General features: G+C 41.9%; 2 protein-coding genes across 4 annotated transcripts; both read right to left on the reverse strand.

Annotated features, from left to right (window-relative positions):
* Positions 1-15,508: 15,508 nt before the first annotated feature.
* Positions 15,509-34,528, reverse strand: irf2b (interferon regulatory factor 2b). 3 transcript variants are annotated; one of them, XM_060927896.1, is made up of 9 exons: positions 34,298-34,528; positions 31,202-31,294; positions 29,187-29,286; positions 28,857-29,033; positions 28,642-28,676; positions 25,553-25,664; positions 24,294-24,440; positions 22,400-22,443; positions 15,509-19,845 (listed from the first exon to the last, which is right to left on the reverse strand). In XM_060927896.1, exons 2-9 carry the CDS (start codon positions 31,286-31,288, stop codon positions 19,525-19,527), a joined length of 1,023 nt encoding a protein of 340 aa, XP_060783879.1. In that variant the 5' UTR covers positions 31,289-31,294; positions 34,298-34,528; the 3' UTR covers positions 15,509-19,524. The 3 variants fall into 3 exon arrangements, with proteins under 3 accessions (XP_060783879.1, XP_060783878.1, XP_060783877.1); XM_060927895.1 differs by lacking the exon at positions 34,298-34,528 and adding an exon at positions 33,963-34,252 and having other exon boundaries at positions 28,648-28,676; XM_060927894.1 differs by lacking the exon at positions 34,298-34,528 and adding an exon at positions 33,963-34,249.
* Positions 34,529-36,310: 1,782 nt separating this feature from the next.
* casp3b (caspase 3, apoptosis-related cysteine peptidase b) lies at positions 36,311-54,305 on the reverse strand. The gene is made up of 7 exons (XM_060927897.1): positions 54,215-54,305; positions 51,183-51,259; positions 45,625-45,755; positions 45,406-45,534; positions 43,991-44,166; positions 39,194-39,311; positions 36,311-37,181 (listed from the first exon to the last, which is right to left on the reverse strand). The coding sequence occupies exons 2-7, from the start codon at positions 51,254-51,256 to the stop codon at positions 36,952-36,954; spliced, it is 858 nt and encodes a 285-aa protein (XP_060783880.1). The 5' UTR covers positions 51,257-51,259; positions 54,215-54,305; the 3' UTR covers positions 36,311-36,951.
* Between the last annotated feature and the right edge of the window lie 17,784 nt (positions 54,306-72,089).

Here is a 72,089-nt window from a genome sequence, read left to right on the forward strand (position 1 = left end):
ATTTAATTTTAAATCACACTTGGATGACCCATGTGTAGTAATATAAAAAGTATTTTTGTTCATAAAGTAGGAAAGAAAAAATTTAATTAATGATTTGTGGTAATGAAAAACAAGATATTTAAAGAATACTTGGAATATTCAATCATAAAATAAATTGATTTCAAAAGATAGAGCAAAGAAAAACTCAGTCAGCATGAAATAACCTGGAAAATGAATGCGGGTCATTTTTGACCCATATTGTGCATTAGGAGGGGTGTGCATATGTTTTGCATCAAAGGGTTAAAACAACATCAACGGTCTCAGGTACACTGAGTGCAGTTTGATAAGGAGATGAGCTGTAGGTTTTACTGAACATCTTACAGAACCAGCCACAGTTCTTCTGGACACTTTGACTGTCACACTCGCTTCTTAATTTTGCAGCAAAACCTTGCAGCCTTCATTATGTTTTCTTTTTTTAATCTGAAACGTCGTTTCTTATGTAATATGCCGCTCAGATACAAACTTTTTTTCTGTAATATCTCATTTTGTGCTGGAAAACAAATATTTGGATCTCTAAAATGTTCTTACTGACTCGATAATGTAGACATCATTTCATTTCATTCATTTCATTATCTGTAGCCGCTTTATCCTGTTCTACAGGGTCGCAGGCAAGCTGGAGCCTATCCCAGCTGACTACGGGCGAAAGGCGGGGTACACCCTGGACAAGTCGCCAGGTCATCACAGGGCTGACACATAGACACAGACAACCATTCACACTCACATTCACACCTACGGTCAATTTAGAGTCACCAGTTAACCTAACCTGCATGTCTTTGGACTGTGGGGGAAACCGGAGCACCCGGAGGAAACCCACGCGGACACGGGGAGAACATGCAAACTCCGCACAGAAAGGCCCTCGCCGGCCACGGGGCTCGAACCCAGGACCTTCTTGCTGTGAGGCGACAGTGCTAACCACTACACCACCGTGCCATCCCAATGTAGACGTCATAAAATACAAATCTATAACAAAGTTTGGATGAAAAAATACGGTGCCTGAGACTTTTGCACAGTACTGCATATCCATCCATCCATGATCTGTAGCCGCTTATCCTGTTCTACAGGGTCGTAGGCAGGCTGGAGCCTATCCCACCTGACTATGGGCGAGAGGTGGGGTACACCCTGGACAAGTCGCCAGGTCATCACAGGGCTGACACATAGACACAGACAACCATTCACACTCACATTCACACCTACGGTCAATTTAGAGTCACCAATTAGCCTAACCTGCATGTCTTCGGACTGTGCGGGAAAACGGAGCACCCGAAGGAAACCCACGAGGAGAACATGCAAATTCCATGCAGAAAGGCCTTCACCGGCCGTAACCCAGGACCTTCTTGCTGTGAGGCGACGATGCTAACCACTACACCGCCGTGCCGCTCAGTACTGTATATATTTTAAAATAAAAACTCGTCTTCTGTCACAAATCATAATTATATTCAAAGAGCAAATAGATGTTAAGGTTACGGTTTTTTTTAATTTGTCATTCCAACCATATACAGTTGGTACAGTACACAGTTAAAATGAAACAACATTTCTCCAGGACCATGGTACTACATTAAACGTCACGGAACTACAATCGACAATACAACATAAAGTGCAAGAGTGCAATGAGTGCAGCACTGCAGACAATAAACACCACACTATAGACAGACAATAAATGGACAATAAATGACACAAACAACATAAGGTGCAGAGTTGAGTGTGCATATTTAGGTAGTGTATGAAAAGGGAATAAATAAATGTAAACCTTGTTGTGTGAGAGACACTGTAAACATTGTAAAGCAGTAGTGCATTATTGTCCACTGTGCAAAGATTGTAGTGTGAGTGGTGTGTTCAACAGTCCGTCAGAATCAGACCAGTCCATCAGAATTGAGGAGTCTGATACCATGTGGGAAGAAACTGTTATAGAGTCTGGCTGTGAAGGCCCGAATGCTTCAGTTCCTTTTTCCAGATGGCAGGAGGGTGAAGAGATTGTGTGAGGGGTGTGTGGGGTCGGCCACGATGCTGGTGGCTTTCCGGATGCATGAAAACAGTAAATCTTAAACACAATGGTAGTCCAGAACTGAGGAAAAAAAAAAAACTTTACCCAGAAAAACATTCACAAACACCTTCTTCACCGTCTGCAATATTAAAGTTTTACTCTTTGACCTGTCCTCCCATCTAGGTGGTTTATCCAAATCCACACCTTGGTGCAAAATTCAAAACAGAACACAATCATTTTCAAACATATTCTAATAAGTTTTCTGGCCATTGTGTGAACAGCTTGGTCAATTATTGTCAAGATCTTCATTACCTTACCTCACTTTCTTCGCATTCATGACTGGAATTAGCTAACAAACACGATAAATCCAATCTGACACTCTATTATTAATATATTCTAATTTCAGACATTTATATAAAGACACTCATCAAAATGTGTTTCAGTTGTATTTAACAGTGTATTACGTAAAAGGATTATAAAAATATATATTTTTTAAACTGTGAGAAAGCTTGTTAACACAAATGTATAACACACATAAAACATCAGGAAGACCCTCCATCTATTTCATTATTATTATTATTATTATTATTATTATTATTATTATTATATGTTTATGTACTAATAGCCTAGAACATATACAATACCAGTCAAAGGTTTGTACACCTGTACTCATTCCTAGATTTTTCTCTATTTAGATTGTTTTCTACATTGTAGAACAACACTGAAGACATCAAAACTATGAAATACAGTGGTGCTTGAACGTTTGTGAACCCTTTAGAATTTTCTATATTTCTGCATAAATACGACCTAAAACATCATCAGATTTTCACACAAAGTCCTAAAAGTAGATAAAGAGAACCCAGTTAAACAAATGAGACAAAAATATTATACTTGGTCATTTATTTATTGAGGACAGCACGGTGGTGTAGTGGTTAGCGCTGTCGCCTCACAGCAAGAAGGTCCGGATTCGAGCCCCGTGGCCGGCGAGGGCCTTTCTGTGTGGAGTTTGCATGTTCTCCCCGTGTCCGCAGGGGTTTCCTCCGGGTGCTCCAGTTTCCCCCACAGTCCAAAGACATGCAGGTTAGGTTAACTGGTGACTCTAAATTGACCGTAGGTGTGAATGTGAGTGTGAATGGTTGTCTGTGTCTATGTGTCAGCCCTGTGATGACCTGGTGACTTGTCCAGGGTGTACCCCGCCTTTCGCCCGTAGTCAGCTGGGATAGGCTCCAACTTGCCTGTGACCCTGTAGAACAGGATAAAGCGGCTAGAGATAATGAGATGATCCAGTATTACATATCTGTGAGTGGCAAAAGTATGTGAACCTCTAGGATTAGCAGTTAATTTGAAGGTGAAATTAGAGTCCGGTGTTTTCAATCAATGGGATGACAATCAGGTGTGAGCGGGCACCCTGTTTTATTTAAAGAACAGGGATCTATCAAAGTCTGAGCTTCACAACACACGTTTGTGGAAGTGTATCATGGCACGAACAAAGGAGATTTCTGAGGACCTCAGAAAAAGCATTGTTGATGCTCATAAGGCTGGAAAAGGTTACAAAACCATCTCTCAAGAGTTTGGACTCCACCAATCCACAGTCAGACAGATTGTGTACAAATGGAGGAAATTCAAGACCATTGTTACCCTCCCCAGCAGTGGTCGACCAACAAAGATCACTCCAACAGCAAGGCATATAATAGTCGGCGAGGTCTCAAAGGACCCCAGGGTAACTTCTAAGCAACTGAAGGCCTCTCTCACATTGGCTAATGTTAATGTTCATGAGTCCACCATCAGGAAAACACTGAACAACAATGGTGTGCATGGTAGGGTTGCAAGGAGAAAGCCAGTGCTCTCCAAAAAGAACATTGCTGCTCGTCTGCAGTTTGCTAAAGATCATGTGGACAAGCCAGAAGGCTGTTGGAAAAGTGTTTTGTGGAAAGATGAGACCAAAATAGAACTTTTTGGTTTAAATGAGAAGCATTATGTTTGGAGAAAGGAAAACACTGCATTCCAGCATAAGAACCTTATCCCATCTGTGAAACATGGCGGTGGTAGTATCATGGTTTGGGCCTGTTTTGCTGCATCTGGGCCAGGACGGCTTGTCATCATTGATGGAACAATGAATTCTGAATTATACCAGCGAATTCTAAAGGAAAATGTCAGGACATCTGTCCATGAACTGAATCTCAAGAGAAGGTGGGTCATACAGCAGGACAACGACCCTCAGCACAGAAGTCGTTCTACCAAAGAATGGTTAAAGAAGAATAAAGTTAATGTTTTGGAATGGCCAAGTCAAAGTCCTGACCTTAATCCAATCGAAATGTTGTGGAAGGACCTGAAGCAAGCAGTTCATGTGAGGAAACCCACCAACATCCCAGAGTTGAAGCTGTTCTGTATGGAGGAATGGGCTAAAATTCCTCCAAGCCGGTGTGCAGGACTGATCAACAGTTACTGCAAACGTTTAGTTGCAGTTATTGCTGCACAAGGGGGTCACACCAGATACTGAAAGCAAAGGTTCACATACTTTTGCCACTCACAGATATGTAATATTGGATCATTTGCCTCAATAAATAAATGACCAAGTATAATTTTTTGTCTCATTTGTTTAACTGGGTTCTCTTTATCTACTTTTAGGACTTGTGTGAAAATCTGATGATGTTTTAGGTCATATTTATGCAGAAATATAGAAAATTCTAAAGGGTTCACAAACTTTCAAGCACCACTGTAGTTTACCAATAAATGTCAACAAGCAATTGACATTGTAACCACATGAAAATCCAGGTCAAAGGTTGCATGTTATTCCTCAAACCAAAATATAAAATGTCTACTGATATTGTAACATGTGGTAGATATTTACAACAAACTGAAAAAAAAATTCTGAATGCAGTAAAAAAAATCTGAATATTTCAAGCATGTAAGTTTTTATATGCGAGGAATTTAATTCTGCTCTAATTCTATTTATTGCAATAGGATTCCAAATACTCTATAAACATTCCATTCTGTTATGAATCAGAAATATTATATATATCATAAATCACAGCACTTTTATTTTTTAAAAAGTATTTCATCTACTTCAACAATGTTACACAAAGATCGATCCATAACAGTTGTCAAGGTCACTTAATTCCACAGGGTGTCGATAATGGTGGCCACTGGTGAAAGTGATCACTATTATCGACACTTCACATGACTTCTCAAATGCACGTTTAGATACAAAGTGGCGACTGTCAAATGAAAGAGTAAGAAACGAAGTAGGTTTCGACAAGGAGATCATGAAATATCGGTGAATTTGATAAGTAAAAACATGTCCACGATCTTTCCACCATGCTTACCTGCGATGATAACATCCAGGTTTTCCTCAAATTGCTGATCGTGATAAAAAAATTCCATCTCGGTTAACGAGCTGTGTCATCAGACGACAAGATCAAAGGGCGAGGGGGGTCTTCCGGTTGATTAATTAACCAGTAATAACTGTTGGAACTGAAACTCACCTTTGCAAAATTGTTTTTTATTGGTAAATCTGAAAAGGTGTCGATAATTAATTATGGACTGTCGATAATTGTAGCCGCCGCTGTATTAACTAACATTATTAAATGATGTTAAGCACTTTGGAACAATTTGGTGATTTTTGCTTGCAATTTCATTCACGTTCAGTGAAATGTTTTGTTCATTTATGGGTTCTTTTTCAATCCCTCTCAAGTTTCTAAACCCAACTTTCAATGAGTATGAGTATATGCGTGTGTGTGTTCCTGTGTGTACGTGTAATAGTTTTATGCTGATACGATGAGACTTCATGCTAGAACTCTGAACTCTGAATAGTTCACAACAGTGAGTTCCTGATGTGGAGTAAAATGTATTTAAGCTTCCCATTCAGTATCCTGACCAACTGTCACTGATACACTGGTTACATAATTTCACCCACTTGTTCACGATTTTCTATCTATCCTGTGCTATACAGAGCGCTATATAGAGAGAAATGCCAGACTGAATACTGACACAATAATGAATACTCTGGTGGGGTTCAAAAGTCCGAGGCCACGAATGAAAATGCTTCCATTTTACAATTTACAACCAATAATAATTGTTCGAACTGAAACTCACCTTTGCAAAATTGTTTTTTATTCATAAATCTGAAAAGGTGTCGATAATCATGGACTGTCGATAATTGTAGCCACCGGTCTAATTTGCATAATAGTTTTTTACTAATTTTTTTAAACTCTGTATTCGGTATACAACCATCTATGTGCCTGCCAATTTCCATGTAAATATCTTGGAAAAATAGAAAAGTTATTATGAAAAAAACATTTGATCTCATTCGTTAATGAGGTCCCTTTTGGACCATGTGATCCTCAGACATACGGTAATATTACAGCAGCTTTCTAAACAGTTTGTTTGGGTTTTTTTCAACTTTTGATTGGTAATATCTCAAGAATGGATAAACACATTTTCATCTCATCTCATTATCTCTAGCCGCTTTATCCTTCTACAGGGTCGCAGGCAAGCTGGAGCCTATCCCAGCTGACTACGGGCGAAAGGCGGGGTACACCCTGGACAAGTCGCCAGGTCATCACAGGGCTGACACATAGACACATACAACCATTCGCACTCACATTCACACCTACGGTCAATTTAGAGTCACCAGTTAACCTAACCTGCATGTCTTTGGACTGTGGGGGAAACCGGAGCACCCGGAGGAAACCCACACGGACACGGGGAGAACATGCAAACTCCGCACAGAAAGGCCCTCGCCGGCCACGGGGCTTGAACCCAGGACCTTCTTGCTGTGAGGCGACAGTGCTAACCACTACACCACCGTGCCGCCCGCAATTTGAATTGAATTTTCACCTGATATGCCTAGTACAAGACTGCTTTTTTTTGCATTTCATTTTCAAAGTTTTTTAGTTCTAAAGATTTTCAAAGCACCTTCATGTGATCTCAGACAGAGCAGTAACTGAATAAAAAGCACACGATTGTTTTAATATAGCTCTACTGTGCAATTTGCTGTCTTAGATATTGGTTGGTGTCAACTGTTTCCTGTTTTTGGGCGGCACGGTGGTATAGTGGTTAGCACGGTCGCCTCACAGCAAGAAGGTTCTGGGTTTGAGCCCAGCAGCTCGCGGGGGCCTTTCTGTGTGGAGTTTGCATGTTCTCCCCTTGTCTGTGTGGGTTTCCTCCGGGTGCTCTGGTTTCCCCCACAGTTCAAACACATGCGGTTAGGTTAATATGTGACAGTCTTGGGCTGAGGTGCCCTTGGGCGAGGCACCTAACTTCCAACTGCTCCCCGGGCGCTGTTAGCATGGCTGCCCACTGCTCTGGGTATGTGTGTTCGCTGCAGAGAGGAATTTCACAAGCGTGTGATGAATAAAGTTGTGCTTTCTTTCTTTAAAAAGCAGCTGAAAAGACATTTCTTTAGTCCTGGGCCTGCCTTTATAATTTTTTCCCCATTTATTTTGCACCTGAACACTGTCTTTTAAAATACATATTATTTTCAAATGTACGTCTTTTATTTATAGTGTTCCTTATAATTAAAACATTCTGTTATTTGTATAATTATTGCCGTTAGCTAAGGAGAGGTTAATTATTTTCCTAGTGTCACGTACTTAATGATTAAGAGAGAGGAATTCTTCAGAGTTTTACATTATGAGTTTTACTAAAACTGTACTTTTGCCCAGTAATGTAATGTAATGTAAGAAAACATGAAATATGACAAAGAAGATAAGGAATTAATGAGACGTGGCCTAAATCACATAAACAAACTGGCAAGTTCACATGCTTACAGAACCTGAAAACTCACTATGGCGTGTTAAATTTAGAATATCTAAATGGATTATTTCTTGCATAATAGTTTATTTGGATTTGAATTTTCAAAACTTGTCATTTTTAAGCACTATTTCTTGACATCCATGACAATGTACTGTTACTCTCCTGCCTCTAGATGGTGAAATAAACCAAAATCAAGGGTGATGAATAGTGCAACCAATAACAGCCTCCCTAAACTACAGTACATCAACTATAATAATAATAATAATAATAATAATAATAATAATAATCTGTAGTCTTTATACATAGACTTAGATTGTAAAACAGAGTGGGAGCCTTTCTAATGTCACATAGACTAATTAACATTTATAATACAGACAAATAAAACAGAAAAAAACCCAGAAAAAGAGGTAGGGAAGGACAAAAAGGAAGTAAACCACTTTCATAATTAACTTTGTGTATACTTATGGCCTATGTAATTAACTGCTGTCTGGTTGCCATGGTGACCTAGGTGTCGTTAGGGCTGTGTGTGGGGTTGAGCGAACACATTCACAAACCGAGAACAGCAACCGAAACCAAAAGGCGAAGAGTAGGCCACTGCTTTCTTTCTGCCTACACACAAACACACCCCACACACACACACCCAGAAGTCAGATCATATTACACCAGCATCCGTCACTGCCTCTGCTATGCAAACACACACAGAATGAGATTGTACAAGATAATGAACATGCCATTATAGAAGCCAGTCAGGAATCCTGGTTTGTTTGTTTCCTGCTACAAGGGAGATGTATGGTTAAAACAGACATACTATATCTAAAACTGCATCCATCACATGATTACGTCTGTAAAAATTCCTTTAATTATCAAGCCGTCAAGGCTTCACAGGTTTACAGATTTCAGTCACAGCTGCAAAAGCACAAGTGCTGTTAGACAGTTTCTCTTTGAGTGAGATACGAAACTGCACCAGGAAATTACACGGCATCAGTTTCACACTGAACAAAGATACTGAAGCAAGCTTCACTAAGTTGGGCCTTGCAGATGTTAATCCTGTTTCTTCTTTCATAGTGTTACTTTTTTCTATTTATACCTGGGTCGTAATCTTTTTTTCCATTCCTATCCTTGCATTAAAAAAAAAAAAACACTGTAAGAAGACTTTATTACTGTTCAAGTGGCTGTGGATTGTCACCTTACCATGGAGTTCCATGGCCTAATGATTAGAAAAGCAGCTTTGGGACCAAAAAGTTGCTGGTTTGATTCCCTGGACCAGCAGGAATGGCTGAAGTGCTCTTGAACAAGGCACCTAACCCCCAACTGCTCCCCAGGCTGCTCTGGGTTTGTTGTATGTTGCTTTCACTGCAAAAAATAAAAATCTTAGGACGTTTATTTGTCTATTTTCAAGTCAAAACATCTAGCCACCCTTATTATAAGACATAATTGCCCAACAAGCAAAACCTCATTTAGCTAGAAAGGCTAGTTTTTAGACAGTCCATCTTGAAAACCTTGTATAGACAAAATGTCTTGAAAAAGTCTTATTTGGAGCACCTTTGAAAATAAAACAAGTTTTTTTAAAACAAGTAAGCACATTTGTCAAATGTGGTTCATCTTGTTTCTCATCTCATCTCATTATCTGTAGCCGCTTTATCCTGTTCTACAGGGTCGCAGGCAAGCTGGAGCCTATCCCAGCTGACTACGGGCGAAAGGCGGGGTACACCCTGGACAAGTCGCCAGGTCATCACAGGGCTGACACATAGACACAGACAACCATTCACACTCACATTCACACCTACGCTCAATTTAGAGTCACCAGTTAACCTAACCTGCATGTCTTTGGACTGTGGGGGAAACCGGAGCACCCAGAGGAAACCCACGCGGACACGGAGAGAACATGCAAACTCCACACAGAAAGGCCCTCGCCGGCCACGAACCTGGACCTTCTTGCTGTGAGGCAACAGCACTAACCACTACACCACCGTGCCGTCCTCATCTTGTTTCAAGAAAAAAAAAACAAAGTATGCTTGTTTTGAGAATAAATGAACTTTACTGAAATCTTTGAATCTAGTGCCCCCAAAATGCATTGTTTCTTTGGCGTTGTGTAAGCACTGTAAGTCAAAATGCGTAGACGTTTGGTCACCTTGCATATCTTTAGTTTACTGCGACTGTTTTGTCAGTCATTCAGAGTGAGCTCCTTCTAGATGCTGTACATACTCTAGACCAGACAAGTGCCTTCAAAAAGGCTATGAGTGAGTGGAGGGCGTTTTAGTGAGGTCTTTTTGGAATGCTGTGAGTTAAGTTCAGTGTTTTTTTTTGTTTGGTTGGTTGTTTGGTTGTTGTTTTTTTTTGTGCCTGATCTTGTAAACCCCTCGTACACATGAATAGTCAGTGCCCCCAAAATGCACTGTTGCTTTGGCGTTGTGTAAGCACTGTAAGTCAAAATGCGTATACTTTTTTTTTTTTGGTGCCTGAGGTCCTGGGGAAGTGGAATCTTAAGAGATGTTTTAATATTTGAATGTTGAAATGGGAAAAAAATAAAATAAACTTGTTGCAATGCTACACGTGTCGTCAACTTGATTCAAGATAGTCTCTGGTCTCATATCTAGAGTATTTTACTAATTATAGGTCACAAAAGGAGAATCTTTTAAGCTAGTAATGCTTAGTTGTAGAATTTAACAATCCTAATATTAGTATATGGTGGTGTAGTGGTTAGCGCTGTCGCCTCACAGCAAGAAGGTCCGGGTTCGAGCCCCGTGGCCGGCAAGGGCCTTTCTGTGCGGAGTTTGCATGTTGTCCGTGTGGGTTTCCCCCACAGTCCAAAGACATGCAGGTTAGGTTAACTGGTGACTCTAAATTGACCGTAGGTGTGAATGGTTCTATGTGTCAGCCCTGTGATGACCTGGTGACTTGTCCAGGGTGTACCTTGCCTGTGGTCAGCTGGGATAGGCTCCAGCTTGCCTGTGACCCTGTAGAACAGGATAAAGTGGCTACAGATAATGAGATAATATTAGTATATTTATCTTAAATTCAGTTTTTACTGCTAAGACTTTGTCATGAAGTTAAGTCAAATACCCTTAAAATGAAATAAATAAAAATGACTTGAAAGGCGGTGTTGTGGCTCAGGTGGATAAGGCGCCATACCATAAATCTGGGGACCCAGGTTCGATTCTGACCCGAGGTCATTTCCCAATCCCTCCCTGTCTGTTTCCTGTCTCTACACTGTCCTATCCAATAAAGGTGGAAAAGGCCCCCCAAAAAAGACTGGCTAAATGTAAGAAGTACGGTCTTGTTGTAAGAATTATTTTGAGTTAATCAGATCTCGCATAATCTCATCTCATTATCTGTAGCCGCTTTATCCTGTTCTACAGGGTCGCAGGCAAGCTGGAGCCTATCCCAGCTGACTACGGGCGAAAGGCGGGGTACACCCTGGACAAGTCACCAGGTCATCACAGGGCTGACACATAGACACAGACAACCATTCACACTCACATTCACACCTACGGTCAATTTAGAGTCACCAGTTAACCTAACCTGCATGTCTTTGGACTGTGGGGGAAACCGGAGCACCCGGAGGAAACCCACGCGGACACGGGGAGAACATGCAAACTCCACCTTCTTGCTGTGAGGCGACAGTGCTAACCACTACACCACCGTGCCGCCCCATCTCGCATAATAAGTTCCCCAATCTTATTTTGGAATTATTTCATCTAAAAACAGGTTAGATTTTTCATCTTACTTTAAGAAATCTTACCAAGTCAAATTTGACTAGTTCCACTGGCAGATTTTTTTCACCTGACTCAAGCAAATATGCTTTGTTTTAATCTTTTATTTCTTATCTTTGAAAGGCCATTTTTTGCAGTGTTGGATAAGGGCATCTGCTAAATGCTTGTAATGTAATGACCTTGTGTCAAATAATTCAAATAAGGAGTGGTGCCAAGGAAAGGACCAGTAGAAAAGTCAAATGTGTGAAGGCAACTTGGGTAGAATATTTGTTCCAAAACTAGTGTACGAGTAGTACAAGGCTTTCTTATTTGTGGGATTGAATTGGTTTGAATCCATGCTGTTTTGTACAAGCTACAATTTTTTTTAGCTGATAGGTAACTGGCTAAGTTAGGTGAAGACTTAACAAGTGTTAATTCATTAAATCCCATCAAAAGTCATAGGAGGTATTAAAAGATGTAGAATTTATGTTTCAAATGAAGCATTTTGGGACATCTCACACCTAGCCACCACATCCTAACATACAAACAAATATTCAGATTTCCTACTGCCAGGCTACATTGAATTATTTACACTTACCCTATGTTGCCAAAAGTATGTGGACACCTGACCATGTGTTTGTTGAACACCCCATTCCAAACTTAGCTCCCCCATAACTGCCACTCTTTTGAGAAGGCTTTCCACTAGATTTTGGAGCATGGCTGTAGGGATTGGTGCTCATCCAGCCACAAGAGCATTCGTGAAGTCAGGCACTGATATCAGGCTAGAAGGTGATGCACAATCTATGGTTCAATTCATCCCAAAGGCATTCAGTGGGGTTGAGGTCAGGTTCTAGTCTTCTACACTAACATCAACAAACCATGTCTTTATGGAGCTCGCTTTGTGCCCAGGAGTATTGTCATGCCGGAACATGTTTGGGCTTCTTAGTTCCAGTTTCAAGAAATAATACTACTACAGCATACAGACGTTGTAAACAGTGGTGTGCTTTCAACTTTGTGGAAACAGTTTCAGGAAGAATGACATGTAGGTGTTATGGTCATGTGTCCTTAGGCCATATAGTGAAAATGTTTAAACCCTAAAATCACTATTATCTCTATCAGTTAAGTAATTTTGGTGTAACCGGGTGAAAATTCGATGAGAATGTGCACGGGTAATTACATTTCAACATAACGCCAACCAAACTGAGAAATTATTTAGTTTAGTTGTCCATCAATCTGACCAATAAAATCTGTCATTTGAGAAATACTCAGGGTTCCGTTTACATTGTCGGTCAACAATGTTAAAATATCATGATATAAATCACCATTCATATAGGCATATTGCCTCAAAGTTACCCCAAATACCCCAAAATTACTTATCTCTACAATTCATTTAAGGTGGTAATAACTTTTTTTCATTTTGTAGCAATGGGGCGGCACGGTGGTGTAGTGGTTAGCACTGTCGCTTCACAGCAAGAAGGTTCTGGGTTCGAGCCCAGTGGCCGATGGGGGCCTTTCTGTGTGGAGTTTGCATGTTCTCCACATGTCCGCGTGGGTTTCCTCTGGGTGCTCCGGTTTCCCCCACAGTCCAAAGACATGCAGGTTAGGTTAACTGGTGACTCTAAATTGACCGTAGGTGTGAATGTGAGTGTGAATGGTTGTCTGTGTCTATGTGTCGGCCCTGTGATGACCTGGCGACTTGTCCAGGGTGTACCCCGCCTCTCGCCCGTAGTCAGCTGGGATAGGCTCCAGCTTGCTTGTGACCCTGTAGAACAGGATAAAGCGGCTAGAGATAATGAGATGAGATGAGAATATATAGTCAAAAGTATGTAGATACCTGACAGTCGCACCCATATGTGGTTCTTCCACCAAAATGTTGTCACAAAGTTAGAAGTACACAGTTGTAAAGGATGTCTTTGTATGCTGTAAAATTACAATTTCCCTTCACTGGAACAAAGGAGCCCAAACATGTTCCAGCATAATAATGCTCCTGTGCACAAAGTGAGCTCTGTGAAGACGTGGTTTGCCAGGGTTGAAGATGAAGATCTAGAGTGTCCTGCACAGAATCCTGATCTCATCCCCACTGAACACCTTTGGGATGAACTGAAATGCTGGCTGTGCACCAGGCCTCATCGCCCGTCATTAGTGCCTGACCTCACTAATGCTCTTGTGGTCAGAGGAGCACAAATCCCCACATCCACTGTCCAGAATCTAGTGGAAAGCCTTCCCAGAAGAGTGGAGGCTGTTGCAACAGTAAAAAAAAAAGGACAAACACTGGAATAGGACATTTAACAAGCACATGTGGGTGTGATGGTCAGGTGTCCAGATACTTGTGGCCACATAACATACAGTGGGGCAAAAAAGTATTTAGTCAGTCACCAATTGTGCAGGTTCTCCCACTTAAAAAGATGAGAGAGGCCTGTAATTTTCATCATAGGTACACTTCAACTATGAGAGACAGAATGAGAAAAAATAAAATCCAGAAAATCACATTGTCTGATTTTTAAAGAATTTATTTGCAAATTATGGTGGAAAATAAGTATTTGGTCAATAACAAAAGTTCATCTCAATACTTTGTTATATACCCTTTGTTGGCAATGACAGAGGTCAAACGTTTTCTGTAAGTCTTCACAAGGTTTTCACACACTGTTGCTGGTATTTTGGCCCATTCCTCCATGCAGATCTCCTCTAGAGCAGTGATGTTTTGGGGCTGTCGCTGGGCAACACGGACTTTCAACTCCCTCCAAAGATTTTCTATGGGGTTGAGATCTGGAGACTGGCTAGGCCACTCCAGGACCTTGAAATGCTTCTTACGAAGCCACTCCTTCATTGCCCGGGTGGTGTGTTTGGGATCATTGTCATGCTGAAAGACCCAGCCACGTTTCATCTTCAATGCCCTTGCTGATGGAAGGAGGTTTTCACTCAAAATCTCACGATACATGGCCCCATTCATTCTTTCCTTTACACGGATCAGTCGTCCTGGTCCCTTTGCAGAAAAACAGCCCCAAAGCATCATGTTTCCACCCCCTTGCTTCACAGTTGGTATGGTGTTCTTTGGATGCAACTCAGCATTCTTTCTCCTCCAAACACGACAAGTTGAGTTTTTACCAAAAAGTTCTATTTTGGTTTCATCTGACCATATGACATTCTACCAATCCTCTTCTGGATCATCCAAATGCTCTCTAGCAAATTTCAGACGGGCCTGGACATGTACTGGCTTAAGCAGGGGGACACGTCTGGCACTGCAGGATTTGAGTCCCTGGTGGCGTAGTGTGTTACTGATGGTAGCCTTTGTTACTTTGGTCCCAGCTCTCTGCAGGTCATTCACTAGGTCCCCCCGTGCAGTTCTGGGATTTTTGCTCACCGTTCTTGTGATCATTTTGACCCCACAGGGTGAGATCTTGCGTGGAGCCCCAGATCGAGGGAGATTATCAGTGGTCTTGTATGTCTTCCATTTTCTAATAATTGCTCCCACAGTTGATTTCTTCACACCAAGCTGCTTACCTATTGCAGATTCAGTCTTCCCAGCCTGGTGCAGGTCTACAATTTTGTTTCTGGTGTCCTTTGACAGCTCTTTGGTCTTGGCCATAGTGGAGTTTGGAGTGTGACTGTTTGAGGTTGTGGACAGGTGTCTTTTATACTGATAACGAGTTCAAACAGGTGCCATTAATACAGGCAACGAGTGGAGGACAGAGGAGCTTCTTAAAGAAGAAGTTACAGGTCTGTGAGAGCCAGAAATCTTGCTTGTTTGTAGGTGACCAAATACTTATTTTACCAAGGAATTTACCAATTAATTCATTAAAAATCCTACAATGTGATTTCCTGGATTCTTTCCCCCCATTCTGTCTCTCATAGTTGAAGTGTACCTATGATGAAAATTACAGGCCTCTCTCATCTTTTTAAGTGGGAGAACTTGCAGAATTGGTGGCTGACTAAATACTTTTTTGCCCCACTGTATCTCAATCTAACAGTCATTGCGAGTATAATCTCTAATTTGTAGATAAAATTCACTGAGCATCTAATATAATTCAAATCCATAGAATGTTTTTTATATGTTTATTAACAAGAAATTCTTATTTTACATAACATTATCTTGTCATATAATTAGGTATTCAATGATCCACAGGATTGAGAAGCCCATAAATGTGTATAGACACACATTTGGTTAGATGAACACACTTCCATATACAGTCACAGACAAGGGCAGTAATATGAACAAGTTTTTGCCACCTGTTTGATTTTCTGCATTTCCACACTAAGTTTGTGCTTTCGTTTGACACCGTAGCACCATGAAATTTTCGATGTGCTCCATAATAAAACAAATAAAATAAAACTAAAGAAAAAAATTTGTATGAGGATTATATGAGATGATTATATGAAACTGCTTATGTTTATTTAAGAATGCGAGCAATCAGATAATGTGGTGGTTCCCTATCAGAAGGCCTGTAAGGAACATTTTAGGACAGTAGTAAAGCTGGGTGTCTGTCTTGCAAAAAAACATCCTCACAATTATTAAATACCATAAAACCATGTGAACGGATCCTCGTATCTCCCTGTGATGTGATCAAAAAACGCTGGACACAAATGGAAATGAAACGTGTCAAGTTTCCCAAAAAGTACTTCGATGAATCGCACTATATCGAGAAAAAGTGACCTATGGACAGAAAGTCTTGTCCTCGTCAGCACTGATGAATTTTTCTGGAGAAAGTAAGAACTCCGAGTGCGATGTAGAACGCTGTGTCCGGGAATGGAAAAAGCAATGACCCAAACACAGGTAGATATTCATTTGAATATTTCACAAGTAAATGCTTTGGGGGAAGCCATGGCCAAATGGTTAGAGAAACAGCTTTGGGACTAAAAGTTTGCTGGTTTGAGTCTCTGAACCAGCAGGACTGGCTCACATGCCCTTGAGCAAGGCGCCTAACCCCCAGCTGCTCCGGCAAGAGTGGTGGCGTACCTTGTGGCTGATTAGCCAGAGAAAAACTGATGACGTGATTATCAGTTCGGGCAAAAACCTGGCCATAACTAACTAACAAGTAAATCCAAAATAAAAAAGAAGTATGAAAAATAATATTAATGACTGGCCTAGTCCTAAATCAGTGATCTAAATCACTGATGCATATTAGTATGGAGGAAAGTGCATACGATTTCACCGACGCATAGAAAATCCTAACAGGAATCGGTTTGCACTTCTTATGGCTGAAAATAGGATTAACAGATGTTGAGCAAGGACACTATTACTTTTAGCACATAGAACATTGTGTGTTGTAGCACGTGAGGATGTGTTTTGGCTTGAGCCTGCATTGTGAAGAAGGGGTTTGGAGACAATCCAGGGGGTAATGGCTGATGTCGAACACCTGAACCGTGCTTCCTGGGATACGTGTGTGGGTTTTTTTTTTCTGTACTTGAAACCATGTGCGCATAAAGTTCAATTGATCACAAGCACGTAGAACGGGCTGGCTGATGGAGGGGTGATGAGACCCAGCATACCGTGCGCAAGCACTTTACGTGTTCCCTGGCCTCGCTGTTTCCCAAGAACTCTTATGAGGTTAGAGAAAGCTATGACACCTCTGGTCTGACTGACTCCAGCTGTGTCTCCACTGTCTACAGAGTACTGGTCAGTACTCAAGGGGATATACACTACCGTTCAAAAGTTTGGGGTCACTTTGAAATGTCCTTATTTTTGAAAGAAAAGCACTGTTCTTTTCAATGAAGATCACTTTAAACTAATCAGAAATCCACTCTATACATTGCTAATGTGGTAAATGACTATTCTAGCCGCAAATGTCTGGTTTTTGGTGCAATATCTCCATAGGTGTATAGAGGCCCATTTCCAGCAACTCTCACTCCAGTGTTCTAATGGTACAATGTGTTTGCTCATTGCCTCAGAAGGCTAATGGATGATTAGAAAACCCTTGTACAGTCATGTTAGCACAGCTGAAAACAGTTTAGCTCTTTAGAGAAGCTATAAAACTGACCTTCCTTTGAGCAGATTAAGGCTACATCCACACGACAACAGCAATGAGATTTAAAAAAATATATATATCGCGTCCACATGGGCAATGGATCAGTAAAATATCAGGTACATATGGCAACGCAACGCTTGCTGAAAACGATGCAATACACATGCCACACCTCTAGGTGCGCTGTAAGACGGTCCCATCGGAGACACCACAACAATAGAAGAAGTAAGGATGCATGCGCATAAACTATTATGCGTGAGACTTCATATTAGCCACAAAGTCAGAAAAATCTGTTCGTAAAATTACGTTATAATGACCAAATACAATGAAAAGTATTTTTCCAGTCTCACCTGTGAAAGGTAATCCCATGTGATCTCGTTTGGACGGTAAACCTGTTGGTACAGTTAAACGCAGCACATGAATGAGGCATCTTTATTCTCCGCTTTGACCCATCCAATATGGCGGCGAGGATGACGTATGATTCTACGCGGAAGGCGGCGTCTTTAATGGTCCGGAATAAATTGAATGCTACACGTTGATGGATTAATTTGTTCTTCTACGCCCTTTTTGAGGAATGTATGGTAGGACTTAAACCAACATCTGAAGAGGAGAGATCGCTCCTTTTTTTTCCCTATTTTTGCTGGCGGGATTGACTCTGCCCTAAGGGCTATTCTCTCTCTCTCTCTCTGTCTCTCACTTTGCACCATTACACAATAAATATTCACAGTGAAAATATTTTGTAAGCGCGTTTCATGAACCAAGTTATAGGATTTGTTGACAACTCGCATCGAGTTCGTTACACTTCTACCCGACGTGAAGCACATGTGGTTGTGACGTCATCGTAAACAAATCCGTTCTATTCATCCAGACGACTTCGCAACGGCGCCGTTGCCAGATCTTTCCACTCTGGAACCCGTTCTCAAAAGATTTTGTTTTAGGGCACCCAAAACGCCGGTGCCGTGTGGACGCCAGGCCGAAACGATAAACAATTTTATCAGATTCACCTGAATCCGTTGCCGTGTGGACAGGGCCTGAGTAGATTTGAGTAAAAGCCCAAACTTTTGAACGGTAGTGTATAATATTCCTTGGGATATTCAGGCTGTGCAAAGGCCTTAACCCACCAAGCTCTGATTCAAGACAAGGTGTTACATAGCTGCTTGGAGACGAAGGTGAGGTGTATTCGCAGAAATATGCAAACTTATCTTCTGGTGTAACTCAAAATTGTATATTATGTCCAAACCACACCCCTATTTGTTACAAGGCTTCGGGCTCTATTCATCAAACACTATATTCTGATTTTAGCATCTACTCTAAAATATGCAGAAATACAGAAATCCACTTCAGGGGCAAATGCTTTTTTCACAGCACGATATAATTAAGTTTGCTTATATGTACATTTATGTTCACACATACAGTAGAAAGCAAAAAATATGTTTCTTTTTTTTTTCTAAAAAACAAAACAAGTGCCATTTTTGTCATTCACAAAAACATCCATGAATCAAAATTGATTATACTGGGCGAAAATGTAAATATCTACCTTTTAAAAATCCCTTAAGACACAATAATATATGGGACTGTCAGATTTTGAGATACAAAAGGTCTTTGAAAGTGCTTTCTTTGGTGGACATGAGACACAAACTAACAAATCCTTTCAGAGAAGTGTATGTCCACAATCGTGGTGCTATAGAGACAGAAAGAAGGCCACAGATAATCTCATTCAGTGCTTTTCTATAAGGTGCTAAAGCCAATGCCACTGATCAGACATTATGGCTCTCTTCTGTATACACATTCAAAACGAGCTGGGAACAATGGCACAATGGCAGCGTTGACTTCTGTCACTGCATTAGACTGCTACCTGAATTTAAGGCCTGGACCTGCACTGAATCCTGCATTTTGCCCTGTATCATGTCTTATCTCACCCACGGCTAAGATGAGCTATTCAGCGAACCAGACATCACAATCATCATCAACTTCATCAGTTTTGCTAGCTGTGAGATCATCAATAGGAGGCAAGAGAGTTGCTGAGGTTCTTTGCTCCGTGTTCAAGTTCAGTACAGCCTTCAACGAAGTCAGGATCAAGAACTAGTGGTTTTCCTCAGTAAGTCTTTACAGATTTGGATATGTCCGAGGTTTTCATGATGACACTGGCCCGTTTTTCATGAACAGGGGGTTTGCTGGAAGGTGCTAGAGGTTGTGATGGAGGGTGAGGCGGGGCCAAGAGGCTCCATGATCCCCCGCTGTTATAGGGGCCATGAAAGGGAGTAGACGAAGTGCCCTGGATAGTTGTAATCCTGAAATTGGGCTTAGACTGAGTGATGAAAGTGGACATGCTGGGTAAAGACGTCCGCATCGCAGAGCTGTCCAGGACTGGCTTTGCCTCCACACGATTAGAGGCCCATACAAGTGCTCGCATGTGCTGTAGGAGAGAAAATATTGCAGGTTCATAACGTGAAAACCTAAAGTCATCGTAACCTTACTGATCCACGTGGTATTTTGACCCATCGTATATTAAGACATGCATAATGTACACTACCGTTCAAAAGTTTGGGGTCACTTTGAAATGTCCTTATTTTTGAAAGAAAAGCACTGTTCTTTTCAATGAAGATCACTTTAAACTCATCAGAAATCCACTCTATACATCGCTAATGTGGTAAATGACTATTCTAGCTGCAAATGTGTGGTTTTTGGTGCAATATCTCCATAGGTGTATAGAGGCCCATTTCCAGCAACTCTCACTCCAGTGTTCTAATGGTACAATGTGTTTGCTCATTGCCTCAGAAGGCTAATGGATGATTAGAAAACCCTTGTACAATCATGTTAGCACAGCTGAAAACAGTTTAGCTCTTTAGAGGAGCTATAAAACTGACCTTCCTTTGAGCACATTGAGTTTCTGGAGCATCACATTTGTGGGGTCGATTAAATGCTCAAAATGGCCAGAAAAATGTCTTGACTATATTTTCTATTCATTTTACAACTTATGGTGGTGAATAAAAGTGTGACTTTTCATGGAAAACACAAAATTCTTTGGGTGACCCCAAACTTTTGAACGGTAGTGTACGTCCATCAATAGATCGAACGATACACAGCAGAGTCAAGGCAAACGTCAACAATCTGATTCTAATCAAATTTGCCAGATCTAAAAATCCATTGCTATTTTGCTCATCTTAGCAGATCTGTGTTATTCTCATAAATGTGACAGCATGTTTGTATCGTTCACATATAAACCAACAATAAATCACCAAGTCGCTAGTAAATCATTACAGACATGATAGCTGGGTTCTTTTACAGTACTTCCCTTTAAGAATGGCCCATATGGTAAACAATCCACATTTACTGATGACAAAAATTTAACAAATCCGGTCATTATTTCTGAGCACAATTCCCAACCACGACAGTTAAAACAATCCATTCATACAAAAAGCTTGCTGTAGTTGAGATTTTACATCTTCGCTTTTTTGCCACGTTGGAGTTCTGCATGATTCATCTGAGCACTGGAATGCAGAGAACCCCCACACTACCGCATGTCCATCCTTACACACACACACATGCAGAGATATACGAATATTCATTCGCACATAAATACATGCAAACTGCGTTCACTTTTACACACAACCTCTTCAGCTATACTGTTTTGCGCACACACATACACTTATTTGGATTTTTCAGAGCAGCGTACTGAATAACAAACTGCCCGGTCGACTGAAACTTCCATTTAAACTTGCAAATGAAGCAAAGGACAAAATACAACTCCAAGTCCTCTTGAACTCTTCCGCTATTAATTACAACTCCAGTTGTTTTTGCTATAAATATTATTGCCGTCATGTTGCTATCTCCACGGTGCAGCTAAGTGCAAAAGTAAACCTGCTTCCTGAATGCTTGTAAATCATCCCTGAAATGACTGTAAGAAAAGGCTGATAACTCCATTTAGCTTCACGTCATTGGTTAGTGAGCGTGCATGCCACAGAAGGGGAATTACATCTTTTTCAGCTTAAACAGCCAAAGTGATACTTGCCACAAGACAACTTGAAACCTGAGGCTGTAGTTCACAAACCCCACATGCGCTCAAACTGGAAATTTGGCTCGTGCTCCATTCCAAAGTCTAAACACACTATGCTCTATTTACACTATTAAACCCTACACTTACAGATTACCTATTTCTAGCAAACCAGTCAATCGTGTGCTTGTTACGATACTGGTGTGTGTTAGGGCATAAATATTTTTGTTCCTGCAATTAAAAAAACTGTATATTTGTAATTCATGAAGAAATAAAGCAATAAACTGTATATTAGATTAGATTACTTTACGAGTTTTAATACTCATTCTTAGATGGTTTTAAACCTGCTACATTAACGTCACTCTGTGTCCTTTTTTTCCCCTTCTTCTTTACTTTTTAGCTTTACGTGACAGGAACTGAAAATACAGGTTGAGCCACAGCCTCAACATGCTGCTCTCAACAGACACTCCAGAAACTCCACAGTGTGGTCGAACTTCCTAAACCCTATAAAGGGAACTGTGTAAATTTACATCCCCTTAATGAGAATTAACATAGCACACTGCTCAGAATGGAACTAGCTGCAACTATCATAGCAAAAGGCAAAACCTGGCAAAAACAAGACCTGAAAGATCGATATGCCTACAAAGACTGACATGCCCTTTTGTACACATCCTGGCTCAGCTCCTCTGAGTGTTATACCAGTGTTTTTCAGTGTTGGCGCTAAAGACGCAAACACGTGCCTGTAAGCATTACAGGAAGCAGACGCAAGGGAGGGAGCAGATTCTGGGCAATGCTTTGACGTCATGTTAAAGAGGCAGTGTTATGTTTACGAGGTTGCAAAACTATTCACATCAATCTAATCTATTTTACTGGATTAATGCCACTACTACAGCCATGAGAAGAAAAAAAAAAACCACACACACACACACACAACAGCAACCTTCTTTGCTCTATGAAATACTAGTTTCGTACATACCTCCTTAGAGTCTTCTTCGCTCTGAATGCTGTCAGTGTCGCTCTCTGTGCACAAAAAGAGACAGAATAGAGACCGATTAACTCAGGGTTTTCTTGAAAGACAGGTTACTGCGGCCAAACAGGCACTACCGAACAACAAAAGCACTTCCTTGTCCTCTTATATATGTAAAGGGCTTAAAAGTTTCCACACCCGGTATGGAGATATGCTTGGTCATGTTCTGCTGAAAATGAGCCAACATCATCCCTCACTGCTAAAATAAAGATTACATCCAAGATATAGTAACGACATTTAATTTTTCTTTTTTTGCTGTCCATGAAACAGGCGCATCTCTAGTCAGTGAATCGGCTTTGTTCAGATCATTTAAATATAAACCATGAATGCATCTAATAACCTATCAATTTTTAGTTATTATAATAATAGTGAATGGGTATATACGGTAGGTAACATATAGCTGGAAGGCAAAAACTCGTCAGCCTCGTGATTAAATGCAGTAAATATGGAAGCGTATTTGCATGTTTCGTGCTGTTGGTTAAGGTGTGTTTGACATCCAGAACTCGTCTGGGTGTGGCATGAAGCAGATTAAAAAAAAAAAAAAAAACTTGTTTGGCTATCATGAATGGTGCTTCTGAATGATCAACACACAAGCCCCAGGTTCTAACCTTTGTGGTTTCTGAGATAAGAAATACACATCTGCCTGGTTGCTTTGGGTTGTTTTTTTTTTTGTATTTTTCAACATGAAATTTGGTTGCTCGTTTGTACTGAGTTTAATATTATAGCCATGTCTCTCCAATAGGCATAAACTATAGTAAAGCCAAGACAACTGGCAATAATATCTATGTATATGAACGGATGACTTTATTAAGTTGCTGCAGCAGTGAAAAAGCTACACCAGCACAAGTGACGCGGTGAGAGTGGATTATGAATTAACTCTCTCCGCTCTGTTATGCCAAGGGTTAAACAGCAATAAACAAAGGACCAGTGACCTTGGTTAGAGTACAGCCAGATAGACGTTAGGTCTTATAGGCAAATATATAAATATGCAGAGCACAGCACAATGTAATGCAGAATATGGTAGGAATCTGAAATTTCATAATCACTGTGGCTTGGGGCTATATGCTTTATTTTAGACAGTGAAAAATTGCCATCTTCACATCATGCCATGGGCGGCACGGTGGTGTAGTGGTTAGCGCTGTCGCCTCACAGCAAGAAGGTCCGGGTTCGAGCCCCGTGGCCGGCGAGGGCCTTTCTGTGCGGAGTTTGCATGTTCTCCCCGTGTCCGCGTGGGTTTCCTCCGGGTGCTCCGGTTTCCCCCACAGTCCAAAGACATGCAGGTTAGGTTAACTGGTGACTCTAAATTGACCGTAGGTGTGAATGTGAGTGTGAATGGTTGTCTGTGTCTATGTGTCAGCCCTGTGATGACCTGGTGACTTGTCCAGGGTGTACCCCGCCTTTCGCCCGTAGTCAGCTGGGATAGGCTCCAGCTTGCCTGCGACCCTGTAGAACAGGATAAAGCGGCTACAGATAATGAGATGAGATGAGACATCACGCCATAAAAGACAGTGTTTTATTTGGCCTTTTATTTGGTACTCTTCTAACTATAATAGTATATCCTGAAAATATCTTTCTCAGTAGTTTGTACGCACAAGCCTATTTTTGAACCATGTCACTGTCCCCATGTAAATGACTCTATATTTCCTGTTGACTGTTTCCTAAAAAGTTCAAAAATATGAACCAGATGCTTGGGAGAAACACAAAACAAATACCACAATCACACTGTAATTCAAAAATTAAATTAGTTAATGACTGCTGAGTACTTTTTAGGGAGCTTTACTCTAACATCAGGCTATAATAGAGACATTTCGACAAAGAGAGGCAGAGAGAAAGAGTATGAAACCTCCGTATGAGGACATTGGAGAGATCTGGAGCGGGTAAGAGTGGCTGGAGCTCACAGCCTGGTCTTCGTTCTCTGTCACCACTTCAATGGTCTGACACACATCCGGGATGATCAGATGGTCTTCGGAGGGACTGTGGCTACCAGCTTCTGTGGAAAAGAAACAGGGAAGAGAGAGTAATTATGAAGAACAGGCAAGGGGGAACTGATGATGCACATGTACGCATGTTTGTATTTGAGTCCGTGGGGGAGTGAGCGGAACGTCTTGGCTGGCGCAGCTCTGGGTCCATAAGAGTTAATGGAATGATGGCTGGATAGCATGGGTAATTAAATTGGCATTTCCTTGTAAATAGTGTGCGGAAGGCAAACAGGCAGGGATTCTGCTCTAATGATTCTGCTTTCTCGAACTTGGACTCTGACCCTATACAGCCTATCTGATGGAAGCCGAGCTGTACTGATAGGAAAACATTAATCAAAACACAAGTTATAAACATATGAAGGATATTGCAAAGTACACTGGAAATAAAAACATAAAAGTGTACGCCTAGATTCTTTGACGCTCAAAAGCAACAGATTTGAACCAGATTTGCAAAACGCTCCCTTTATGCAAACATCAGACTGACCCAGGCTGTGTACAAAAACCACTGCTTAAAACAAAGCCATGATGCCAGTTGGCTATAAAAAGAAAAAGTGTGTTCATTTATATTCAGTGTAAACTCTGAAGAATAAAACATTATTATAAAAATAACCTCAAATAAACACATGACAGTATAAGAAAGTACAAATGTTACAGGATAAAATGTATTAAAAACAAGTCACTGTGTTAAGAAAATGAAAAAAAAAAAAAGTGAAGAATAATGGTTTTGTGTTTTCAATGGCCTGGGAATCTTGAACCAAAGAGTGAGTCACACTACTGAAAACAAGCCTAAAATAACAGACATAATGGTTCGGAGCAGGAATTACGGTAAGTGGTCAGTTGTGTTTTTTTACCCCCTTTTTCACAAAGTCTATCAGCGATTAGTTGTAAATGTCCAAATGATGTAACATTTAGCTTTTTAATAGGTAATTGTGCCTTGAGAGATAAAACAGGAATGAGCTGGGAGGATCCAAAAAAAGCCTATCATATAAAAAAATCTATCATATAAAATAGTACAAAGCACAGTAGAGAAAAAACTGAAATAAGTTGCTAAATATAGCAGAAAAATGCTTGGTTCTGCAATGTGTAGGACTACATTTGTGTGGGGGTGGATGGGTGTGTTTACCTGTTCCTCTGACAGTGTGATCTGCTTCCTGTTTGACTGTTAGTGGTCCTGTACTCCTTGTGGAGCCATTGGTACTCTCCCAGGCAGAGGAAACAGGGCATTGTTGCTCCTCCTACCACCCACCCAGCCACACACACACACACACACACATATAGTTCGGTCAGATACAATAAACTGGCTTTTAACTTCTTTATCAATAGTAATAGGGCCATCCCTTTTATATCAAAACAACTAATACAGCAAATATGAAATGGAGGCTATATGACAGGCTCTATAATTACTTCTTTTTTTTTTTGCTTGCTTGCTTTATTCCGAACAGTAAAGAAGATATAAAAACAAACAAAAAAACAAAAAATTAAAATAAAAAATGCAATCATCAAAACATCGTCATAAACAGAATAGCGTAGCCACAAGGCAATAACATAATAATGTTCGGAAAGGATTAGGAAGAAGTAAATAACTTATCAAATCCTAACCCTTTATACCACCGTTAATCAAACGTCACTTTCCACCATGATAAACTATATATACAAAAGAAAAACAAAATCAACAAAAAAAACATACCAACATACCAAGACATACCAACATGGTATAATATCGCCCAAATCAAATCATATATATACAGTGAACCCTCGCTATAACGCGGTTCATCTTTCGCGGCTTCGCTGTTTCGCGGATTTTTTTTTTTTACAGTGCATAGTGTTCAGAACACTGAACTTCAGCGAGTGGCACAAGAATGGGACCCGTTGATGTGTCGCTCGTTACAGTTTTCAAATATAATCGAAGGTGGCATGTCTGTTTACAAGAATCTTCTTGCCCAGAAGAAAAAAGAGTGCCAACAACTACCCATAACTATGTTCTTCTCTCGGAAAAAGACACCTGCACCACAGCCTTCAGCAGAAAATGACGCTACAGCGGAGCGGAGTCAGGACGAAGAGGCACAGTCAGAGGGACTGTGAAATACGCGTGAGTCGCAATGTGTCTAACCTCGTATTCATTATTAAAAATATTATTTTACAGTATTATTACAGTATTATTATTTTAAAAGTATTAAAAACTGTCAGTTATTTGCAAGAATGTTTTTTTAATTTCTTAAACAAATGCTTTACATTTGTATTGTATAATAGTTGTAAAAAAATAAAGTTGACTATTTCACGGATTTCGCCTATCGCGGGTCCTTTTTGGAACGTAACCCCCGCGATAAATGAGGGTTCACTGTATACAAATACTTATGCTATGCATATATACAGTAGGGTGCATCAGTTGCCCCCAAAAATGAAAAGTTCCTCCGATCATGATGCATTTTTATTTTTATGTTCCTTTTGGTAAAAACACTGGGTGAAATATTTTGACAAAATTCTAAAGTTTATTAATGGTGGCACCAGGAGCTCAAAGTTATGGAAAAAGCTGCTATTTTATGACTTTTATAACAAAATTTCGATCACTTTTCATGAAACATTATGGCACCTTATAGATTATACCAAATATCTTAGATCCACATTTTTAGTACATATTCTAAATATATTATCAAGCACAGTTTGAGTTTTAGCTGTTCATTGAATCATTGTTCAACTACTTTTAAACAATACAAATGTATTATGAATCACATTAATGCTTCTCAATCCCTTGCAAAGGTTCTTAACATGATCTCTGGGTCACAAGGAATCAATAAATGGAGTCCAACATTGTGATTCAAAGTCAAACCTTACACGAAAACATAAAATAAGCGTTTTTTGGCAAAAAATGAACCTCATGGTGCCGCCATTAGACTTTTGAACATGGTCAAAAAATTTTACAGGATGTCTTTATTGGTGAAAAGGAACACCCAAACAAAAATGCATCAGATTTTATGAAAGTGAGGGCAACTGATGCACCCTAATATACACACATACAATACATATATACAGTACATACATATGCACATGCCTATAACTATACACATCCATACGTACACAGACACCCATATCATAATTATGCATATTATGCTTATATATTTTTATATAATATATCTGTATGTGGGGCGGCACGGTGGTGTAGTGGTTAGCGCTGTCGCCTCACAGCAAGAAGGTCCGGGTTCGAGCCCCGTGGCCGGCGAGGGCCTTTCTGTGTGGAGTTTGCATGTTCTCCCCGTGTCCGCGTGGGTTTCCTCCGGGTGCTCCGGTTTCCCCCACAGTCCAAAGACATGCAGGTTAGGTTAACTGGTGACTCTAAATTGAGCGTAGGTGTGAATGTGAGTGTGAATGGTTGTCTGTGTCTATGTGTCAGCCCTGTGATGACCTGGCGACTTGTCCAGGGTGTACCCCGCCTTTCGCCCGTAGTCAGCTGGGATAGGCTCCAGCTTGCCTGCAACCCTGTAGGACAGGATAAAGCGGCTAGAGATAATGAGATGAGATATCTGTATGTACCCATACCCACATATCTCATCTCATTATCTCTAGCCGCTTTATCCTTCTACAGGGTCGCAGGCAAGCTGGAGCCTATCCCAGCTGACTACGGGCGAAAGGCGGGGTACACCCTGGACAAGTCGCCAGGTCATCACAGGGCTGACACATAGACACAGACAACCATTCACACTCACATTCACACCTACGCTCAATTTAGAGTCACCAGTTAACCTAACCTGCATGTCTTTGGACTGTGGGGGAAACCGGAGCACCCGGAGGAAACCCACGCGGACAACATGCAAACTCCACACAGAAAGGCCCTCGCCGGCCCCGGGGCTCGAACCCAGGACCTTCTTGCTGTGAGGCGACAGCGCTAACCACTACACCGCCGTGCCGCCTACCCACATATATACACTTATATTATCAATAGCACGTTATTGTAATTCCTCCTCCCTATACCTCGTAATTATCTTTGTGTCTCATTTACAAAGATCACTCACATCAACTTTTTTTTTTACTGCACATTGTAACTCTCTGGTCAAAATGACTCGAAAATCTCACAGAAAGCTGCATGTTTGATGGATGATTTTTCATCCTCAAATCCACATAAAAATGAATTATTCTCCACATTAGTTATGCAATTCCTGGTGACAGAGTACTTTTTGAAAGTGATAAATACGTATATTGTAAATGCCAGGAACTTACCTTTACCTTTATGTCTTTTTCTGGTCTCTTCTTTCCTATTAGACAAGACAATCATAAATGAATAAACGATATCACATCATTTTAGTTTTGGGGTTTTTTTTTTTCAATAAACATAATATGGTAAGGAAACATTATTTACAGAGGGACGTATTACCCATTTGCACTAGAGGCTCTATGACTGTGCACTTGTGTTGGTGGTTGGGACAGACACTAACCTCTCTTTGACTGTCTTTCAGATGGTGAGAGCATCTTGTAAACCCGAAAGGCGTTTGTTCCTTTTTTGATGCTTTTATCTTTCACCTCCTCAATGTCAGGCAGGGAGTTCATAGCACAGCGGAAGTTTGCTTTCCATGTTTTGGGGTCCGGCTTGTCCACCCCTGGTTGGTATTTACCTAAATAATGAAAAGCGGTTAAAGAATACGTGTGCACACAATAATAAACACAATGCATTATTAAGACGGGCATGATGCCGATTGATATTCGAAACAACGTGCGAGTATATTATTTTGGAAAGACCTGTTTGTATAAAGTACTTACACACATACCTGTATGTATGGCCCAGTTTCGAAAAAGAGGCGCATCTTTCTCCACATCCCAACCATGCCGTGCAGCATGCATCCACGGAATCTGAAAAATTTTCTTTTCCTACAAATGTGGCCATTCAAAACAAAACACATCATAAATATTATGACGTGGTATGGTTTGGGGTGTGTGTGTGTGTGTGTGTGTGTGTGAGTGAGAGCTCATGTGTAGGTGTACTCAGGAAATATCAAATACATTCAAGGTGAACAATCATAGACGTGCATCATTTTCATACAGATACATGTATGAGGAAGCAGCTATCCAAATGATCAGTTTAAGAGTATTGAACTTATAGAGAAATAGGTGACAGGCTGATCGTGCTCAACAGGGCTGGGTTATATAACAATATGATATAGATATTGCGATAAATTCATACCACAACATATTTTTGTGAGATAAAGCCAGTTTTGCTCTCTTGGTTCCTGACCATAGATGGCTTTGGTAGCACTAGGATTTCAATTTGTGATCTCATGATAACGGGGGAACTCTTTACAGTTGGCCATGGCCACTCAGGAGGCTGATATATATATAGAAATATATATATATGGACACAAGTGTTTTACTGGGAAATACGCCACTCACGGCATGGTGGTGTAGTGGTTAGCGCTGTCACCTCACAGCAAGAAGGTCCGGGTTCGAGCCCCGTGGCCGGCGAGGGCCTTTCTGTGTGGAGTTTGCATGTTCTCCCCGTGTCCGCGTGGGTTTCCTCCGGGTGCTCCGGTTTCCCCCACAGTCCAAAGACATGCAGGTTAGGTTAACTGGTGACTCTAAATTGACTGTAGGTGTGAATGTGAGTGTGAATGGTTGTCTGTGTCTATGTGTCAGCCCTGTGATGACCTGGCGACTTGTCCAGGGTGTACCCCGCCTTTCGCCCGTAGTCAGCTGGGATAGGCTCCAGCTTGCCTGCAACCCTGTAGGACAGGATAAAGCGGCTACAGATAATGAGATGAGATACGCCACTCATGTTTTGTGCTGCATCCAGGACATGGAATGGAGATCCAAAACCGTGCCACAATTCTCCATATGCCACTCGTGAGGAAACCGATGAATTGTTTTGATAAATTTGGGTACTTTTTGTTTGTGAATGTTTATCTTCTCGTGTTGAAAAACTCGCACTTTTCACATGGAACACATTGCAGATCTGCGTGACATATTTCCTGATATTTCACTCCGATGACGTCATTCCCAGTGTTTTCCCGCTGACTTGATGTGTGTTGTCAAAATGGTGAACGGTTCAAAATTAAAATTATTTTGATTAACGTGCATATTTTTTTTGTGGATGTCTCCATATAATATAAAAAAACATTACATGTTGGCGCAAAGATATGAAGTTCATTTTCCAGTGTTGAAAATATTTTCACTCGTTCATTTTGCTCGCTCGTGAATATGTTCACCACTTGAAGATAAACTTCATATCTTCATGGCATCGTGTAATATTTTCTCTCTCTCTCTCTCTCTCTCTCTCTCTCTATATATATATATATATATATATATATATATATATATAGTTGTTTTATAAAGGCTGATATATATATATATATATATATATAGTTGTTTTATAAAGGCTGATTGTAAGCAGTTTATTTGATGCTAAATTTCTGTAATGAATCATTAAAATTGTAAAACGTTATATAAAATATTATACACAGTATATAAATGTTATGCATGAAATGAAAAATAAATGTTTGAATTTTATAATAAAGAGCTTATACCTTTTCAATAAAATGATTGAGTCTTCTTTTATATAATTTGTGTAAACAATTTTATTTACCAGCTTATCTTTTTTATTAAGTAAAAGTATCACAAAATTGTTTTAACGCAGCAATACTGTTCTGTTGGAAATTTCTTGGCCTAGATATCGTGATACATATCACGGATGATATTTCTGTCACATCATCCACCTCTATTGCTCAGCATTATTTATTAACAATGATGAAAAGGCATTTCCCCCATTTTAAAGGAAGAGCATTGTGCTTACCCTGTTAACCCATTTAAGTCCTGGTATTTTACACGAATTTATCTGTTCCTCCAGCCACGGTCGCATACGCATTCTCTCCACGGGCATAGTGGCCTAGAGAGAGAGAGAGAGAGAGAGAGAGAGAGGGAGGGAGGGAGGGGAGCAACAAAGTTATCTGGATTGTGTCATCCTTAGATAACTACACTTCTACCACAGGCTTACATTCTTTCATTAATATACAGGAAACAAAGCCAGGAAAATGTCAGGGGGAAAAAACAGCCTAACGTTTTAAAATCCTGACCCATTTTCCAGTTATAAAGTGGATTACTGAACATCCAAATGGTTTATTGGAAAACAACTGTCTTGATTCATCTAAGTTTCCAAACTTGTGCAATGCACTTATGTATCCCAAAACACTGGAACACACCAACACAAATTTGTGAAAGCAATTCTTATCCACAGACCTCCTCAATATCATAGAATGTCTTTGGCTAATTCGTGTTTTGTTTTTCGTGCAAATTTCACAGTCTGTGTTTGTGTGTGGGTTTATTTTTTGTATTAAATACAATAAGATATGGTGCAGAATGAGAACAAAATAGCAAAAATACATTATTGCACAAAAGTTGTCATGTTACCTGTATTTCCAGGCAAAACCTGGTATCACAGAAAGGCTACAGAAATATAACTTGCCTGGGACTGTTTTTCCGTCCTGTACCGATTTGAATATTGAGGGTCGGCCCTATGCTGCACAGACTAGCTGAATCTTAATGATCTCCTTCCCAGAAGTGCATCCCATATCTGCACTACCGGTCAAACATTTGGAATTAAAATCTTGCAAATTAATAACTGTATTTTTTAAAGCAAGTAACAAACCGTACCAGCAACAGTGCAGCAATGGCATACTGCTTTAACTTTTTTTTTTTCACTCAACTTCTACGTTAAGCGAATGATTTGGAAAGTGGCATCTAACCCTACAGGTTGTGTCAGTTGTTGGGAAATTGAACTTAATAGCAGAACGTTTGTAAAACAAACAAAAATCACTGCTTGCTTTAAAACTTGCTGCCTGTTGTGTAATTTGCACATCACTCAACATGCACATCTTCAGACCTCGTGATCTCTAATGCTCCTCCTTCCTGTCAGGATCAGGAGTAGGAATAATTAAGCAGCACGGTAAGTATACCACACATCAGTAGGTTACATAAATAATCAGGTTATGCCACATTTTCTTTGTGAAAAAGAATCACACTGTATTCTGGAAGCACAACGACACCGAGCTGTATTTACGCCTGTGGCTGTGCCCTGAAACTGGGTACATATCATTATATAGAACTGTGCAAGACCACAGGACTCTAGGTTTTTTTTAAAATCTTAATTCATGTCAGCCCTGTGATGACCTGGTGACTTGTCCAGGGTGTACCCCGCCTCTCGCCCATAGTCAGCTGGGATAGGATCCAGCTTGCCTGCGACCCTGTAGGGCAGGATAAGCGACTACAGATAACGGATGGATGGATGGAAATCTTGATTCGAAAATGCATTTCACAACAACTCATTTTACACATACGAAATAAATTAACTATTTTTAAGAACAGTGTGTAAATTATGCATGGCATCAAGTGGGTGTTTGACCTCCTGCTCAGCTGATCTAGCCTTCTGCTCTTCCTTTCAAAGCTCTTACTCATTACTTGTGGCATTGGATTGAGTAAATGTATTCCAACTGAGAAAAGAATTAAATTGTCCGATCCCAAAGATCACAACACGTGGAAAAAAAAAAATATATATATATATATACACATCCAAACATCCAAGGCTACAATAACAGGTTGGCACAAGTCGTAAAAGGTCGTGCACAAAGAGCATTCACACAGGCTGTTCAAACCAGTTACTCATTGACAAGCTCGAGCTCGGCTTTACTGAGACCTGCGAGATCTTAAATCAATGTCCAGTCGGCCTTCGAGTTATTGCAGAAATGAATAGACATTAATAAATGGGTTATAATCAAATAATGAGGTGGAAATGCAGAGTAACAGCCTGTTCTGGAACATGCTTCTCTCAAACTTGGCAAGTTTGTTTGACTGCTGGACACACAGAGAGAGAGAGAGAGAGAGAGAGAGAGAGAGAGAGAGAGACATAGATAGATAGATAGATAGATAGATAGATAGATAGATAGATAGATAGAAACAGAGATAGAGACAGAGAGAGATAGAGAGAGACAAACAGAGAGAGAGACAGGCAGACAGACAGAGAGATAAAGAGAGAGAGAGACAGACAGAGATAGAGACAGAGACAAACAGAGAGAGAGAGAGACAGACAGACAGAGATAGAGACAGAGAGAGAGAGACAGGCAGACAGACAGAGAGATAAACAGAGACAGACAGACAGAGAGAGAAATAGACAGAGAGAGATAGAGAGAGACAAACAGAGAGAGAGACAGGCAGACAGATAAAGAGAGAGAGACAGACAGAGATAGAGACAGAGAGAGACAAACAGAGACAGAGAGACAGACAGAGAGAGAGACAGACAGAGAGAGATAGAGACAGAGAGAGACAGACAGACAGACAGAGAGAGATAGAGACAGAGAGAGACAGACAGAGAGAGAGAGAGACAGAGAGAGACAGACAGAGAGAGAGACAGACAGAGAGAGATAGAGACAGAGAGAGACAGACAGAGAGAGAGAGAGACAGAGAGATAGAGACAGAGAGACAGACAGACAAACAAACCCTCATATTCAACACAAACAAGCAGACTATTTCAGCAACTAGCTAAAAATGCTAACGTGACTTACAGTGTCCTCGGTTACCAGCATTCTCATAGCAGTGTATTGTAGCTAAACAGAGACGGAGCAAGTTTTCTCTCTCTCTCTCTCTCTGAGCATGAACTGTCAGACTGGCCCCCGACTGCAAGTTCACCGTCCACCCATCCCTTTCAGAGCGTCAAGTCATTTCAAAAGTGAAAATAACCCGTTCCCAGATCCCGCTGGATGGAAACAACTCCAGCACTTTCGATTCTTTGCTTGTTGCCACAGCGGCGCGCGCGCGCGGCACACAAAACCCTACACGGAGCTCGCGCACAAAATATTCGGCCCCATAAATAAGCAAGGCGGAAGTGGCTCTGCTTTACCTGCAAATTCGAGATGAAATCCGACTCGGAGCAGCTCCGCAATGTGGCCGGGGTACACGCGGACGGGCTGTCTTTAATCCGTGCGTGAGTGAGAAGAAAAAGCGAAAAGTTTAAGGAAATTCGGAGTCCAGATCGAAAGCAAAACAAGTAAAGGAAACAGCGCTGGCTGGAAATCCCCTCCCGAGCTCGCGCGCGCTCTCTCTGTGTGTGTGGTGTGGTGTGTTGGGGGGAGGAGGGGGCGGGGCAGAGCTCGAGGGCGCTGCGTCGGGGCGCGCGCGCCTCATTTTCATTTTCACTTCCCCGCTGCTGTGCCGCACTCAGAGCGCCAAGAGCGCAACGCAGCGCTCAAACTTCACCCCAATCACAACTGACACGCACTAGCAACTCTTGCTGGCAACAACAAAAAAGCGCCTTGCTTTCTTAACATCCTTTTTTTTTTTTTTTTGCATTACAGGCGCAGACCTGCAGAGACATGATTTTATCCACTAGTAGCTTATTTATTTATTTGTGGTGTTTTCTTTTTAAATCGTTTTTAAGGGTAGAATGTAGTTTCACCAGTCCGGTTTGTTTGCTTATTGCACTGTTTAGTGCATCCCATTTTGTTTTATTATTAGTCACTAATAATAATAATAATAATAATATGGTGGTGTAGTGGTTAGCACTGTCGCCTCACAGCAGGAAGGTCCTGGGTTCGAGAGGGCCTTTCTGTGCGGAGTTTGCATGTTCTCTCCGTGTCCGCGTGGGTTTCCTCTGGGTGCTCCGGTTTCCCTCACAGTCCAAAGACATGCAGGTTAGGTTAACTGGTGACTCTAAATTGAGCGTAGGTGTGAATGTGAGTGTGAATGGTTGTCTGTGTCTATGTGTCAGCCCTGTGATGACCTGGCGACTTGTCCAGGGTGTACCCCGCTTTTCGCCCGTAGTCAGCTGGGATAGGCTCCAGCTTGCCTGCGACCCTGTAGAACAGGATAAAGCAGCTAGAGATAATGAGATAATAATAATAATATGGTGGTGTAGTGGTTAGCACTGTCGCCTCACAGCAAGAAGGTCCTGGATTCGAGAGGGCCTTTCTATGCGGAGTTTGCATGTTCTCCACCTGTCTGCGTGGGTTTCCTCCGGGTGCTCCGGTTTCCCCCACAGTCCAAAAACATGCAGGTTCGCCATAGTCAGCTGGGATAGGCTCCAGCTTGCCTGCGACCCTGTAGAACAGGATAAGCAGCTACAAATGATGGATGGAGAATAATAATAATAATTTGGCAGCACAGTGGTGTAGTTGTTAGCACTGTTGCCTCACAGCAAGAAGGTCCTGGGTTCAAGCCCAGCAGCTGATGAGGGCCTTTCTGTGTGGAGTTTGCATGTTCTCCCCGTGTGCTCTGGTTTCCCCCACAGTCCAAAGATATGCAGGTTAGGCTAATTGGTGGCTCTAAATTGACTGTAGGTGTGAATGGTTGTTTGTCTCTACGTGTCAGCCCTGCAATGATCTGGTGACTTGTCCAGGATGTACCTCACCTCTCACCCATAGTCAGCTGGGATCCAGCTTGCCCGTGACCCTGCACAGGATGAGTGGTTATAGATGGATTATTATTATTATTATTATTATTGCTATTATTATTGAGCCCCACTATTTATCAGCAGGTCCTCACTGTTGTGCACTACCAAGCAAAAGTAATTCACAAATATGGACTTGATCAAGCAAATCCTGGGTTCGAACCTTGAAGTCACCCAGGGCCTTTCTGTGTGGAGTTTGCATGCTCTAATATTCTAATAATATAATCCAACATAACCCAAATTTTTGCATGGTAGTGTAACTACATACTCATTAAACCTATTAGTTTCATAGTAGGTAACATATGTTTTAAAATGAATAACTGGGGAGAAAAAAACCCTGTAAATTAGCTGCTTTATGCTTTACACACAGCGTTATGAAGATGTAAAAGCATAGACCATTGACCAACCAACTTTGGATATAAAGTATCCATGTAAACACTGTTAAAAGTAATAAGCAACTGTAAAACATTGTCAGAATACACATATCCATCATTTATTGCTCTTTAATTAGTTTCACAACGTTTAGGCAGTAGGATAGGCACGCTGGTAATTTTTTTGCGATGTTGAATGTGAAATGAATGTGAATCTTAAAGACAAAGTCATACCAGTTCTGCTTTCCATTCTGCGCAAAACACAAGTTTTGTACTCTTTGGCACAGTGAAATTTGATGATGAAAGTGGAAATGAAAACGAGAAAAAAAATAATGTAATTACTGTGCAATACACTGGTGATTAAAAGAGACATGTTTGTTGTAGAATAGAACCAGGCAGAGGTAGTGAAGTGTACAACAAGAAATGAAGTATGCTTTAGATTAGAAAGTGACACTGAGATCTATGACAAAATCTAACAATTTGGAAGAATGATTGGAAACAGAAGTGCGGAAATGGACGTGAGTGGAGACTCAGAGGCACGATTCGATCCGAGTTTGGTTTTAGAAAACAGATTAAGATATTTGTTCACATTTCTCCAGTAGTACATACAGGGTTTGTATTGGGGGAAAATGCTACTATCCAACAATATGAATACCAGCTAACCACGAATACGAGTTCGTCCAGTGTAGTCCAAACCTCCTATACTAAACTAAACGCTATTCATTTTAAGTCAAATTATCATTTTGGAAAGTACAGGTCTTTGGTCAGCATGGACACAATGCATGGTATTTGTTTCTTGTCACTAAAACCAGGATTGTTGGAGCAAGACTGGAACTCTAGTGCCACCTTGCGGTTGACCCGTGTCATGAGCTGCATAATCTCCAGTTCTCTGCCATACTTAGTCAGCATTTCACATAGACTGGTGATGAACCAAGATCCGTTGGTTGTGTTTCTCCAAGCATAATATCCTGTAGGGGGGAGTATAGGAATTAAAACACACACTACACAGATCTGAATGGACAAATTATTCAGAAAATTAAGGGTATATGTGATGTTCACAGTCACATCATTAAAGTGCATATCACGGGTAAATTCAGGAGCGAGATCAATGTAATTCTCCTATTTGATATTAAACTTTGGTCAAATATCTGTCACATTTTGCATTTTGTGCAATTTTATTTTTACCTTGCGCAATACCAGAAAAATTCAGTTGAAATCAAGCCATTTGAGGCGAATTGGTCCGCCTCTGAAAAAACTTGGCATTTGGATTTCCCAGGAAACATTGATTTTCGTGACGTCATCTGCGGGACGCCTCCTTCTGAATCCTACGTCAGCGCTGGTTTGTTTATGAGAAAACGACCTGGTGGTTTTCTGCAAATTTCTTCAACGTTATCACGTAATTATTAAAATGGTTAACAGATGTATCGTAGGAGGGTGTAGCAACACCAATCTTGATGGGATCAGTACTCATCGCTTCCCACATTGCGCTCAAGCAACAATTCCATATTTCAATGCAAAATCGCTAGCTGCTAAACTTGGTCTACACAGGCTGGGCACTGAAACCGTGCAAAGCTCGCGCAGCCTGCTGGCGCTTCCGCAGGTGACGTCACGAATCTGGCTCCAGACTCCCTTGGGATTTTTCCAGACGCGTTTTGTTATTTTATTTTTTTTCTGCTGTAGACAGATGGCCTTGTGCAAAATTACCGTTCTGGATGAGTGTGTAAAGGGACATTCTTTCATATAAAAAAAAGCGAATTTGGTCCAGGATATGCACTTTAAGCCGTGACCCGGAAACTGTTTAATCTTAAACGTATTAAGAAAAAAGTACACTAGAACATGAAACATGAGACATAGTAAACTTAAACATTACAACTCCTTTATACTTCTGGGTTTTTATTCAGTTACTGTATGTAGTAATATTTAACAATCCATGGTCAAATGTTTAATAATAATAATAAGAAGAAGGGGGGGCGGCATGGTGGTGTAGTGGTTAGCGCTGTCACCTCACAGCAAGAAGGTCCGGGTTCGAGCCCCGGGGCCGGCGAGGGCCTTTCTGTGCGGAGTTTGCATGTTCTCCCCGTGTCGGCGTGGGTTTCCTCCGGGTGCTCCGGTTTCCCCCACAGTCCAAAGACATGCAGGTTAGGCTAACTGGTGATTCTAAATTGACCATAGATGTGAATGTGAGTGTGAATGGTTGTTTGTCTCTATGTGTCAGCCCTGTGATGACCTGGCGACTTGTCCAGGGTGTAGACGGATAGGCTCCAGCTTGCCTGCGACCCTGTAGAACAGGATAAGTGGCTACAGATAATGGATGGATGGATAAGAAGAAGAATTGACTGCAGAAGCTTAAAAGACTTAATATAAGTTTAAGTAGAAAATGTGTGTGCCCGCACTGAGTACTTCAGCATCTTAGCCTAGTGTGCAATCACTTCACTCTGTTTTTTTAAACTACAAAGTTCAACTTTTAATTAGGATGTCTGTCTTAGGAAAAAAAAAGCCCAAATGATTTGCCTGAACAAAATAATAGACTGGAAAAAAAAAGCATTATGTGTCAGATTTCAGCTGCCCTGGACTTCAGTTCCCATCAGCCCTCACAACAGATCACATGACCATAACTATCCAGGCTTTCCCTTGCTATTATTTTGCTCAACTTATGACTCTTGTTCTGACTTTGTTAGTTTTGTTTGTCTTTTATTTAAAAAAAAAAGATCCTGCACTTGCATCCGTCTTCACCACTGCTGTCTGATATCTCTCGACATTTGTGACAACCATTTATTACACCATCCTTGTTAGTCAGCTTGATGTAAAAGTGAGAAAAGGTGAAAAGGATTTAGCTCGTCAAAGTAATCAGATCCAAAATGTACATGACCGTGCAGATTGTTAATTCTCCCTTCCAGTACTCTGTATATCATACGAGATGTACAGTTGCCATTGGACTACCATGAACCTGCCTACATTCGAGTATAAACAGGTGTCTTACCTGGAGCAGTAGAGTATGCATACAGGAAGTCTGCTTCAACAGGAATCTTTTGTGTGCACTCTGACTCACTAACACTATCAGTCTCAATGCCAGGATCCAAATCAGTTCCACGACAAGCCTGAACAAAATACAGGACTGTATTTAGCAAGGATAACACTATAACACGCTGTACAGTTTTACAATTTGTCTCCTAATAACCAAAACGACAAAAGGTTTTGTGACGTGGTATTTCTGCTTAAACATATGAACACTACTGTAGCCTAAGGCATAAATTTACAGTGACTCAAACTTGCTTGAGATGAGTAAATAAACGGCAAACAACCAAACTGTAAAACGCAACAAAGACCAAATGTGAAATAATACATTAGACACAGATCACTGGGCAACTGGATGTCACTGGCTAGCTAATCATACTGACTAACAAGAACAAAGACAGGTAAATAGCGACCCTTCATTCATTTATTGTTTCATTCATTCATTTTCAGTAAGCCTTTTATTCTGGTCAGGGTTGCTATGGATCCAGAGTCTATCCCAGAAGCAGTGGGCATGAGACTGAATACACTTAGGATGGGATGTCAGTCTATCTAAGTTCGCCACTTACACCTTGAGGCAATTTATCCAAGGGAGTAACTTTGATTTTGACACTGGTGGGGACACAAAAGTGATCCAAGGCAGAGCTTCCGAAAGGTGTTTTTTTTTTTTTCCATTAGCAATCATAATTTCATGTCATGCAGATCTTATAGGTTAACGAGGGCAGCCGTGGCCTAATGGTTAGGGAGTTGGTCTTTGGATCCCAGGGTTGCAGGTTCAAATCCCACCCTTACATCTCCATCCATGGCTGAAGTGCCCTTGAGCAAGGCACCTAACTCAACATTGCTCCAGGGACTGTAACCGATACCCTGTACCAAAATAGTGACAGTAAGTCGCTTTGGATAAAAGCGTCAGCTAAATGTAACATCATGTAATGAAAGTCAAGGAGGCAACTTCAGAGTTCTCAGCTTTACTCATGCAGGATGTTAAGGGCTGCAAAAGTGCAACATACTGTTAATCATGGGTGCAGATACATTTTTTGAACTGGGGGGGACAAAGCTGCCAGCAAACCAACCCCAACCCCGATATGCCTGTCAAACTTGTTGTGGGTAACCATAGCAACCAAGCTCGAGCTCGCAACCTGTGCAGTCTGCGCAGCTCAACCAACCGAATATCAGTCTTTGTTTTGTTTTATGTGAGTTATAGCAACTATGTATGTACTGCTGTGCACCTCAATAAACCGAATGGTAATTAGTCTTTTGATTTTTCCGTGAGGTTTGCCTTATGCAAAGAAAGACAGCATAGACGTTTTTTCCTCCCTATAAGTGGGGGGGACCGAACGAGGTGAATTTAAGTCTGGGTGGGACGAATCCCACCCGTCCCACCCTCTATCTGCGCCCGTGCTGTTAATTAACATACATCAAGAACATTGAAACACATAACTACAACATGTAAGTACACATAAATGAAATGTAAATGTGTTGGTTACTGATACTCAAACATAAGCACAAACAAATTAGTTTACACTGGTTGCTCCTATTTGAAAGAACCAAACACATGCCTACTGTCTGTAACAGAGACAAACTGCTGGCAGATTTCTGTCAGGTCAGTATTCCTTTTCTCTGCAGCTATGCAGTAGCCTAGCTCTGATGCGTCCTGTCACGTTGCTAAACCTGCCTAAGGAGCCGCAGCAATACTTTTATGAAGGGCTTCCATACATCAAAAGGATTTTGTTGAGTTTTTAAAGCTCAACGGAAACCCTGCACTTACATTCTTGACTTTGAAGAAGAATGAACGAATGTCTCGTTTCTTGAGAGGGGGGCCGTCATCCATGATACTCAAGTCAGCATGCGAGTCGTAGGGCAAGCATGCATGGACATCGAAGTCCAGCTCAATTTGTAGGCTGACGGAGAGTGGGGGGTGCGTGGGGTAGGTCAGGTGTGTACGTGTGAGATACAGGGGGTTGATGGGCGGGTAGTCACGGCTGCTGTGGGAAGTGTGCTGCTTTTACAGCAGATGGAGTGACAGCTGGGATAGCCAACCATGTAAGTTAGCGAGAAACAGGTAGCTAATCAGAGAATGATATCTACGTTAGAGGGGGGATTATTAGCAGTGTCATACATTTAACCCTTTGTGTGCCATATAATCATTGCTCAGGTTAGGACACCGATTTTATTGATCGTGATTACACAGTAGCGGCTGAATATTGGTAGGGACACGTCCCTAGCGTCCCTACCCAAAATTACGCCCTAGAATTTATCCACCATTCCATCTACTCAAAGGAAACCAAAGTGTACACAGAAAAAACAAGTGAAACTCCATGCAGACAGTAAGCAGAAATCAGGATTGAGCCTGAGAACCTAAAGCTGTGAGGCAGCAACACTACTGCTCTAATGTGCCACCCTTAATAATATCTTGTCCCTTATGTCAGCTGAAAAGTTGTTCATGAATGCTGTGCAGAAATGCATTTATAATTCAAGTTTTAAATTTTTGAGGAAAGAGAAATAGTTCTGATGCTGACTAAAGGAAATTGATATGTCACTGGCGGCACGGTGGTGTAAGTGGTTAGCACCGTCGCCTCACAGCAAGAAGGTCCGGGTTCGAGCCCAGCAACTGGCGAGGGCCTTTCTGTGTGGAGTTTGCATGTTCTCCCCATGTCTGTGTGGGTTTCCTCCACAGTCCAAAGACATGCGGTTAGGTTAACATGGGGCGGCCTTGGGCTGAGGTGCCCTTGAGCAAGGTACCTAACCCCTGACTGCTCCCCGGGCGCTGTAGTATGGCTGCCCACTGCTCTTAGTGTGTGCGCCAAGAGATGGGTTAAATGCAGAGGATGAATCTTACTGTGCTTGAAGTGTGCATGTGACAAATAAAGGTTTCTTCTTCTAGAAATGTGCGTTAAGCTTAATTTTGTATCAGTCGCAAAAATTGTCATGATGTAAATTAACATAACACAAACTGTAAGTGTTCTATGTCTCGCTATAGATTTTTGTTACAAGACATTAAACTAAATCTGACTAGGCAGACTAGTTATAACGTTTTGCCACTGATTTATAGTGATGCGAGTTCAGGAGTGTATACTGTACGTGACCATGTTTAGAAAGAATGAGTCTGTATTTCCCCGTGTCTGTGTGGGTTTTGTCTAGGTGCTCCGGTTTCCTTCCACCTGCCAAAACATGGAATGTGGAGTAGCTATGCTAAATTGCCCCGAGATGTGAACAAGTGTTTTTATACATGTGTTCATTATGCTCTGTGATTGACTGGTGCCCAGTGCTCACAGAATAGGCTTTGGATTCACTGCAACCCTGACAAGGATAAAGTGGATAATGAAAATAAATGAATGAGTGAGTGAGTGAGTGAGTATACGACCTTCCGTCTGTAAAAGAACACGTGCAGATGACCTCATTAGTATAGGTAATCGTATGGGGCCGAGTAAAATTAAGGATTAATTTCACAAGCGATTTCGAAGTTGGGCGGCACGGTGGTGTAGTGGTTAGCGCTGTCGCCTCACAGCAAGAAGGTCCGGGTTCGAGCCCCATGGCCGGCGAGGGCCTTTCTGTGCGGAGTTTGCATGTTCTCCCCGTGTCCGCGTGGGTTTCCTCTGGGTGCTCCGGTTTCCCCCACAGTCCAAAGACATGCAGGTTAGGTTAACTGGTGACTCTAAATTGACCGTAGGTGTGAATGTGAGTGTGAATGGTTGTCTGTGTCTATGTGTCAGCCCTGTGATGACCTAGCGACTTGTCCAGGGTGTACCCCGCCTTTCGCCCGTAGTCAGCTGGGATAGGCTCCAGCTTGCCTGTGACCCTGTGGGACAGGATAAAGCGGCTAGAGATAATGAGATGAGATTTCGAAGTTTTGAAAATTGCCCGAATTGCGAAGCGACGAGGGCAATTTCAAAACTTTGAAATCACGAGCGAAATTGATCCTTAATTTTACGAGGAACCATACGATTACTTGTTTATAATATACAGGGCCAAATTCATACTTCGGAAGCCATTCAAGTTCACAGCATTTGTCATTCACGTTTTCTGAACCAATCAGGGCGCAAGACTATCTTGCACGTTTGAATCAGTTTCTAAAGCGTCTTTCATCGTCACACAGCGACACAACACGAGGATTTTAACATCTTTCAGGATCGATCGTGGATATTTCTCTTGTCTCAGATACCGAGCCGGTGCTGCCTGCATTACTTTAAGAGAGTCTGGTTCATAGTTTTCCCCATTTTCTTTCCTCACTTCTGCATAAAACTGCGATAGCACCTTGTCTAACTTACAGCATTCATATGCCACTAGAGAGGCGTTTATTTGTCTTTCTGCGGCCCATTTCTTAAACACGGAAAGCCAAAAATTCGTACTTTTTTTGGTATTTTCATTTTCGCTTGCAGCTTTCAAATGGTTTATCATTTCTTCATCAAATATAGCGAAATGCGGCGTTGCAGAGTCAGCCATTTTGTTGACAAAATTTGCTAATTTTTGTAACCGTAACCAAGCAACGAACTAGCCAATAGCAATTCAGAAATACGGCCCCGTGTTAAGGAAAAAAGCCCTCCCTGATTGACCAATCAGAATTGAGTAATTTGGCCCCATGTATTATAACCTCGCTAAACCTCAGTCCTATACTGATCATGAAATATCAAAGTGTCTATTATACTTTTGCTGTAATAGCAGAATGAGGTAAAGCCCTATATCCTGACAAAATAAGAAATGCAATCATCTTCAAATCTGTTTAGCATATATTTATGCATTGTCACATAATCATTTAAATTCAGACCTGAATGATGAAGAGTTTAGGTTTGCCAACTAGTGAGAGACACCGATCTCCTCGGAAGAGTCCAGTCAGAGTTTTCAGCTCAATGAAATCATCAGTGCCATAGATCACACCTTCATCCCCATGGCTTAGGATCACACACACAAACATGGCTGACTGGCTGTGGTCCTCTTGGGATACTGAAAGAAAGAAATTAAACATTACAATCCTAGCACACATTTCAGTAATCATAAACAGATGCAGAAATTACAGTTAACACCAATGAGAAAAGAATGTAATGGCGACAGACGCTCTAAAACGGAGGGTTAGTCTTAAAGTGCCATTCCACCATTGGATGTATTTTTTTGGCATAAAATACAATATATTTTATGACAACATGACTAGACAGAGAAATCTTTTAGCTTCAAAATGATATATCAAACATAATTTTTTGACAACGACAAGTATATTAATTTTGCGACCAAAGTCACCTACCCTTTTAATTTCCGCGCGGTAGTGAAACGTGATGTCATCGGCAGGTTCCCCTTCTTGTGTACCACGTCACGTGTGACGTGGCACAGATTATCAGCAATGGCGGATAGAACGCGATTGTCAGCTTCGGAAAAGAAGCGAAGGAAAATAGCACGTGATGCCCAAAGGAGACGGTCGATGGTGAATATCGGCACAGCAATCGACAAGTGGAAATCGCGTTCTATCCGCCATTGCTGATAATCTGTGCCACGTCACACGTGACATGGTACACAAGAAGGGGAACCTGCCGATGACATCACGTTTCACTACCGCGCGGAAATTAAAAGGGTAGGTGACTTTGGTCGCAAAATTAATATACTTGTCGTTGTCAAAAAATTATGTTTGATATATCATTTTGAAGCTAAAAGATTTCTCTGTCTCGTCATCTCATCTCATGCCGCTTTATCCTTCTACAGGGTCGCAGGCAAGCTGGAGCCTATCCCAGCTGACTATGGGCGAAAGGCGGGGTACACCCTGGACAAGTCGCCAGGTCATCACAGGGCTGACACATAGACACAGACAACCATTCACACCTACGGTCAATTTAGAGTCACCAGTTAACCTAACCTGCATGTCTTTGGACTGTGGGGGAAACCGGAGCACCCGGAGGAAACCCACGCGGACACAGGGAGAACATGCAAACTCCACACAGAAAGGCCCTCGCCGGCCCCGGGGCTCGAACCCAGGACCTTCTTGCTGTGAGGCGACAGCGCTAACCACTACACCACCGTGCCGCCTGTCTAGTCATGTTGTCATAAAATATATTGTATTTTATGCTAAAGAATACATCCAATGGTGGAATGGCACTTTAAGATAGCCAAAACAATTTCGGATAAAATGACTCATCTGTGTTTTAAGCATAGAATTACTATGTTAATTTATATATGTGGAATATGAGTCCATCAAACCTGATTTTAAAAGCTGTGTCATCTGTGAAACAGTTTGGTCATTTTGGATCACAGTTCTGAAGCCCAGCTTGCAGAAGACTGTCATTAGGTTTGCAGCATCAACATCTGTTCCGTTGCGTTCACCCATGCCTCCAAAGAAAAATAGTTATAAATAAAATGATCTGAGACGCTAATCACATGGACCAAACAAGAAACAGATGTTGCCCGTTTTAGTTTTACCTGTATTTTTGTGAAAATTTTTGTTGTTGATGATGACACATTTCCCAAGCTTGGGGTAGTCCATACGGTACGCATCTGAATCAGCTCCTGCATAGCCTTTGGCATGAACAGTTTCATTGTGAGCAACTGTCCTGAAGGAAGAGAATATAAACGTGAAATTAAAATGTGAAAGACGACAAGGAGAATTAACTGAATTAGATTTTTATTTCCAGTTTTACAGCAGCAAAACAAGGATTTTTTTTTCAAAGAGTTTCAATTTTCACAACTTATCAGGTACATTTTTTACATGTATATAATCCCCAACAGCATCACAACATTCAGCAAATATGAGTAAATCTTTTTGATTATACGTATACAGTTGACTAAATTGGTAAAATGCTTACTCAGATTTATAATTAAAGTGAATATTTATAGGAAATAAATTACAAAAAACGAGAAATACAGGCCTCGACATTAACTTTTACACCCACTTGCCCCACAATATTATAGTAGTACTCACCCCCTATTTTGCGAGTACTACTTTTTTTTTTTAGGAAAACCATAGAATAGTTGTGAATTGCAACATAAAATGAAGATCACACATTGAGTTGAAGTTTGGTTATTGATTAAGTTTATTATTAAGTTTGGTTATTGGTTACTTTTTTACTTGTAACAGACAATAACAATTTTATCCAAAATAGTTTTTCCTGCCTTAGTCAATTTATTTCCATTTCACATGCATGCAGCTGTAAAGTTCAGTGTGTTTGTGTAGAACTCTCTCGGACTGTAGGTTCATTACTCGATAATGTCAAAATCATAAAATAGAAATCTATAACAAAGTTTGTATGAAGAAAACAATGGGGTGCCAAGACTTTTGAACAGTATGTTTGAGAATATTTATATATCGTTTTTTGTTACATCATCCACCTCTAGGTTTAAAAAAATGTGCTGCGTCATGACAGACAGGATAATGTTTGAGTTTAAAATTATACAACCCCGATTCCAAAAAAGTTGGGAAAAAAGTGCAAATTGTAAATAAAAACGGAATGCAATAATTTACAAATCTCAAAAACTGATATTGTATTCACAATAGAACATAGACAACATATCAAATGTCGAAAGTGAGACATTTTGAAATTTCATGCCAAATATTGGCTCATTTGAAATTTCATCACACATCTCAAAAAAGTTGGGACAGGGGCAATAAGAGGCTGGAAAAGTTAAAGGTACAAAAAAGGAACAGCTGGAGGACCAAATTGCAACTCATTAGGTCAATTGGCAATAGGTCATTAACATGACTGGGTATAAAAAGAGCATCTTGGAGTGGCAGCGGCTCTCAGAAGTAAAGATGGGAAGAGGATCACCAATCCCCCTAATTCTGCACCGACAAATAGTGGAGCAATATCAGAAAGGAGTTCGACAGTGTAAAATTGCAGAGTTTGAACATATCATCATCTACAGTGCATAATATCATCAAAAGATTCAGAGAATCTGGAAGAATCTCTGTGCCTAAGGGTCAAGGCTGGAAAACCATACTGGGTGCCCATGATCTTCAGGCCCTTAGACGGCACTGCATCACATACAGGCATGCTTCTGTATTGGAAATCACAAAATGGGCTCAGGAATATTTCCAGAGAACATTATCTGTGAACACAATTCACCGTGCCATCCGCCGTTGCCAGCTAAAACTCTATAGTTCAAAGAAGAAGCCGTATCTAAACATGATCCAGAAGCGCAGACGTCTTCTCTGGGCCAAGGCTCATTTAAAATGGACTGTGGCAAAGTGGAAAACTGTTCTGTGGTCAGACGAATCAAAATTTGAAGTTCTTTATGGAAATCAGGGACGCCGTGTCATTCGGACTAAAGAGGAGAAGGACGACCCAAGTTGTTATCAGCGCTCAGTTCAGAAGCCTGCATTTCTGATGGTATGGGGTTGCATTAGTGCGTGTGGCATGGGCAGCTTACACATCTGGAAAGACACCATCAATGCTGAAAGGTATATCCAGGTTCTAGAGCAACATATGCTCCCATCCAGACGACGTCTCTTTCAGGGAAGACCTTGCATTTTCCAACATGACAATGCCAAACCACATACTGCATCAATTACAGCATCATGGCTGTGTAGAAGAAGGGTCCGGGTACTGAACTGGCCAGCCTGCAGTCCAGATCTTTCACCCATAGAAAACATTTGGCGCATCATAAAACGGAAGATACGACAAAAAAGACCTAAGACAGTTGAGCAACTAGAATCCTACATTAGACAAGAATGGGTTAACATTCCTATCCCTAAACTTGAGCAACTTGTCTCCTCAGTCCCCAGACGTTTACAGACTGTTGTAAAGAGAAAAGGGGATGTCTCACAGTGGTAAACATGGCCTTGTCCCAACTTTTTTGAGATGTGTTGTTGTCATGAAATTTAAAATCACCTAATTTTTCTCTTTAAATGATAAATTTTCTCAGTTTAAACATTTGATATGTCATCTATGTCAGGGGCGCAGATAGGATTTTTGAACTGGGGGGGGACTGAGCTGTCAGCAAATGATTCCATTTTGTGTGTATATATATATATATATATATATATATATATATATATATATATATATATATATACACACTACCATTCAAAAGTTTGGGGTCACTTTGAAATGTCCTTATGCTGCATTCATGTGCTATGGGAAGATGATATTTTCCAGTTGGGAAGTGGTATTTACCAGTGTGTTGTGTTCACATGCTTTTGTTGTTGTTGACAAATTAAAGATGGTGGACCAGATTCAAGTTAGCAATAGTAAGTTAGCTATCGTTAGCAATAGCGTCTGCTCTGGATAGGTAAAAACAAACCATAACAACACATTTTTAAAGGAAACGGATTTCTAACGTATTATATTACACTTGTTAATGACGCAACATTGCATAGACACAAAAAACTACCCACTAGTACTAGTAAAAAAAAACTTTAGTAGCGTACAGTGCTTAACATTCAAGTGTCTTGTACCGCTCGCTGCCATGTTGAAAAGGTTAAAGTTCATCTCATCTCGGCAACTCATGTATCAAAATTTTCTACGAGTTGCCCAGTGGAAAATACCACAAGAGGGGGCGTTCATGTGTGCTTTCCATGTCGGCGTTTGGTATTTACCATAATTCCCATAGCACATGAACGCAGCATTATTTTTGAAAGAAAAGCACTGTTCTTTTCAATGAAGATCACTTTAAACTAATCAGAAATCCACTCTATACATTGCTAATGTGGTAAATGACTATTCTAGCTGCAAATGTGTGGTTTTTGGTGCAATATCTCCATAGGTGTATAGAGGCCCATTTCCAGCAACTCTCACTCCAGTGTTCTAATGGTACAATGTGTTTGCTCATTGCCTCAGAAGGCTAATGGATGATTAGAAAACCCTTGTACAATCATGTTAGCACAGCTGAAAACAGTTGAGCTCTTTAGAGAAGCTATAAAACTGACCTTCCTTTGAGCAGATTGAGTTTCTGGAGCATCACATTTGTGGGGTCGATTAAATGCTCAAAATGGCCAGAAAAATGTCTTGACTATATTTTCTATTCATTTTACAACTTATGGTGGTAAATAAAAGTGTGACTTTTCATGGAAAACACAAAATTGTCTGGCTGACCCCAAACTTTTGAACGGTAGTGTGTATACATGTTATTTCACCTCCCTCACTGCCATCACCAGGAACTACCTGCAGGCCAGGACAATGATAACATTTTAACATAGCCTATGGAAATCCACAGTTTACACATTATCATCACGCACAGAAATTGCAAAACTGCAAAACTAGTTTTAAAACCGCTAAGTTCCAACTGTTAAACATAGCGAGAGGCTGGGCTACGTGTGTGTGTGTAAAGTGTAAACCAGTGTATCCTGACTTTCTAACTATGCCTGTGTGTTGTGTGAGCGGCAGTCAGTCAACAACTCTTCGCAAAGTTTCCTTATGAAACAATATGCTCGCTGAAATTATGGCAGGGAACGCCAGATTAAACATTAAAACTGCCTTCTGAGCACTGTATCTACAGGCTACCACCGAAAGAAGGAGGCTACCAGAAAGGCATCACTCCGTACGATTTTACTTGCACTACGACATTACTTTGAACAGACTATCAAAAAATTGCAAGGTGATATGATAAAGTAAGGCACAATTTACTTACAGCCGTTTTTTTTTTTTTTTGAAAAAACGATGCAATCGTTTTCTGCCTTTTGGCACCCTTCATCATGCCGTGTTGGGGTCCTGAACTAGGAGGAGCTGTCCCCGATATGCCTGTCAAACTTGTTGTGGGTAACCATAGCAACCAAGCTCGAGCTCGCAACCTGTGCAGTCTGTGCAGTTGCAACTATGTATATACTGCTGTGCACCTCAATAAACCGAATGGTAATTAGTCTTTTGATTTTTCCATGAGGTTTGCCTTATGCAAAGAAAGACAGCATAGACGTTTTTTCCTCCCTATAAGTGGGGGGGACCGAACGAGGTGAATTTAAATCTGGGTGGGACGAATCCCACCAGTCCCCCCCTCTATCTGCGCCCGTGATCTATGTTCTATTCTGAATAAAATATGGAATTTTGAAACTTCCACATGATTGCATTCCATTTTTATTTACAATTTGTACTTTGTCCCAACTTTTTTGGAATCGGGGTTGTAGTTTAGTGTGTAGGTTGTGGGTATTTTATACAGCCCTGGCAACCTGTAACTGAATCAGTGCAGCCGGTCTGTCATGACGCAGCGTGGTTTTTTGTTTGTTTGTTTGTTTGTTTGTTTGTGTGTTTTTAAATAAACCTAGAGGTGGATGATATAAAAAAAAACAACCCCCCGATATATAAATATTTTGTATAGGACTGTATTTCTTTGACAACAGAAACAAAGCTCCAGCTCTCTCTGCTCTTAATCTGTTCTGTTCTTTCAGGATTTATCGCGCATGTCACTCCTTGTTGACACCGCTGTAATTATCACCGTTGACCCAGCTGTAATTATCACGTGATGCGTCATGTCATGCACAAGGGGTCTATAAACAGTACACGTACCATACTATAACAGCGTGGGCACATAAAATAACTTGCAAAGCAGTAAATGAAACTGAGACTAAGAAACAGCCAAGACATAATGGCGGATACATAGTGAGGGATGCTTTTCGGAACTGAAATAAAAGATTAAAAAGCCTAATTTTTGTGGTGCTAGTTCATGACGTGCTCATTCTAATTTGTCCGGCCGGGCATGTCAGGGACATATTCCACTTGCCTGAATGCATGTTTCACTTGCCCCGGAAAATCGGGCAGTCCTTAATGTCAAACCCTGAAATAGTCTAATAAGCAATGCATAAAACCACAAAATCATACTGAATTACAAACCTACAGGGTACAGGCTCAATACTTTGACACTTTGGTCAAAGAAAGATGTTAAAGCTGGGACAGTATACTTAAAAAATAGTGCTGGAATATCCTTCAGACTATAGACTATAGACAGTAAAATCAAAATTTGATAATCTGATTTAATAATTTTTGCACCACAATTATTACATCAGATTATCACTTATATTACTTTATAAGTTGTACATTTTAAAAAAGGTTTACTTTGTGGATTCGCTCTTCTTGGCATCCACGTGGTCTTCTCCGTCCACTCTACCGCCGATCTTCACACCCGACATGGCCTTGAGAAGAACAAGTGGATGTGCAAGAAATACTGGTTAAGGCAGTATTCTCTAAGAATCTTTAGAAATTGCTTCCTTAATACATAAAAAACATTTGAGCTAAACAGCCTAATGTCACAACCAACATGTGTAGGCATGAATTATTTCGACAAGAATCCTTCCTGACAGAATCTCATCTCATCTCATTATCTCTAGCCGCTTTATCCTGTTCTACAGGGTCGCAGGCAAGCTGGAGCCTATCCCAGCTGACTACGGGCGAAAGGCGGGGTACACCCTGGACAAGTCGCCAGGTCATCACAGGGCTGACACATAGACACAGACAACCATTCACACTCACATTCACACCTACGCTCAATTTAGAGTCACCAGTTAACCTAACCTGCATCTCTTTGGACTGTGGGGGAAACCGGAGCACCCGGAGGAAACCCACGCGGACACGGAGAGAACATGCAAACTCCACACAGAAAGGCCCTTGCCGGGCCCGGAACCCAGGACCTTCTTGCTGTGAGGCGACAGCGCTAACCACTACACCACCGTGCCGCCCCCTGACAGAATCATACTTGAAAATAATAATTGTGCTGACTTGTCATAATCATCACCCTGTGCATGTTCATGCTTTACTACCTTCGTAAAATCCCTAAAGATATATTCATAGTGCCAGTCAAAAGTTTGGACACATCTACTCATTCATAGGTTTTTCTGTATTTTGATTATTTTCTACATTGTAGAACAACACTGAAGACCTCAAAACTATGAAGTAACATATGGAACATACAGTATATGGAATTATATCTCATCTCATCTCATTATCTCTAGCCGCTTTATCCTTCTACAGGGTCGCAGGCAAGCTGGAGCCTATCCCAGCTGACTATGGGCGAAAGGCAGGGTACACCCTGGACAAGTCGCCAGGTCATCACAGGGCTGACACATAGACACAGACAACCATTCACACTCACATTCACACCTACGGTCAATTTAGAGTCACCAGTTAACCTAACCTGCATATCTTTGGACTGTGGGGGAAACCGGAGCACCCGGAGGAAACCCACGCGGACACGGAGAGAACATGCAAACTCCACACAGAAAGGCCCTTGCCGGGCCCGGAACCCAGGACCTTCTTGCTGTGAGGCGACAGCGCTAACCACTACACCACCGTGCCGCCCCCTGACAGAATCATACTTGAAAATAATAATTGTGCTGACTTGTCATAATCATCACCCTGTGCATGTTCATGCTTTACTACCTTCGTAAAATCCCTAAAGATATATTCATAGTGCCAGTCAAAAGTTTGGACACATCTACTCATTCATAGGTTTTTCTGTATTTTGATTATTTTCTACATTGTAGAACAACACTGAAGACCTCAAAACTATGAAGTAACATATGGAACATACAGTATATGGAATTATATGGTAAACAAAAAAAGTGTTAAAAAAATTTTCATATTTTAGAGTCTTCAAAGTATCCACCATTGGTCTTGATGATGCTTTGCACACTATTGGCATTATCTTACCCAGCTTCATGACGGCATCACCTGGAATGCTTTTCAGTTAACAGGTGCCTCGCCAAAAGTTAACCAGTGCAATTTCTTGCCTTCTTAATGCATTTAAGACCATCAAACAGTTTCAGTCACTTCTTCCAACTTGTCCCACTTATGCGTGTGGGGTCGCTGCCATGTGGACCCTATTGAGCTACGTCATATTAATTGGAGCACAGTTTTACAACGGATGCCCTTCCTGCCTCAACATTCCCATTTCCGGGCTTGGGAAACAACCATTCATACACATGTTCAATTTAGAGTCACCAGTTAACCTAACTGCATGTCTTTGGACTGTGGTGGAAACAGGAGCACCTGGAGGAAACCCAAAAAGACACAGAGGAGAACATGCAAACTCCACACAGAAAGGCCCCCGTCAGCCACTAGGCTCAAACCCAGAACCTTCTTGCTGTGAGGCGACAGTGCTAACCACTGTGCCACCCATAAGCCCATCAAACAGTAAATAATAAATAATAAACATACAGTAAATAGCCCTATTCCACAACTGTAGTAATCCATATTATGTCAAGAACCGCTCAACTAAGTGAAGAGAAACGACATCCATTATTACTTTAAATAAAGACTAAGTAGCATAATATTTATAATGACAATTACATGTATTTCCTCTTGCACTGGATAAACAGCTTTCAGTTTCTTTTTGAACACTTATCAGTTTCACCACTCATACTCTGTGAGTCAGAGTCAACTTTAAGTCAAAGTTCAAGGTTTTTTTTTTATTATTTGTACCTAACCATCTCATTATCTGTAGCCGCTTTATCCTGTTCTACAGGGTCGCAGGCAAGCTGGAGCCTATCCCAGCTGACTACGGGCAAAAGGCACCCAAGTCGCCAGGTCATCACAGGGCTGACACATAGACACAGACAACCATTCACACTCACATTCACACCTACGGTCAATTTAGAGTCACCAGTTAACCTAACCTGCATGTCTTTGGACTGTGGGGGAAACCGGAGCACCCGGAGGAAACCCACAGGGAGAACATGCAAACTCCGCACAGAAAGGCCCTCGCCGGCCCCGGGGCTCGAACCCGGACCTTCTTGCTGTGAGGCAACAGCGCTAACCACTACACCACCGTGCCGCCCTGTACCTAACCAATTAATCCTAAAACTGTAAAGTCATGTTAAGGTTATTTACTTTTAAGTTTCTTTAAATTAAATTTTACTTTCTTTACTTGGCCATGCCTGCTCTCAGTATATAGAATTATGCGAAACCTTTAGATGACACGCTGGCTTCTTATACAGGTCTAAAACATGTCCTAATCAGTAACAGCAATGTCACGCACGTTGATTAGTAATCTCACTATGACTGGAACCGTCTCAAAAAGTGACTGCGCCCGAAACTAACACAGTGACTGATACAGCCTACAGCTTTATAAGAATGAAAACGAGCCAACTTACAAAGTGTTGTCCGAAGCTGAGAAATGAAAGAATAATGTACACCTCTGTACTTTCCGGGTACTGGAGTTTTTTACAGTAAATACGCCCCTCCCCCCGAGCCGTCACTAAATACTGTAGCTCCGCCCACTGCTATCCGACCAGCTCGAGACGTCAAGCTCCGCGTGCACAGATGCATTCTGACGCGCGCACACTGCAACTACATAACATTCTCTCTCGCTCTCTCTCTGTCTCTGTCTCTCTCTCTGTCTCTCTCTCTGTCTCTCTCTCTCTGTCTCTCTCTGTCTCGCTCTCTCTCTCTGTCTCGCTCTCTCTCTCTCTGTCTGTCTCTCTGTCTCTGTCTCTCTCTCTCGGTCTCTCTCTCTCTCTGTCTCGCTCTCTCTCTCTCTGTCTGTCTCTCTGTCTCTGTCTCTCTCTCTCGGTCTCTCTCTCTCTCTGTCTCTCTCTCTCGGTCTCTCTCTCTCTCTCTCAGTCTCTCTCTCTCTGTCTCGCTCTCTCTCTCTCTCTGTCTCTGTCTCGCTCTCTCGGTCTCTCTCTCTGTCTCTCTCTCTGTCTCTCTCTCTCGGTCTCTCTCTCTCTCTCTCTCTCTGTCTCTGTCTCTCTCTCTCTGTCTCTCTCTCTGTCTCTCTCTCTCTGTCTCTCTCTCTCGGTCTCTCTCTGTCTCTCGCTCTCTCTCTCTCTCTGTCTCTCTCTCTCGGTCTCTGTCTCTCTCTCTCTGTCTCTCTCGGTCTCTCTCTGTCTCTCTCTCTCGGTCTCTCTCGCTCTCTCTCTGTCTGTCTCTCTCAGTGGTGTGCACAGACATTTTGGGGGGCAAGTGCTCTGGGGGGAAAAAGGGCACTTTTTTGCGCATGTGGAACACCTTATTATAAAAGTCTGAGATTTAACCCTCCTCTTGTGTTCGGGTCGCCACTGACCCGTTTTAGTTTTTAAAGGTATAAAACAACCACTTAATGTTAATTTATTACATCAAGGCTTTTTGACTTTGCCAGGAATCTCTAGTTGAACAAAATAGAAAAAGAAATTTTTGTTTTCCTAAATCTGAAAATGGTCTAGCAAAAAATATAATACTTATGGGTGATTCTTAGAATTTGTGCACTTTTAGAGTCTCTGGTCATATTTTTAAAAATAATAGCAATTTTGGACAAATTCCTCTTTCTATGTGAAAAAGATAATAAAAAAAACTCTTATAAAAAATTTACCACCTCTTAAATACAATTTTTTAATACTTTTCACCCTCCTGGAAGTTGCAAAATCACTGTTTTCCCTTGTCACACCCCCAGAGTTTCCAACCTCAACAATGCAAAAAAAGGTTAAAAGTATCAGTTATATGAGAAATGTTGATGCAGTTAAATTAAGAAAGACTAAAATAAATAAAATATAGTGTAATATTTCATTTAAGTCCACTGTCAATATTATATTTTATACAAAATGTACCTGTCACACACCATTGGCGTCATTTCCACCACAACGCCTATTTTCCCTTTAAAAAAGTTCTTGTGAAAGATTGTTTGGGTAGTTTCCATGGAAATGTGAAGTGACATCAGAGCACATGTTGGACATGGAGGCCAGTTAAATTTCCACCCACAACTATTGAAGAAAAATCAAGGTAAATATTGCTTGATCAGCAAATATATTTATTGTATGTCATTTCCAAACATGCTGTAGTTCCATTGTTGTTTTGAAAAAGATTGCAATTTTTGCATAAAAAGAATAATGTTGCATGCATGAAATGTTAACTATCAATTCAAAGCTAATCAATGAAGCCATCAGCCATTTTTCATGAAAAAAATGTAGAAATGTCATTTCCACCACAGTCATTTCCACCACACTGCCGTCTGTGGTGGAAAAGACAGTATGTGGTGGAAATGACATTTCAGATTATAAATGAGTGGTGTAGATTTTGAAAGTGAATATATTCCTTTAATAGGCCCTTACCTTTACTATATAATATACTACTATATACTACTATACTCTCAAAATGTACTTAAATCAATTTATTTTCATCTTTTTTAAGATGCCTCCAAAGACAACAAAAGAAAGATCACAAGCCTATCGAGACAAAATAAAAGCCGATCCTATAAAATATGAGGAGAAACTTAAACAAGACAGAGAGAGATATTTGAGGAAAAAGGAAAAAGGAGTTGTCAAGCCAATCACAGACATGACAAAGCGAGAGCAACGGAAACAGAGGAGACAATGGAGAACATATCAAAGGAACAGAAGAGAGAATATTAAAAAAACTCAAACATTGCAGACGTACCTTACCATTACCACACCACCACTGTCTCCTGAACCTGCCATTCAACATCAGGCTGTTGACCTGAATCAGGCTGTTGACCTGCAGCCCACACCACCATCTACGCAATCTGAGTTCCAAAAGAAGAGAGGAAGAAGAAAGGTGGCAAGGCATCGCACGAAGGTGTACTCAGCCCTATTTGAAAGCAATGAGAAACTGCACAGAGCCTTACAACAAGTGGACAAATACCGCCAGCGGTTACATAGACTAAAGAAGAAAATGGAGCAGACGGACTCTCCAAAGTCCAAAGCCAACCGCCAAATGGGTGCAGAACCTCCTATCCTCCGGAGAACCTTGGTCTTCCACAACGCTTTGATTGCTGAAATTAGAGTTAAATACAAAAACCTGAAAGCAAACAAAGATAAACGAATAATCTCAACTATAATGGCAGGAAAAGTGTTAAAGAAATACCGACTTCAAAAAAGGGCTAAAAGGGAGGTTGGTGTGTCAAGTAGGGCAGTGCATGAGGAAAACACAAGGAAGAAAAAGATAAGCATGGTCACCAACAAACAAATTCAAACATTCCTGGAAAGAGTTGTCTATGACACTAAAGTTACTGAAATAATCTTTTATTTGAAGTACTGTTGCCAACCCCCTGTTTTTGGGTTATTTACAGCATGTACTGTTACGGTTCTGTGAAAGTTTGAAGATTTTTTGAACAAGCCATAATTTAAATGTTAACCGCAACACTGAAGTGGACAGGTGTGCTCAGTTTTTTCACATGGTGTTGTAAAACGAAGTTGAATGATTGACATTTTTTTCTAATAAATATATGTACGTGTCCTCTATGTGTTAAGTCATTGTCATTTCCACAACACCATGTCATTTCCATCACAGCTTGTCATTTCCATCACCACACATCTCATCTCTCATCTCATTATCTGTAGCCGCTTTATCCTTCTACAGGGTCGCAGGCAAGCTGGAGCCTATCCCAGCTGACTACGGGCGAAAGGCGGGGTACACCCTGGACAAGTCGCCAGGTCATCACAGGGCTGACACATAGACACAGACAACCATTCACACTCACATTCACACCTACGGTCAATTTAGAGTCACCAGTTAACCTAACCTGCATGTCTTTGGACTGTGGGGGAAACCGGAGCACCCGGAGGAAACCCACGCGGACACGGGGAGAACATGCAAACTCCGCACAGAAAGGCCCTCGCCGGCCCCGGGGCTCGAACCCAGGACCTTCTTGCTGTGAGGCGACAGCGCTAACCACTACACCACCGTGCCGCCCTATCACCACACATATTTTTCAGAAAATTTCCAAAAACTAGTCAGTTCATATTAAAATCACATATACATTTCTTGATGGTTTGCCTTACTTTATGTAACAAGACAGATTATTCATTATTTACAAGGACCTCCTCAAAGTAATATTGAATTTCACGCTGTGGAAAATGTACCTTTCAGCATTTGATCCTTAGAACTGTTAATTTACATCATTCAGAAATTAATGATTGTTGTAAATACTGGTAACTGGTACAACTAGTTAAACTAATGGTCCTAGAAGGATCCTGGGATGTTTAAATTATTGCACTGTTTATTTATTTCTGTTAATTGAAATGTGGTGGAAATGACAGTTGTTTATTCCGGGTCAGGTAAAATGTGAAAAATAACAATTATTCTTGTAAATTTAGTTTGAAATCTTATGGATCTCAATACTATAATGGTTATTTAAACATATGAATCTGTGTGAGTTCAAATTGGATAGTCTTTTTTTCACTCAACTTCACAAGGCCAAAGGTGCACATAATCTAAGAATCACCCTTATATGCAGTTGTTTCTGGGCGGCACAGTGGTGTAGTGGTTAGCACTGTCGCCTCACAGCAAGAAGGTCCGGGTTCGAGCCCCGTGGCTGGCGAGGGCCTTTCTGTGCGGAGTTTGCATGTTCTCCCCGTGTCCGCGTGGGTTTCCTCCGGGTGCTCCGGTTTCCCCCACAGTCCAAAGACATGCAGGTTAGGTTAACTGGTGACTCTAAATTGAGCGTAGGTGTGAATGTGAGTGTGAATGGTTGTCTGTGTCTATGTGTCAGCCCTGTGATGACCTGGCGACTTGTCCAGGGTGTACCCCGCCTCTCGCCCGTAGTCAGCTGGGATAGGCTCCAGCTTGCCTGCGACCCTGTAGAACAGGATAAAGCGGCTAGAGATGATGAGATGAGTTGTTTCTGTATGCGACGGGCTACTTCACGAAAGCTTGGGCTTAGAGGGCAAACAATACATTTTCACTCGATTCATGTGTTACCTGGCTGGTGGGGCAGGGGAAGAGCTGACTGACTGCCCGATGTGTTGTCTGCGCTACGACAAGGCCGTGGCTTCCAGGACGCTATGCTGCTGCAACCTCACATTGAATGCACTGCACGCTTGTTCACGTGACAGAGCAAGAGAGACAGAGGTGCGGAGGGGGCACACATCGGGACATTATTTTCACACACTTTTAATGCCGCGGCTTTTCTAAAAGATCATGTCGACATTGGCCTCAGTAAACTGTAAAAAAAAAAAAAATTCAAAAGGGCACTTTTTTGGACAGAGGGCAGAGGGGCAGGTGCTTGAGCACCACCTCGTGTCTATCTGTGCACGCCACTGCTCTCTCTGTCTCTCTCGCTCTCTCTGTCTCTCTAGCTCTCTCTCTGTCTCTCTCTCTCTCGCTCTCTCTGTCTCTCGGTCTCTCGCTCTCTGTCTCTTTCTCTCTGTCTCTCTCTCTCGCTCTCTCTGTCTCTCTCTGTCTCTCTCTCGGTCTCTCACTCTCGGTCTCTCGCTCTCTGTCTCTCTCTCTCGGTCTCTCTCTCTCGCTGTCTCTCTCTCACTCGCTCTCTCGGTCTCTCTCGCTCTCTCTCTTGCTGTCTCTGTCTCTCTCTCTCTCTCTGTCTCTCTCTCGCTCTCTCTGTCTCTCTCTCGCTCTCTCTCTGTCTCTCTCTCGCTCTCTCTCTCACTCGCTCTCTCTCTCGGTCTCTCTCGCTCTCTCTCTTGCTGTCTCTCTCTGTCTCTGTCTCTCTCTGTCTCTCAGTCTCGCTCTCTCAGTCTCTCTCTCTCAGTCTCTCTCTCTCTCTCTCTCTCTCGGTCTCTCTCTCTCTCGGTCTCTCTCTCGGTCTCTCTCTGTCTCTCTCTCTCTCTCTCAGTCTCTCTCTGTCTCTCTCTCGGTCTCTCTCTCTCGGTCTCTCTCTCTCTCTCTCTCGGTCTCTCTCTCTTTCGGTCTCTCTCTCTCTCTCTCTCGCTCTCTCTCTCGCTCTCTCTGTCTCTCTCTCGGTCTCTCTCTCTCGCTCTCTCTCTGTCTCTCTCTCTGTCTCTCTCTCTCTTGGTCTCTCTCTCTCTCTCTCTCTCTCTCTCACGGTCTCTCTCTGTCTCTCTCTCTCTGTCACTCTCTTTGTCTCTCTCTCTCTCGCTCTCTCTGTCTCTCTCTCTCTCTCTCTCTCTCGGTACCTCGCTCTCTGTCTCTCTCTCTCTGTCTCTCTCTCGCTGTCTCTCGCTCTCTCTCGCTGTCTCTCTCTCACTCGCTCTTTCTCTCGGTCTCTCTCTCGGTCTCTCTCTCCCTCTCTCTGTCTCTCTCTCTGTCTCTCTCTCTTTCGGTCTCTCTCTCTCGGTCTCTCTCTCTCTCTCGGTCTCTCTTGCTCTCTCTCTCGCTTTCTCTGTCTCTCGCTCTCTCTCTCGGTCTCTCTCTCGGTCTCTCTCTGTCTCTCTCGCGCTCTCTCTCTCTCAGTCTCTCTCTGTCTCTCTCTCGGTCTCTCTCTCTCGGTCTCTCTCTCTCTCTCTCTCTCTCTCTCTCGCTCGGTCTCTCTCTCTTTCGGTCTCTCTCTCTCGGTCTCTCTCTCTCGGTCTCTCTCTCTCTCTCACTTTCTCTGTCTCTCACTCTCGGTCTCTCTCTCTTGGTCTCTCTCTCTCGCTCTCTCTCTGTCTCTCTCTCGGTCTCTCTCTCTCTCGGTCTCTCTCTGTCTCTCTCTCGGTCTCTCTCGGTCTCTCTCGCTCTCTCTCTTGCTTTCTCTGTCTCTCGCTCTCTCTCAGTCTCTCTCTGTCTCTCGCTCTCTCTGTCTCTCTCTCGGTCTCTCTCTCTTGGTCTCTGTCTCTCGCTCTCTCTCTGTCTCTCTCTCGGTCTCTCTCTCTCTCGGTCTCTCTCTCGGTCTCTCTTGCTCTCTCTGTCTCGCTCTCTCTCTGTCTCTCTCTCTCGGTCTCTCTCTTGGTCTCTCTCTCTCTGTCTCTCTCTTGGTCTCTCTCTCTCGGTCTCTCTCTCTCTCGGTCTCTCTCGCGCTCTCTCTCGCTGTCTCTGTGTCTTGCTCTCTCTTTCGGTCTCTCTCTGTCTCTCTCTCTTGCTCTTTGTCTCTCTCTCAGTCTCTCTCTCAGTCTCTCTCTCGGTCTCTCTCTCTCTCTCGGTCTCTCTCTCTCACTCTCTCTGTCTCTCGCTCTCTCTTTCGGTCTCTCTCTGTCTCTCTCTCTCTCTCTCTCTTGCTCTCTCTCTGTCTCTCTCTCTCGGTCTCTCTCTCGGTCTCTCTTGCTCTCTCTGTCTCGCTCTCTCTCTGTTTCTCTCTCTCGGTCTCTCTCTTGGTCTCTCTCTCTCTGTCTCTCTCTTGGTCTCTCTCTCTCGGTCTCTCTCTCTCTCTCTCGGTCTCTCTCGCGCTCTCTCTCGCTGTCTCTGTGTCTTGCTCTCTCTTTCGGTCTCTCTCTGTCTCTCTCTCTTGCTCTTTGTCTCTCTCTCAGTCTCTCTCATTGTGCGCATGCGTGAGTGAGTGGGTGGAGCTGCGGAGCGTGTGTGTGTGAGTGAGTCGTTTGGGTGCTTCGCACCCTTTCTCTCTATTTTCTAAACTTTTTCTTGGTATTTTTTCTTTTCTTATGGTTGTTTTGTAGATTTGTGGCTAGAGTAGAGTTTGTTTTTTTGAGTTTAGTTTTTCCTCCCAAGCTTGAGCGTCTGCTCCCCTGTGTCGGAAGCATGACGGCTTCAGGCGCGGAGAGGTTTGAAACTTTAACGCGGCAGCATGGAATTAGGATCATTTCCTCTGATAGTGTAGAGGATTGCAGTTTGGCAATCGGGAAAATCATTGGGCATGAAAATATAGTGTCTGCCGCACGCATGAATAAAGCGGTTGTTGTGTTTCTTGCAAAGACTGAATTTGTAAACATTTTGGTTGAAAGAGGCATTGGAGTAAACGGTGAATTTATTCCTGTGACTCCGTTGGCAACACCTTCGAAGAAGGTTATTATTTCCAACGTTCCGCCTTTTATAAAAGACGAAGTGTTGCTTGAATCATTATCTAGGTATGGCAAAGTTGTTTCATCAGTGAAAAAGATTGGAATAGCTAGCAAATCGCCACTCTTAAAACATGTCGTGTCCTTTCGGCGCTTTGTGTTTATGATTGTTGAGGGGAACCGTGACTTGGATCTGGCCATCAATATCAAGGTGGATGGTGTCAATTATGGTGTATATGCAACCACCCATATTATGAGATGTTTTGGCTGTGGGGAAACTGGGCATATGGTACGTTCTTGTCCTAAAAAGCAACCAGAAAGTAACAATGATGCTGGACAGGCCTCTCAGGGTGGCTTGCAAACGGAAGGAGGTGGTGAGGGAGCAGAAAATCCACTCGCACCTCAAGTGCAAACTGAAGGAGGTGGTGAGGGGGCAGAAAATCCACTCGCACCTCAAGTGCAAACTGAAAGAGGTGGTGAGGGGGCAGAAAATCCACCCGTGCCACAAGTGCAAACTGAAGCTGAAACAGCCGATGTCGCACCCATTGATCCGGTAGTTTCAGCTGAATCAGTGAGTGACCAAGTCAAATTTGATGTAGAAATGAGCGTGGCTAATTCACAAGGGAGTGAAGTTCTTACCCCAGTTGTGGCAGAAGATGGGTCACTCACCTTTAACGATGAGGAGTTTAAAGTTCCCAATAAAAGGAAGGGGAAGGCGCGGCCCCGACGTCAGGCAAAGAAAAATAGTTTAATTGAACTACAGTCCACTACTACTGATGTTGAAAGTGAGGGCGAGGTGTCTGACTGTAGTGTGCACTGCACCTTACGACAAAGTGGTTATCCAAGTCGTTCCTATGATTTAAACGAAATCAAAATGTTTCTTGCGAAGACGAAGTTTATACGACATGTTCAAATCGATGAGTTTTTCCCTGACGTTGAGCAATTTATGCAGAAAGTGAAAACCTACATGGCAGATGGAGTTTTTGAAAACACCGAGGTCTATCGTTTAAAGAAAATTCTAACTAAGCTAAGAGCTTTGTTAGATCTTAATGATTAAAAACAGTCAAAATTTGCCTCAGCTAACTTACATAATGTTCAAGTTTTTCTTATTTTTTCAGCTCATGAGTGAGTTGCATATTGCCTCACTTAATTTAAATGGTGCAAGGGACCGTGCTAAAAGAGCACTTTTTTTTTAATTATTTAAACAAAAGAAGATTGATGTGGGTTTTGCACAAGAAACCCACACTGATATAGGAAACAGTCTAGACTGGGAAAGAGAGTTTGAAGGTCTTCCCATTTTAAGTCACAATAACTCCACTAGCGGGGGTGTTGCTATTCTTTTTTCAAAAAATTTTATGCCTACCACTTATCAGGTTGAGGAGGTAGTCTGTGGAAGACTTCTAAAAGTAAAAGCCCAGGTAGAGAAAAAATGTTTTGTTTTTATATGTGTTTATGCTCCAACCAGGGCCATAGATAGAATGATTTTTTTGCAGACTCTTGAAGGCACCCTTAGAAATTGCGTTTCTGATGATGTTTTAGTGTTGGGTGGGGATTTTAATTGCACTGCCAGTGGCCTGGACAGAAACCATGTTGAACCGCATATGCCATCTCAAAAAAGACTTGCTGAGCTGATTAGCTCACATGATTTAGTTGACATATGGCGTAACTTCCATCATATGCAAAAACAGTATACATGGGTACATTCTTATGGCAACAGAATATCTTTGGTAAGATTAGACAGATTTTATGGTTTTAAACATCAACTGAGCTTTTATAGAGGTTGTTTTATTTTTCCAGTTGGGTTTTCAGATCATTCTATGGTTCTTAGCAAATTATTTATTAATAATATTAAGCCTAAGAGTGCTTACTGGCATTTTAATTCTAGCTTTTTAAATGATGCCCATTTTAGAGAGGTTTTTACATTCTTTTGGAATGATTTTAGTCCTCTGAAGTCTTCTTTTCAGTCTGTTCAGCAGTGGTGGGATATGGCCAAAACCAAAATAAAACAACTATGTCAACAGTATACTTCCAATGTGACTAGAGACATAGTTCAAAATATTAAACTCTTGGAAAAGGATATAATGGAGCTCCAAGATTTAGTAAGCCAATCAAGCGACCAGGATATTATAACAAAGTTGAATTTGAAAAAAAAAATAATGGCGGACTTACTAGATATCCCTGCTCAAGGTGCTTTGGTCAGATCACGGTTTCAAAATGCCGAACAGATGGATGCCTCGTCTAAGTTCTTTTTCAGTCTAGAGCGGAAGAATGGCCAAAAACGGCTGCTGCATTCCTTAAAATCAGAGGACGGAGCACTCTTGACTGATAAAAGAGAAAGTCGAAAGCGAGCGGTCAATTTTTATAAAGAACTTTTTAGGAGTGAACTACCCAGTGAGCAGGTCTTTATTCATGACTTTCTTGAGAATTTCCCACAAGTGTCTAGTGAAGCCAATGTGAACCTCTGTAAGGCTTTGACCTTAGAGGAACTGCAGGAGGCTCTCCGAAGTATGGAGAGTGGCAAGACACCAGGCATAGATGGGTTGCCCATTGAATTCTACAAGTGTTTCTGGCCAGTCATTGGTGCAGATTTGCTGCTTGTATTGAACGATAGCTTGACTAGGGGAAAGTTGCCTTTAAGCTGTCGACGGGCAGTGATTACCTTGTTGCCAAAGAAAGGGGATCTCAGCGATATAAGATCATGGAGACCTGTCTCAGTCCTCTGTGCAGAGTATCGTCTGCTATCTAAATTGTTGGCCGGTAGACTGTCTAAGGTTTTGGGGGAGGTAATTCATCCTGACCAAACCTACTGTTTGCCAGGGAGGGTGATACATGACAATATTGCTTTCATAAGAGATATTTTAGAAATTGGGAATAACCAAAAGTTGGATTTTGGCCTTATATTAGTTGACCAAGAAAAGGCATTTGATCGCATTGAGCATAATTATTTAATTTGTGTTTTAGAAGCCTTTGGTTTTAGCCCTGGTTTTATTTACAAAATTAGAGCTTTGTACAGTGACATTGAAAGTATACTGAAAATAAATGGTGACTTGTGCGTTCCTTTTAAAGTAGGTAGGGGTATTAGACAAGGTTGTCCCTTGTCGGGTATGCTTTACTCCTTGGCCATTGAACCGCTTCTGATCAAATTAAGGAGTAGTATCAATGGGCTTAAGTTTCCTAATTATGACTACAGTTTTAAGTTATCTGCTTATGCAGATGATGTGGCCATACTTATAAGTAGCCAGGGGGAAGTTGATACCATGTTGCAAATTTTTAATAATTTTCAAGTATGTTCCTCTGCTAAGGTAAACTGGGGAAAAAGTGAAGCTCTGCAAATTGGCAAGTGGCCTAATGGTGCACCATCTCTTCCTGGCGGGTTATTATGGACAAAAGATGGTTTTAAGTACCTGGGTGTGTATTTGGGGAATGGTTCTTTTATGCAAAAAAATTTTGATGGAATTGTCGAAAAGGTTAAAGGCCGCCTTGAAAAATGGAATTTTTTGGTGAAAAATATGTCCTACAGAGGGCGCGTACTTGTCATCAATAACCTGGTTGCTTCCTCCCTCTGGCATCGCCTTGCGTGTGTTGACCCTCCTGTCCAGTTTTTATCAAAGATCCAGTCCATCTTATTAAATTTTTTTTGGGATAAGTTACATTGGGTTCCACAAAGTGCTTTATACCTTCCAAAAGAGGAAGGGGGACATGGTCTGATACATCTACCAAGTCGGATGGCAGCCTTTCGCCTACGCTTTTTGCAGAGGTTTTTAAATGGGACGGTAAATACCAGCTGGAAAGCAGCAGCATCCATCATCCTTCAGTCTTTTGAGGGGCTGGGTTTGGATAAGACTTTGTTCTAGATGAATCCTAAGTTAATGAACCTAAAAAACTTGCCTGTGTTTTATCAGAACCTTTTTAAGGTGTGGTCCTTATTTACAGTGATCAAGGATCAAAGCAACCGCTCTCTACACTGGACACTTCTGGAACCTTTGGTATATGGATCTAGGATGGAGCTGTCTTCAGAAGGATGTCCCATCCGTAGGGAGATGCTCCTCAAGGCCAAGGTGACCACTCTTGGGGATTTAATCAGAGTTGCTGGACCCACTCTTTCCAATGCTGGGATGCTAGCTGCGCATTTAGGAGTGAAATCAGTTCGTCTCACTAACCAAGCCCTGGTGAAATGGAAATCTTTGCTGTCGGAGAATACAACAGAAATGTTGGCTGATTACAGTATGGGGGTCGTGGTTCCAAGTAAAGATGACCAATTCCCTAATTGTTGTATTACTGTAAGTGGGTATGAATGTCCGGATGTGTGTTATAAACCTGTGATTTTTTTGGGGACAAGGTCACCTTCTTCCAAGATGGTGTACAGGCTGTGTGTTTTAGCTATGAATGTAAAGTCTCTTCAAACGAGGGTCGACACACCTTGGCGCAGTGTTCTTCAGGTTGAAGACAAGGTCAAACCAAATTGGAGGACGTTATACAAGTCACCATTAATTAAAAAGTGTGGGGACTTGCAGTGGCGTATATTGCATGGTGCAATAGCAGTCAATGCTTTTATTTCAGTTTTAAACCCTAATGTCAGTCACGATTGTCCATTCTGTGCAATGAGGGAAACTGTTTTTCATGCATTCATGCAGTGTGGGAGGCTGGGTGTTTTATTCTCAATTTTAAAGACTTTGTTTGCTGCTTTTAATGAAGATTTTTCAATGACTACTTTTATTTTTGGTTTTAAATATTTTAAGAAGCATCGTCAGAAGTGTCAAGTACTGAATTTTCTAATTGGGCAGGCTAAGTTAGCCATATATGTCAGCAGAAGGAACAAGGTCGAATTGAGTCTGGATGATGATTTGGTTTTGAGATTTGCAATTCTCGTGAAGTCCAGGATTTTAATTGATTTTCATTTTTATAGGGAGATGAAAGATCTTACTTCCTTTGAAAATGTATGGTGTCAGAACAGTGCCTTGTGTAAAATAAATGGGCAAGTTCTTTTATTTAGGGATATTTCTGAGGGACCAGTACGTCCCACTTGAGTGTAACTACCTCATCTGATTAAGTTATTTTAATTAAAAAAAAAAAGTGGGGGTGTAAAGACATCTGTTTTTGATTGAGATTTTGTAATAAAGAGCTTTTTAAAAGTCAAAGTCTCTGTCTCTCTCTCTCTCTCTCTCTCGGTCTCTCTCGCTCTCTCTCTCTCCCTCTCTCTCTGTCTCTCTCTCTCTCTCTCTCAGTCTCTCTCTCTCGCTATCTCTCGGTCTCTCTCTCTCTCTCTGTCTCTCTCGGTCTCTCTCTCTGTCTCTCTCTCTCTCTCTCTCGGTCTCTCGATCTCTGTCTCTCTCTGTCTCTCTCTCGCTGTCTCTGTCTCTCTCTATCTCGGTCTCTCACTCTCTCTCTCTCTGTCTCTCTCTCAGTCTCTCGCTCTCTGTCTCTCTCTCTGTCTCTCTCTCGCTGTCTCTCTCTCTTGCTCTCTCTGTCTCTCTCACTCTCTCTCTCTCCCTCTCTCTCTCTGTCTCTCTCTCTCTCTCAGGGCCAACCTGAAGAGGGGCATCAGGGAAGCTAAGCGCTCCTATAAAGAAAAAATAGAGCAGCACTTTGTGGACTCTGACCCCAGACGCATGTGGCAGGGCATCAAATCCTACAAGACCACCAACCCCTGTCTGCCCAGCTCTCACAACCCAACCCTCCCTGATGACCTCAACAAATTCTTTGCACGGTTTGATGAGGGACCCATTCCCCAACCCCCCACTGAACTTATGGACATTGCATCACATGCACTGGTGCTAAGCGAACACGAGGTTAGGTGGGCCCTCGGCAGCATTAACCCTCGCAAAGCACCAGGACCAGACGGAGTTCCCGGAAAGGTCCTAAAATACTGTGCAGGCCAACTAAGCACAGTCCTCACTAACCTGTTCAACATCTCCCTGGACCAAGCTGCAGTCCCCACCTGCCTTAAAACCAGCACCATTGTTCCTGTCCCTAAGCAGGTGGCCATCAAGTCCCTGAATGACTATCGACCAGTAGCACTCACACCCATTGTGATGAAGTGCTTTGAACGACTGGTGCTAGCTCACATCAAATCCAACACTCCCCCATCCCTCGATCCACATCAGTTTGCATACAGGACCAACAGATCAACGGAGGACGGCATTTCATTGGCCCTTCACACTGCCCTCTCACACCTGGAGGAACCAAACAGTTATGTGCGTATGCTATTCATTGACTACAGCTCAGCGTTTAACACCATCCCCCCTCTCAAGCTGGCCACTAAGCTGTACAACCTCGGCTTCAGTCCCCAGCTCTGCAGATGGATACTGGACTTCCTCAGTAACAGACCCCAGTCTGTGCGCATGGGCAAACTCCACTCAAGACCCATCACCCTGAACACAGGCGTGCCGCAGGGATGTGTGCTCAGCCCCCTTCTCTACTCCCTCTTCACACATGACTGTGTTCCTAAGCACAGCACGAACACAATCGTGAAGTTTGCTGACGACACAACCGTGATTGGCCTGATCTCCAACAACAACGAGTCGGCCTACAGGGAAGAGGTGGAGCACCTGGCACGCTGGAGCCAAGATAACAACCTGGCCCTGAACTCCAAGAAGACGAAGGAGGTGATCTTGGACTTCAGACGGCGTGGCCAGGGTGACCACCACCAATCCATCAGCATTGGAGGGGAGTTAGTGGAGGTGGTGCAGAGCTTTAGGTTCCTGGGAGTTCACATCAGCCAGGACCTGTCATGGGCCACCAACACCTCAGCAATAGCCAAAAAGGGGGCCCAAAGGCTGCACTTCCTGCGGACACTGAAGAAGGCCCAACTACCACAAAATCTGCTCATCAATTTCTACCGCTGTACCATTGAATCAGTCATTACATACTGCATTACATCATGGTACTCCAACTGCACCTCCGACAATAAGAAGACGCTACAGCGTATCATTAAAACGGCACAGAGGATCATTGGCAGACAACTCCCCACACTTGAGGAGATCCATCACACACGCTGCACAAACAGAGCAATAAACATACTGAAGAATCACACACACCCCGGTCACAGGCTCTTCACCATGCTGCCATCTGGCAGACGCTTCAGGACGCTGCGCAGCCGCACTACAAGACTGAAGAACAGTTTCTATCCCACCGCCATCAGACTTTTGAACTCCATGCGTCACCTGCCCCCCCTCATTACTTCAGGACGTGCTGAACTGTGAGATGCCAGTGGTCCCCCCAGGCTGGGAAACCTGGAAGGCAAGTGTGTGTGCCTGTAACCGCAGGCTGTGTGTGTGTGTGTGTGTGTGTGTGTGTGTGTGTGTGGTGGGGGTGGGGGTAGGGGGGTGTCTGTCCAATAGTGTGATCACTGTACTAGGACATTACTGATTCTGACCCCTGCTTTCCTGGACTGTGCAGTGGGGACTGTGCAATAGGACCCTATGCATTGGTCTGGGTAACTATACTGCATTCTGTGACCACAGCTTTGTAATGTAATATGATTACTCACTTGCACCTTATTTATTATTATTACTATTTATACCTTTACTTTTATCTTATCAACTGTATGTGTGGGTATGTGTCCCATACCAACATTAAATTACCTCTACTGCGCTGCTAACTTGGTCAGTGAATATCTGAACCCTGCACCTATTTATTAATTATCTTAATTTTATATCATCACTTTCAACCTTATCAGCACATTTGATTGTATATATTTATTGTGGAGTTTTATATTTTCTATATATATTTTAAATATTGGTGTACAGTATCTATATTGCTTAACTACTTAACTTACTTATTACTTTTATGGGCATCTGTGGGCTGTTTCTAAACGACATCTCACTGTACTTGTATGGTGACAATAAAGTACTACTACTACTACTACTACTACTGTCTCTCTCTCGCTCTCTCTGTCTCTCGCTCTCTCTTTCGGTCTCCCTCTGCACTGTAAACCCGAATAAGTTGAGTTTACTTAAAAAAATTGAGGAAAGTGGTTGCCTTAAAAAAAATAAGTAATTATTAATGATTGAATTGAGTACCTTAAACTTACAATCTTCTGGTAAGTTTAAGGTACTCAATTCAATCATTAATAATTACTTATTTTTTTTAAGGCAACCACTTTCCTCAATTTTTTTAAGTAAACTCAACTTATTTGGGTTTACAGTGTGTCTCTCTCTCGCTGTCTCTCTGTCTCTGTCTCTTGCTGTCTCTCTCTCTCTCTCTCTCTCGGTCTCGCTCTCTCTGTCTCTCTCTCGCTGTCTCTCTGTCTCTGTCTCTTGCTGTCTCTCTCTCTCTCGGTCTCTCTCACTCTCTCTCTCGCTCTCTCTCTCTCTCTCTCTCTCTCTCTGTATCTCTCTCTCACTCTCTGTCTCGCTCTCTCTCTGTCTCTATCTCTCTCGCTCTCTCTCTCGCTCTCTGTCTCTCTCTCGCTCTGTCTCTCTCACTCTCTCTGTCTGTCTCTCTCTGTTGCTCTCTCGCTCTCTCTCTTTGTCTCTCTCTGTCTCTCTCTCGCTCTCTCTCTCTGTATCTATCTCTCTCTCTCACTCTCTCGCTCTCTTTGTCTCTCTCTCTCTGTCTCTCTCTCTCTGTCTCGCTCTCTTTGTCTCTCTCACTCTCTCTCTCTCGCACACGCACACACACACACACACACACACACACACACACACACACCAGCAACTACAAAAAAGTATTAAACCCAGACAATAATGACATTAACATGATTTTAGGGCGACCCTCTGCCACAAAAGCCCTGTACAAATTAAAATAACTAGCCCACTTGTTTATTATAATATAATTATTATTTACTTATACAACTATCCCCATTTCCAGAAAAGTTGGGATTTTTTTCCCCAAAATGCAAGAAAAACAAAAAATCTTTGTTAATTTGTGTGTGAACCTTTATTTAACTGATAAAAGTACAAAGAAAAATTTTCAATAGTTTTAATGGCCAACTTAATTGTATTATCAAGTCAAGTCAAGTCAACTTTATTGTCAAATACGCTATACATGCTCAACATACAGCACAGATGAAATTTCAGTCCTCTCTGACCCACGGTGCAAACAGGCAATGCAATAAATAAAAATAGAATAACTGAAATATATATATATATATATATATATTAGAGCAAAGGACATAAAATAAACAGTCAAGGGCACTTGAGGTATAGCAGGAAAACAAGAAATAAGCAGTATAAACAAACTAATAGCTGTTAAGGTGAGGTAGTGCAGAATAGTGCAAATGAGCGAGGTAAAGTGAAATGTGCAGACCCTGAGTTCAGTGTGTGAATGAATGTTGAGTGTGTGTGTGTGTGTGTGTGTTGGGGGGGGACTGTGAGGGTGACATGATGTCAGATGCTGAAGGGGGGGCAGGGGTGTGTGCAGGCAGAATCTGTGGCAGGGGGCAGAGGGGGGAGGAGTGGCAGAACAGGGAGGGAGTTGAGCCTCCTGACCGCCTGGTGAAAGAAACTGTCCTTGAGCCTGCTGGTTTTGGCCCAGAGACTCCGCAGTCTTCTCCCCGACGGCAGCAGGCTGAAGAGGCTGTGAGATGGGTGGGTGGGGTCACCTGCAATCCTGATGGCTTTGCGGGTGAGGCGGGAGTTATAGATATCCATAAGAGAAGGGAGAGAGACACCAGTGATCCTCTCAGCTGCTCGCACGATGCGCTACAGAGTCTTGCAGCAGGACACGGTGCAGGCGCCGTACCACATGGTGATGCAGCTGGTCAGGATGTTCTCGATGGTGCCTCTGTAGAATGTGTGCATGATGGGGGCCGGGGCTCTTGCTATCCTCAGTTTGTGGAGGAAGTACAGACGCTGTTGGGCTTTTTTGACCAGTGATGCAGTGTTGTTGCTCCAGGACAGGTCTTCAGAGATGTGCACACCCATATATTATGTAAATATAAACAAAGTTAGAACTTGATTGCCTGCAACACACTCTAAAAAGTTTGGACAGAGGCATTGTATTACATCGCCTTTCCTTTGAAAAACACTTTTTTAATCGTATGGGAACTGACGATACTAATTGTTGCAGTTTTGCAATTGGAATTTTTTCTGTATTCTTGCTTGATACAAGACGGTTTGTAGTCACCATTGCCTGATTCTCCTCTTTATGATGCGTCATACATTTTTAATCAGAGACAGATCTGGACTGGCAGCAGGCCAGTCAAGCACACGCACTCTGCATCTACGAAGCCACACTGTTGTGGCATGTGCAGAATGAGGCCTGGCATTGTTCTGCTCAAATACAGTAAGTATGGACTACCCGGGAATAGATGTTGCCTTTATGAATATATCTCTTTAAAATCCCAATATATGCCCCAACTTAATTGTGTTATGTAAATATAAACCAAGTTAGAACTTGATGCCTGCAATACACTCAAAAAGGTTTGGACAGAGGCATTATTACCGTTGTATTACATCACCTT

This window comes from Neoarius graeffei, chromosome 8 (assembly GCF_027579695.1).
Source record: "Neoarius graeffei isolate fNeoGra1 chromosome 8, fNeoGra1.pri, whole genome shotgun sequence".
Classification (NCBI taxonomy): Eukaryota; Metazoa; Chordata; class Actinopteri; order Siluriformes; family Ariidae; genus Neoarius; species Neoarius graeffei.

Coding starts and splice junctions, on each gene's coding strand:
- irf2b (XM_060927894.1), bottom strand. CDS start 33,989: ATGAGAATGCTGGTAACCGAGGACACT. Junction 29,287..31,201: donor GACTTAAATGGGTTAACAGG/GTAAGCACAATG, acceptor CCACATTTGTAG/GAAAAGAAAATTTTTCAGAT. Junction 25,665..28,641: donor AAAAAGACATAAAGGTAAAG/GTAAGTTCCTGG, acceptor GGTGGGTGGTAG/GAGGAGCAACAATGCCCTGT.
- casp3b (XM_060927897.1), bottom strand. CDS start 51,256: ATGTCGGGTGTGAAGATCGGCGGTAGAGTGGACGGAGAAGACCACGTG. Junction 45,535..45,624: donor AAATTTTCACAAAAATACAG/GTAAAACTAAAA, acceptor TTTTCTTTGGAG/GCATGGGTGAACGCAACGGA. Junction 37,182..39,193: donor TGCATACTCTACTGCTCCAG/GTAAGACACCTG, acceptor TCCCCCCTACAG/GATATTATGCTTGGAGAAAC.